Source organism: Dermacentor andersoni, chromosome 10 (genome assembly GCF_023375885.2).
Source record: "Dermacentor andersoni chromosome 10, qqDerAnde1_hic_scaffold, whole genome shotgun sequence".
NCBI classification, from domain to species: domain Eukaryota; kingdom Metazoa; phylum Arthropoda; class Arachnida; order Ixodida; family Ixodidae; genus Dermacentor; species Dermacentor andersoni.
The window spans coordinates 20725415-20786362 of NC_092823.1; the positions used below are offsets into that span (position 1 = coordinate 20725415).

At 45.9% G+C, this 60948-nt stretch overlaps 2 long non-coding RNA genes across 3 annotated transcripts; both read right to left on the reverse strand.

Annotated features, from left to right (window-relative positions):
- Positions 1-23841: 23841 nt before the first annotated feature.
- Positions 23842-46256, reverse strand: LOC140213784 (uncharacterized). Of its 2 annotated transcripts, XR_011890733.1 has the most exons (4): positions 45999-46256; positions 42676-42765; positions 34815-34868; positions 23842-24013 (listed from the first exon to the last, which is right to left on the reverse strand). It is a non-coding gene; the product is annotated as an uncharacterized lncRNA (long non-coding RNA). The 2 variants fall into 2 exon arrangements; XR_011890732.1 differs by lacking the exon at positions 45999-46256 and having other exon boundaries at positions 42676-42771.
- Positions 46257-51683: 5427 nt separating this feature from the next.
- Positions 51684-57439, reverse strand: LOC140213622 (uncharacterized). The gene is made up of 3 exons (XR_011890532.1): positions 57412-57439; positions 52665-52688; positions 51684-51708 (listed from the first exon to the last, which is right to left on the reverse strand). It is a non-coding gene; the product is annotated as an uncharacterized lncRNA (long non-coding RNA).
- Positions 57440-60948: the final 3509 nt, after the last annotated feature.

The window sequence follows — 60948 nt, forward strand, 5'->3', positions numbered from 1 at the left end:
GGTTACGAGACATGTTCAATGCCAACATATGCTGCATGTCGCTCATCCTACTTTATCATTGTGGCAAGTGTTTACTCATTTGAGCATATCACATTTTGTGTAATCATTGCTCTAAAGCTGTACAAACGGTCTATATGCTCTGCAATATTTATTTTTATCATGGTGGGTTAAAGACCCACTTTTCATTGGCATATGCACCACATTTCTCCCGATATGTAATTTTGCCTTGGTGCTTCATGACATCTTCACGTACAGAGAGTTCTGCAGAGCATTGGAAGTGCATTGTTCTACTGCTTAAGAATTAGAGCCCCATTATGAGACGAAAATATATGATTTATCAATCTAGAATAACGCCGCCGCCCCCCCCCCCCTCCAAAAAAAGAAGATGCATTGACCCTCTGGCACATGCATCGACAGTGAACAGAGCAAACACTCTGAAGCATTTTCTTCATGCAAGCCAACATACCAAGATTCTTAATGCATTTTCATTTCGCCACAAATGCATAGGCACAACCGGCTTGGCGCAACATCCACATCTCGCGCTGCAACAAATTGTGCAATGCCTCGCTGTTTCATAGTGCGGCCGATAGATTACGCATGACCAAAGTTCAGCATTGTGCATACTAAGTTACTTCACCAATGAAGAACCCCAAGTTCTTTATGAAATTAGCATTCATAGGTTACTTCACACAATTTGTGATATCCATTTATCTATTTATACTTAATTAACCTCTTTCCAAAGAAAGTGAGCCATTTGGAAGGCACCCTGACAGACAAGTAGAACAACCGGACAAAAGTCATCAACCAGCGAAAAAGTCAGTATCATAAGCAGCCGCATGTGAGATGTCGCTAACAAAAAATTTCAGTCGGCTACACAGAAGTGACAAATTTGGCGGTATGGCGCGTCTAAATATTGCTTCAATGTTAATCATATTAACGCTGACATTGAAGGCGAATTCATTCCAACGTACGTTCCGTCGACACACCCGACTACGTTCGTAATGTTCCCACGAAGTAGGAAGCATTCTTTTATATATGCCCGCTCAGCCGCAGTATTCGGGAAAGCTAGCCACCGCTTACGCACTGCCGCATCGATAAGCGCGTCAGACACATCTCTGACATAGTGGCTAACAGTAGTTTGATGGCGTCCGATGTAACGCTCGGCGCCGACGCTTCCCTGAAAGGTCCCAGTCCCGTAGAAACAGAGGGCACAGAGGACTTTCTCTACGACGGTGAGCGAATGAAGCCCGCCACGCTGTCTCCGCAGACGAGAGCCTTCGCCTAGCACGTCGCACAGCAAGCGCACTGATGTCTTCGACAGGCGAAAATGACGCTGAAACTTTCCGTCGGTCATGTAGGCGAACGGGTCCGGACGGTCATACTGACGCTTGCTGCCGCTGGATGCATTGACACAGGCTGCTGCTGCCGCCGCCATGTTCCCGAGTTGAACTCGGCGGGGGTTTCGCGATGTACGAGTTTAGCACGAGTTCGCCTGTCAATAAAAACCAGAGGTCACGCCCCACGCGAGGCATGTAGCTCTTGTGCGCGCACCCACTACAGTTGGGCCACGCCCAACTTATCTTCCGGCAACAGCGACGCGGTGTCGAGCTGAGAGGCATCAACAATCTTGACCGCCGACATAAAGCACGCACAACGCACTGTCATCGGTGATGTACTACTGAGCACCACTATCAAAAACAAAGCGTTGACTGTCGCTGGCTTATGCATACATCTTCTCGGGCTCAGATGGCCCCACAACACGGTTTCATTGCCTGCATTGTGGCGCGTAGCGCACAGTAAATTGTCGGCACGTCACTGTAGCTGCTTGCAAGGCGTCGATGCGCCGAGGCGGACGCCGATGCTGAGGAGTGCGTATCGCAGCAGTCGTATGAGATGGCTGCTCTGTCATCGGTGATGAAACGGAGCCACAGCGTCGTAAACACGATCAGCGTCCGAGAATCGCTCGTCTTCTAGACCCAGTGCAATGGCATTTCTTCATCGCAAGCACTGCGCACTCAACAGTTCCAACACCTCTCTCCGTTCGAAGTCTGATTTCATAACTGCACACAAGAGCCCTCACCTGCCAAATGCGATTGCTGCGGTGTCGTTACGATATCCATCTGCGATCGCTGCTGGCTCCAGCAGAGGTAATCCGCAAGCACCTTCGACTGCACAACACACTCATATACTGCGTACATGCGCTCAGAGGCACCTTCACTGGGCAAGCGATGACAAGCGATGAATTGTGTCGCTGGGAAGCACGCACTTTTCGCAATGTATCGCAGAGGCTTCGCGCACAAAGATAAACTGATACATTTTCACTGAACTGCGTCACTACGGACTCTAAAATAACATAGAGCCATTTTGCAACGACAGCCGTTGTGTCGTTTTTAGTTGCTAAAGCGGGGGCCTTAATAGCCTAGTGAAGCGCCTGCGATGAACAGCCGTACCGCGGCGCTGCGTTTCTATTCCCCTAATAGAGAAAGAGTGGCCATGACCATCCATGGATCATGACTGACTTTATTGAGAATGGTACTGCAGCGCCCCTGGGCAACTTATCACTTAATGAACGCCCTCGTGTGTGTGACCCTCTTCAATGTATCTGCTTCTAAGCTTTCGCCTCACTGTCGCCACTCGCGGCAAGAAGTGCAAAATTTAATAATTTGCTCGATCTCCGTTTGTCATCCCAAATTTCTAGCACTGAACACAAAAAAACAGATACTTAAAGCAATAAAAATGTTCGTTATTTTATTTGTTGTACTTTAACGTATTCGTTTGAGCGAAAGGGTGGGTGCAAGAATGCGCCGCATGAACCCTGTTCGCATTCGAAGGAGGAAAGAATGATAGTGCACGAAAGATGAGGCACGCCCTAGACGCGCCCGGGAAAGGCGTGGCAAGCGGTTCACGGCAAGTGTGCAGACAGACAGCGGGACAGTCACGGTATTGCTAAGTTGCGATAATCCGCTGATAACAATACGCGGCGCTGGCGCGTTTCGTTGTGCAGCCTTCTGCGCTTGAAACGTGGAAGCAGCGTGCCGCGCAGGGTGCGCTCACGTTGTCATACGCGGCTTTTTGTCTACATATTTTTTTGCCTGTAGCTTTTTCGCGTTCTGCGCTATCTCCGTTCACTGACTGCCGTCGGGCAAACTCGGGTAAAACTCGGGTGAACGAGAAACTCGGCGCATCCTGCATAGCACCCCAGTTTGAGACATTGAGTGGTTGCAGAGGGGTGGCCAGTTCTTGCGATAATTCACACGTACGCATTTACCTTCTCCTGCGTTTCATGCTCAATGTGCACCTATATAGGACTGCGCCGAAATTGGGCGGCTTTGGATCATATGATACATCTACGCCAGAAAATCACATTGCTTGCTCAAAACGCTTCCCACGATCACTACCGCGTCGCGGTAGTCCGCCACGCTTTTCAAAGGAAGTACGCTTGTGCCATAGCGCGGCACGGAGTTTTCCAAGCCCTGTAACGAAATAGACACACTGCGCAATTTCACACACACGAGACGAAACATTCACCAATCATTTGCACAAACACCGAAATGCTGATCAAGCGCGCATTCTGGTAGCAAACAGCATACCAGATTTACAGATATAGTTGTTGCTTTCAGTCGGAAGAGTTATTCTTGGATACATGCAAAACATGGGTACTACGCGGTTACAGTATTTTCCAGCGGCAGAATAAGTAATTCACTGCAAACACTGCCATTAAACGACACAGTTCAAAAAACATTGTCCGTCTGTGTCCTACAACATCAGCTCACTTAAGAGAGATTTATGCTTGCTGGTACATTGATCATCCCACGCCACCGAAAAATCATGAGTATGACGTTTTTAAGCCTTGATGCGAAACTTTCCATTGTACAACAAGTCCCCGTAGTGGTGCGATACCGCTCTGAAGAAGTTTGATATTGTGAGCCTGAATGACGTGTTTTCTTTGCAAGTATCAAGAGAGAAAATGTTTTTGCCAGCTTACGCGAAATGGTCAATTTCCTTTCCATATGAATAAATGTAGTTATTCCAAAGTTACTGATACCATTGTGATCGAATTTAGGATGCACATCTTCTGTTGTCACTCATACGCAATTTACCTAGCGATACATATTACAGCTTCGGCCATATTTATTTCAGACAAATTTTCCGTACTTGAATATACTTGCCGTCATTCGGCGTAGTTATACTTCTCTTCATCCGCACCCCTTCCTCACAACTACGGTTTCGTTTCTTCGGTGCCGTGATGTATGGTGCAGCGGACCTCAGAGGCAGAATAATGCGCGAAAATAATAGGGGTAATACACTAAAGTCCCACTATTAACTTTTTAACTAATGCTTTTAAGTGCCGGGTCGCAATACATTGAACTGACCTGTGTGTACATGTTATATCAGCGTTTAGATTACAATTCTTACTTTCTCTTCGCCCTTTTAGGGCGGCCAGTCTCTATATCAGTGCGAAACAAGTTCAGACGCTGATGTACCCACATAGCCTCACTCTACTAAGACATCACTGCTTCTGAATACAAATAGCGTTTTCATAACGCTATACATCGTTATAGAGCACGCCGATGAACTAGGATATTGGAAATGAACTAAAATACAAGCAATAATAAAGCATTTTTCTTTTTCCGAGAGAGACGTAGCCGCTTTTTCTTTGTGCCAACTGTACGGCTTAAATCATGGAGAAAACGACATCGGCCAGCCTATTTACGAAAAAATACGATGACGTCATGGGAACGCAAGAGGCAGGGATGGTTCAACACTCGACTGCTTTAGTTCGACTGGAAAGTGTTTCAGTATTGGCACGTCAACAATAATTATAGAGAAACGAGTTCCTAAATAAAAGAAGAGCGGTCAAACCTGAACTTGTGGAACGTGTTGGGAGCTCTAAATAAACGCACGGAAGCGCGAACGTATTATGAAAGTGCTAAGGGAAAAGGGCTCTACGAACGAGATTGAGTGCTACCATTAAAGTGTACTTTAGCGCACATAATGTTGGGTTCACTTGGCTTCGCCAGTGCAACAGTCACGATCTGCACACGGCTCGTGCCTATGTTCGCGCTTGGCCGCCGCTGTAGCGTTGAAGCGGTAGACTGCACCAGTGTCACCTCGTTCGCTGCTGCTGTCGCGTTGATCACACCGGCGTGTTGACAACGAGTGTCCGCGTGCGTCGGATGTGACGTGTTCGTGTTTGCACTTGCGCGCTGACACCATACGCTTGTTAGTGCACGTAGTAATCGAATGTCTACAAGCTGTCTCTTAATCTGCTATCGCAGTCAATGCGTTATTTCTGGGCGAAAATGCGTTTGCTTTTTTAACCTGCACAAATGTAACAGGCACACGCAATCGGCCAACCATGTAACGATTTCGATTACCAACCTTTTTCTCATAGCACATCGACTTTTTGCTCGCTCATAAAGAAAAAATAGGAAATCAGCTCGCACGTTCGATGCCATTAGTGTTTCAGACGCACACACACACGCACACACACACAAAAAAAAAAACATTGGGTAGGCTGCATCGGGGGCACAGGCGTGCGGGAAGTGTCTAGCGCGTGCTTTTAAGGGTGCATGAGCACTAGGCTACAAGAATGACGTAACCAAATACACAAGTGACATTTATTACAGCTTTACAAACCTTACATGCTACACGTATGAAATATACACTTAATTATAGGCCAAATCGAATTTCTGTCGCGCAAAGACTCTACTTTTTTCGTGTGTTGGTGCAAACTTTGTGTGAAGAAGTCGCTTAGCACTGAATTTATATTCCCTAAATGCCTGGTTCCGTCGCTCGAGCCTATATAAGGCTATATTTAGTTCTAACCCTTGAAAACCATTTTTAGGGCGCTAGTCTTATGTGAACGCAAAGAAACACTCCAGGCGAAATTCCGACGTCACTGTGCAGTTCAGTCGAAATTCCAAGCCCAATAAAATTGCTGCCAAAATTAGCATGTCTTGGTTGCGAGGGTGAGCCAAAAGTGATGATACCTGTATATTCTCGCCGCCTTGTCCCCCGATCAAGGGGTAGAGGGGCCAGCGTGGCTGGCCGCCACTGCGCATGGCGCGGATAGGTGTAGTCCTGTGCTCCCTGTCTTAGACTCAAACTGAGGTGGGTGCAAAATTTAGGCGAGCCGAGATGGCTGATAACGTTTCTCGTGCGCGTTGCAACGACAGAGAGCAAGATTGGGAATTCACTCGCCGATCCTGCCGCTCCCCATCACGCCAGCCTTGTGACAGCGCGCGTGCGGGCTCAGCCACTGAGCGTTAGGCCTCCTCGATACCAAGCCAGTCTTTCAGATTGAAAGCACTGTCGCAGCCGGCACCATATTTGTTCATATCTCCAACGCGCCGCCCTTACAGCATCTATGATATCCGTCGTCATTTTGGCGAAACCATCCACGTTTGCCCGGGAAAAAATATTCATAGGTCGGAATGAGGCAAAAGCGGTTTTCGATTTCCTAATATATTCTTGCGAATGCTGCAACAGAAGATTGCGCCTTTAAAAGGAAGGTTTTTTAAGGAGAAATTATCTAAACGCACGTGAACGGATAGATCGTCTTTCTTGGCAACAATTGTGTCAATTTTGAAGAGCATTCTTGCATGTAAATATCAGCTCAACTGAATGTATAACCTTCATACGCACACACGCACACAGATATACGCAGGCACATATACAGGTGCCTGCATACAAGCACGAACACATAAACATGTACACGCACAAACACCCACACACATCTGTACGCGCACACACACATGGACTTGCACAAACGCACTCTCACACAGGCACGCACATGGACACAAGCACGCACGTAACACTGCTTATTTGAGCTCGCACATCCGTGCACGCACACAAATATACACGTAGTTACTGACACGCACAAACACACGACCATACACACTCACAACCACACGCTCATGAAGGTACACACAAACACACACAGAGAGATGACCGAAAAACTTGGCAAAGAAAAATTATTGGTGGCCTCCAAGATATTCACGCACCAGCGCGTAAATGTTGGACGCTGTAGCCGGTCAATATATGGCAGTAACGCTGGAAAAGGGGTTTGTTTAAGTTTTCGCGTAACATAAATCTCTTTTCTCGTATATTCAAATTACGATCTTACGCTATCATGTCTGTAGGTTCGGTGTTAGCCGTACTTTATGATTTTTCTACCCATTTTTACTTGAAAAATTCCATTTGTTCAGTAACATTATAGCGCCACATAGAAAGCCTGGGTATGGGGTTCGAAAATCTGGGTGGTTCACGTAGGTCCGTCAGTGGGACGCCTCGCATTGGGCGCTGTGCAGGGTGATATGAGCTTGAGACGTTTTGAAGTAAGGGAAGCCCACAGAAAAATTGAGTAGGAAGAACGACTGTGGAACGTGGAAGAAAGTATGTGGGCTGGGAGAGTGCTGAGGTATTTGTACCGCAAAAAAACAAAAAACATCGATTTACAGAGGAGGAAAAAAAACTAGCAAGCTTACCATCAAGTATGCGGCCTGTAGGGTGTACCACACAGCAACAAAGAACGTCAAGCGGAAAGTGAGAGAGGCTGAAATTTCTCGTGGGTCTCTTTTCTCTATAACGTGCAGCGGATTTCCTATCGCATTTTGAATATTTAGTGTTTTCCTCACGTAATGCGGAAGCAAAAGCAGGGAAGTTTGGCCGATAAAAATGCACATAATGAGTCATATAGTAAAAAAAAAGCAATAAGCAGATTGATTCTACAAGGAGAGACCTTCGTGGTTGCGTGTGTCACGTGCTAGGAAATCTCTTCGTCCTTCCGGGCAGAAAAGCGTTCACTACTCTGCAAAATATCGTGCAGAACGGGAACAGTTACGTGCTGCTTAATAAGAAGCGAAATGACGGAAAACATCTGCGGCTGTAGAATGTGCACAAAATCGCTTGCGTGGTGTGGCTGTAGGGTTAACATTAACATTTCTTTAATTGTAAAGGAAATTAAGAATGCGATTAACATTCCAGCAAGTGTGTTGACACGGCCGTAACATTTGTTCTTACGTTTGCTGCAGGTGTTCATCGTCTACAGATTGGACCTATTCGTCAGGAACTTACCCGAGTAACCGCACAAAGGCTTTACCAGGGCGCGGCTCGCTCACAGCGCGGCACGATCTCCAACTCGCCCGCAAAAGCCTGGATTTTGCATCTCAATAACAAATTCAAGGGCGCACAACATCCTTATGATTCCTTTTGTGTGTGTGTCCTCGTGCTTGGAAGGGGGGGGGCGGTGAAGGGCGAGTTTTGGAATGCAATGACGGGAGTATCTTTTGCAGCATTTTTCTTTAATGAACGCAGCTACTGTACACAGGGCTCACGAAAGTGTGGTGCTTTATTTTGAGTAGAATTCGGACAGTCAATGTTAAACCAGCAAAGCCGAAGGAACACGCCCACCCAGCGGAAAAATTTCCCACTATTCTGGAAACTTCTGATCGACACTTCACAAGTGTCCCTTCACGATCAATGGTAATATTCCTAAAGAGCTCTGGAAAACCTGCAGCTAATGCGCCACTAGACGGGCACCTTTTAATTCCCTACGCAGAAATATAGAGGTTTGCACTGAATCGCGCTTACATTCCAACGATTTACGCCCCCGCGTCATAGACCTGTACCTAGCGGGCTCCGAAATTGCATGCCTATTCAGCTCATGTGTGCAGGCTTTTGCTGCTTTCTATTACAAATGCGCTTTGTAGTCAATAATTTGCTCTGTAGCAGGGGTGTGCAATTAAATGAAACTTTTCTATAAAGAATCAAATGAGCCCCTATATTCAATTCGCACTAAGTATCGCATAGTCATTATTCTTAAATATGAATATTGTAATTGCGACAGGAATTATACGGACACTCCAGGCGCATTTTCTCCGTCGTTGCCGTGATGCTCCCTATTATACCCAAGTGCGATAACACCGTGGCCACGTGCGGTATGCTGTCTGACTTCATGTCGCGAACGCAAGGGAGCAAGGCGGGAAGGAAACATGCAGTCTTCCATTCCGTATGATGCAGCCGCACGGGCATTATCCTGAAAGCGATCGGGAGCAAGTAGTGAGCCGAGTGGTTATGCGGGCCATATCTCAAAAGCAGTGAGTGCAGATTGAGTGCAGAGTCTAGGCCTGCGAAGGCTCATAGCTTCGTGTTCGCTGTGTGGTCGCCGCATAGTTCGCGTTGAATCGAGAGGCAGCACACAGGTCAATTCGCTCGCTGCTGCTGCCACTCTTCCCCACTTCGCGTTTTGACAGTGAGGGCTTGCACTCATCGAGTAAGATTTCTTTCTATCTGGCAGAATTGCGCAAAAAATTGCCCTTGTATTATGCCACAATCTGCTGTTATTTTTGACTGAAAACTTTTCCGTAAATAAAGAACAGTCAATTCTGTAAAACGGACAACCATAATATACAGATCGTAATCCAAAATAGGAGCGCTTTCGTCTTTAGAAAACGGATGGCTGTGTATTCTGAATCTGTACGATGCGGTTCAACCGTTACAATAAAGGTGCTTCCCTTATTCGGAAAACGGAAGGCTATTCTGAATCGGTGCTATGCGGTCGAACCGTTAAAACACCGGTGTCGCTTGTGATACGTTTTGCCTATCATATTCATTGTTTAGAGAACGTACTTTTGGGAAGGAAAGTGCCGAAGACGCGCGAGTGTCAGGCGAATTTTATCGCTGCGCTATCTGTCGAGATAAGATGCGCTGACATCTGCATTCGGAAAGTGCATACGTGTTCCACGATTTCCGGTGGTCTTTAACTCACATCATAGCGTGGCTCAACTCCGCTGATAGCGCAGTGATACAATTGCACATTTCTAAATATAGGTGCCAAAATTTAGTCAAGTTCTTTAGATCACAGAACCAATTTTATGTTTAACCACTCGCATTGCACTCTTTGCTGGGGAGAGTTGGTAGTGGCCCGACGTGCCTAACATGCGTGAACTTGCCGCTATTAAGAGAAACAAATATTATCGGTGAATTTTCATCCAAAGGAAAGTGGCAAGAATGTTAATCACAGAACATAACAAAGCGGTAAGTTATCTGTTAGAAAAACATGAACCTGGATCAACATTCTTGGAACAACGGATGTTGACGCAGCCGACATTTCAAAAAAAGGCACTTCTCTTCATGGCAGCAACTTCTTTCGTTGGGAGATTTTTTATGTGTGCACAGTTCACTCAGCCCTACCCTCATCGGGGTAGCAGAAGCTGGCGCATTTAGTAGATGAGAAGTGGTAGGGTTAAAATAAAGGCATGAAGGGTATGATTACCAGCTATTCTGATGGAGCGACTAGGGGCACTGCATTCATTTCTTGCAAAAGTTGGAGTGACCACATCAGACAAGGTTCTACACGAGTAACCTAGTCTTCTCAGAATTCAAAATAAGAATTAGGATAGTTTGGGCATGTGAAAAACAAGCAATGAATAATTACGAAAAATAAACTTTGTATCAAGATGTATTTCGTTAAAGGAGCTCTGAACGACTTTTGTCGAAGTGAACACATGCATTTGAAGGTACAATAGGCTTTTCCCGAAATGCTTTGCCGCAAAAAGTACTACAATGCGTTCAGCAGAAGCGTTGCTATTCGTAATCAACCACTCTCTTCACTGTGCTCCCGTTCCTTGTTCAATGCCTTGCACTGCGAAGGATATATACGGCTGAAGGGGGGCGTGCCCCCAATGCGCCTTGTATATCTCACCATGCTGCGCCGTTTAAATTTGCTTTTGGAAGTAAACACAGACGCCGCTACTTCCGATTTTGGCGCCTACTACGCGCCAAGCGTAAGCCAAACACGGTTGTCCTCAGCGTGCAGCAGTGTGCTTAGCTAGTGGACTCGTGGCGGCACACCGTGGCACCGCGGTGTCTGCGCTACGTAGAAGACCGCAGCAAAATGTAATTTATTGAGATTGCCTAAGAAATGTTCTGACCACCTTGATTGCCTGTTCCTCACCAGAGCACCCATTCTTGACAATAATAAACCGCTGACTCCTTGCCCTACGTATCACATGGTGTAATTAGCTCTTTTAAGTGTAAACTATAGGTTACCGCCTATTCATATTGGCTCTGTAATCCAAACCACTGTTCTTGTCACATTTATGCATTACATTACGGTCACCGAGTTTCTTTACATCGACCATTACACGGCCATTACCTCCTACGCATGATTTATTTTTTTATATTCGCTGCTGTTAAAATTCCATGCGCTGGCTCTTCACAATATTGTACAAATGGACAGCACAACCACGAACCTATCAGCGAAATTTCCTGTGGATCTATAGAACAAAGCAAGTACTTATATTTTTGTGAAGCAATCATCCTAGGTAATTATCAACTCTTTGTCCATCTTCGCTAAGCATTCTGGGGTTAGGCTGTCGAAGATGCATTGTCAAGGCACCCTTTCAACATACCTTCCAAAACGAGAAAAACAAAAACACAGCCACTACACAGCAACCCCTGTATCTCCACCGAGACAGAATGGAAGCGGAAGGAGTATTACGTTTTTACTTTTGGCTGAGGGCATTTGCAAGGCAACTGTCCGTGAAGCCATCTCCTTCACTTTTCTCTGTCACAAAGTGTGCCCAGCATGTGACCCTCCCCTCGGCAAACCCATTCGAATGAGCTTGTTCGTAGTGAAAGAAATAGCAATGCTGAGGGACATGCTTTAAATACAACGCATTAAAAAAAATTGGCCGACGATTGCGCTTCTTGGTCATGCGATCTTTGAGCGCAGGTGCAGCCCTATTTCAACAACAGGCAACCGCATACAGAACACGCAGTGCCGAGCGGAGGCGGTTCTGCGTTTCGAATTGGGCAGCGCAGACCGCAGTCCTCCGCTATCGAGACGGCGCTCCGGCGACGCCCCATCGTGCCATGTTAGAGTGGGTTGCCGCCGTGGAGAGAGGGGGCCTTAACATTTACTTAATGTTTCTTCTGAGGTGTCAAGAGCTCGCCGAAGCGCACAAGAACAGCCAGCTGGAACGACTCAAGCTCACGCCTACAGGGAGATCAGTACTCCGACAACTGAACCACAGCGACACATAGGTCTCAGACACGGACAAGAAAGAGCGAATCCCACTGGACGTTCGCGAGTGCATTTGCATCGCACGTGTCCTGCGCAACAGGCATCCCATATACCGAAAGGGTAGAAGACAAGCTAGAGCCAACGCCATCAAACGAAGTTTCAAGCACGACCTGAATGCCCGCTACACGGACGCGGGCAAGTATCCGCATCGAAACGCGTACGCTCTGAGCGTCGTAGACTCCCGAGGCTGCAAGCTAGCATTGGCAACCATCAAGGCACGCAACCCGTAAACGGCTGAAGAAGCGGCAATCGCTCTCGCCACCACCACATGCACAGATGCAGCGGTTACATTCACCGACTCTCAAGCCGCCTGTAGACACTTCTTGTGGGGCCGCATCTCGCCCGATGCACTCAACATACTAAGAAGACGAAGCACTCCGCTCCCGTACACCTGCGTAACGTAAGTACCCGGACAAGAATACCTACAGGGGAACGAAGCGGTCAACGCCGCTGCCCGCGAGCACGTCAGCCGGGCTCCCTTCTCCTCACACGCTCTCCGACCCGCGACAGAAGAAGCGGAGGCCGTACCCGCCAACTATACGGCCATACTGCAACATTACAGGCTCGAGCGTCGAGCGTGCCCTCTACCACACCCTAAACTTAAGCTCGGTAGACAAGAAAGCCTGATCCTTAGACACTTGCAAAGTAATACGTACACTCACGGAACAATAATGCATCGCCTGTACCCGACACTCCACGATTACCCCGGTCCACTCTGAAACGTACACGACTCCCTGGCACACTTGCTCTTGGAATGCCCGTGGAAGGAAGGCAGCGAAACGCAACCAGAAGCGGACGCAAAACGAGCACAAGAAGATAACCTATTCGAAGCGTGGATGCCAAGCTAACCCTCGGGGACTTGAAACCAACAACCCGTCGCCAGGGCCAAGAGGGCAGTCGAAGCCAGAGGGTTCCTGGACTAAGGAGCCTTCTCACCTTAGGGTGATACCGGGCCTCGCTCCGGACACTGTTTCATATAACAAACGTTTTTTTTTCTCTCTCTCTTCTGAGGTTAGATGAGAAACGGCTGGAGAAGAGGGGTATTGGGTAGAGGGCACACAGTCATTCACTCACAGACAGGCCTCAATGTGGCCGCACAAGGTTGGGGTGCGATTAAGGGGTAGAAACGCTATACCTGTCTTTCGAGTCACCGCAGCGGCACAGCACCAGGTAAGGGACGTATGGCGCAAGAGTGGAGGCTGAAGAACAGCCAGGCGCAAGCACTGTCATAGGCGAGAAATTCCAATGAAGAACGTGCCCCACAATCAGGGAAGCGATAGACACGGGTGAGAACCGTACAGCCAAGCGACGCGGAGACGTAGGAGAGGAGAGCCGTGGATCACGTGCAAGGCGGCAAGGAGCGCCCACCGCCAGCACCGCGGCAGTGCCACGACAGCGGGAGAAGGGACGGTTAGGGTGGCGTGGATGGTAGCGGCGAGAGTCACCGCAATGGCACGGCGCGGAGGAAGGCGGTGAGGGGATAGGCGAGAACACGGGATCCGGCTTTGGAGGACAAGGAGAGAGCAAGAATCGCGCCGCGCGCGAGAGATGCCAGTAGGAGCGTGCGAAGCTAGGGCAGCGTTGACCTTCGATACGGTGAGGTCGACGGCTACGGGAAACGCAGGAACGGGTGCCAGAGAGCTGTGCTCTAACATGTATGGACTGATTTGCAAGCATGCACCAGCGGTCTGAACTAAAAGTTGCAAATTATATATGCAATGGAGGGTTTGGAGCTGAAGATGTAGAAACTACAGCGTTTAAAACTAACCTAGAGGCTGCAGAAGAAGTCGCTCGTCAACTTAGAATCAGAGACTTAGGTGGTCTTGTTATAGTTGACTTTATTGATATGTCTTTCTACCCAAATCGAAAACAAGTCGAAGAAAAACTAATGGAAGCGCTACAACAAGATAGAGCACGTATCCAAATGTCACGCATTTCTAAACTTGGACTGGTTGAGATATCAAGACAACGCTTAAGTTCTTCAATTAACGAAAGCGTAATGCAAAAATGTCCACGTTGTGAAGGTCATGGTTTTATCAAAACTACTCAAGCTACAGCACTTACCATCCTGCGTAAAATCAGAGCAGAAGCTATCAAAGAAGATACTAATGAAATTCGTGTCCAAGTTCCTGTAGATATTGCTGCATATATTTTAAATGAGAAAAGAGACAGTATCTTTGAGATCGAGAGAATTTCTCAAGTTAAGGTTATGATTATCCCTAACTTTAATATGGAGTCACCAAAGTTTCAAATGCAGAGAATCTGGGGCACGAGCTATAAATCAAATCGTACTAGTTCAGAATTAATAGAAGATGTTTATAATATTGAAATTCCTAAAGCTGGTAAGAAAAAAGTTGCTGCTGTGGATTTAAATAAAGCCATAGAAAATAAAACTATTAGTAGTACTCAAGAGCAAAAGCCACAAACTGACACTCAAATAAATACAGCTATACAAAATGATAAAAAACAAGATGCTGTAACTCAACAATCTAAGAAAAAAGGCTTCTTTGCTAAGCTATTTAGTAGTATATTTGCAAGTGATTCTAAAGCTGCTGAACAAGCTAATGATCCAGCTCAAAAACAACAAAACAAAGAACAAAACTTCCAAAAGCAGCAACAAAATAAGTCGCAAAAAGATAATAACCAGCGTAATGATAAGAACGGTAACAATACCAATAATAGTAATGATAAAAACGAGCGTAATAAAAATAAATCAAACAATGATAAGTTTGAATAACCACAACAACAGAAGCAATAATCTAAATCTAAATAATGCTGAAGAAGTTATTGATATTATGCAACTTAAGTATCAAAATCAAACAGCTGTTACAAAGACTGAGAGTGTCTACTGCCTACTGTGTTAGATGACCCAACAGCGTCTTTTGTTTCGTTTGGCGTAAATAATTCCTAAATTTAATTAGCTAGCTCTTATTACTTCAGATAATCCGTAAAACCTAAATGCAAATTATTTAAGAGATATATAAATATGACCGAAGACAGCCTTCAAAGCCATCTTAGTGGAATGCGCTCCTGTTTCAGGACAAAGAAAGATACTCCGCAAAATTTAAGGACTACTATTTGACAGGGCATCCACTTACCGGGTATTACTAATCTGTAAAGCTTAATCGTCTTCAGGTACGAGTAGGTTGTTACTCCGGTGAGTAGTGCGCACTACAAGGTAACTAGACCTGGTAGCGAAGCTTCCATAGGCGCCCATACGTTCAAAACATGGCGGTCTATCGGCGGTTCATGGGGCTTAGCGCCATCTGTATGTGGTCGGAACACTTCCGGCGGAAGAAAAAATAATGTGACGCCATGTCCGTTAAAAGCAGAAGCGACGTCATTTTCCTTTCGAAGATGCGAAATTTGTTGGTTGGCCTGCTTTTGGAGCCATATATTCAAATGCCCCACCATTCGAGTTGATGGGTGTTTCTAGCTTTCAGCGCGCAAAGCGATGCAGGAAAAAAAAGCCGTACGGTTGTCGAAATCGCACCCCTGCACAGAACATACTTTCTTCGGAGGCCGACGAAAGCTTTAGGTGTAGAGTGCTGATCCTATCGTCGGACGCCAAGCTCATCGGCCAGCGCAGTCGCACGAAAACAACTACACAATTATCTGGCGGTCGTAACTAACTACTTGTGAGCGAACAGATTAGGAAGCGATGAAGTTACCCGCGTCACCAAATTTAGACAAACTTCGACAAGCAAGAAAGCACAAATTGTGAGGGGGGCGTATTTCAACAGGTGAACTTTACGAGGGCGCCTTTCTTCCCATTTCAAGACATTGCGAGTGATAGTGGCGTCAACACCGCCTGTAACGATGGGCGCCGAAATGCGTTTATTAATAATAATAAAATTGAATAAACATGTACTTTCTTAAGTCGTCACCAATATATAAAATTGACCAGGAATTTCATTTTCGTTGAATGAATCTAACTGTTTCTCGCTTGAATTAAACCACGCTTTTTTCTTTCCCAATGTTTGTTGCCTCCAAACGTAGTCGCGCTTCAATCGCTGCTCCCATAACCCCCCATGCTGACGTCGGTGACAATCTGTACTAAACCGCTTTTCGCCCGAAGCTTCGCGACCTATTTGGATCGACCTTGCGCACTACCAAGAGCATTCTCTTCTTATATAAACCATATACCTGTATAATCACAATACAACGTATTGACACGTGCAATTTTGCATACGAGAGTATATCGCAATCGTAGGTGATTATTTTTTAAATTCTACCTGCGTAAATGGTTCGCTTGGATCATTTGACTAACTAGCTGGTAGCACTTTTTCTAGAACAAAGTTGCTTTGTTATGCATATCATTACAGCACTCTGTGGTGTACTTCTGGTTTGCGAATTTCGATGATTTCCCAAAAACTCCTGATACATACATTTTCCGAATAAGATTAGTTTTGCGATAAAAGTACGGTAAACTGAACTGGGCAGCAAGAGGCAGGCCCCACCTGATCACAGGTCGGAAAATTCTAACGAAGATGACAGACCGAAACCCAACAAATAGGTTTGTAATGCCGGTAACATGTCATTGGAGGAAAAGCGAACAGTATATTGAATATTTTAAATACCAGTGAAACAAATTCGGACTAACCTAGTTTTGCATGCCTCAATTGGACATAAGATAGGACTTTAAGACCTGCGGTGTCAGGTTGTCCGTCCTCCGGTGACCGACAACCGCAGGTCTTATAATTGTATGTGCCTCCTGTTTGTTTTATTACTTCAGTTTCGCTGAACAGCTTGGCCATTGTTAGCTGCGACACATGTTACCAGCACCGCAGTCGTCAAGACACACCCCAACCCCCGCTGAAGTTGCGTGTCGCCTTTGACTTTTAGGAACCCCATGTCAAAGTGTTGTTTTTACTATACCAACTTAACTGCTATTTTTTTCATATCAGTAGACTAAGCAGTTCTGCGGAAAGATTTTGTTGCCTCTTCACTACAACCGTTTTTATTCTAACATGTTCTTTACATAAAATACAGCTATGAGGACCTCCATATGGTTTTCTCCCAAAACGCCCAGTGTACTACATAAAGTATAGCATTGTAGCGTAATGAAGAACCAAGAGCACATCATGAAACTTTCACAATGCTAACGTCAAAACATTAGGCAGAGGTCATCTCATCATGACTGTCTACCCTAATGCGCTTAGCACTGAAAAAAAAAAAGATATTGCCGCCACCAAAACGCTCGCAATATGAGGCGTGTACTTCAGTGAGACTCATCTGCGGCACCTCCTGTGCGACTGGCACCTCCTCGGCTTTCGCGCCACCGAGTGCTTACATGCCGAGAAGCGCATCTTGCGTAAACCGGGCTTTTCTCTCGCGCATCTTCCTGCACGCGCCGACCCATTTCGTGGCGCTGCATAAGCCTGCGCGTCACCTCCCATATTTTTGCCGGTATCTTTGTTTGTATGCTTGGTTCTAGCCGTGTAAAACTCTTTCACGTTAACCTTGGTAACTGCGTAGTCGCTAGGGTATTGGGGGGAGCATCCAACTGCTGTGCTTAGGGGACCGAGTTTAAAACTAACTGTCGGACCAAGTTGGATCGGTGGGTATCTGCCGCTCTTTACTGAACCATGTGGTCACCAGCTTGGGTCATGGGTACATGCCACAGAATACTAGCCGCTCCTCGTTAAAAGTTTACGAGGCCAACTTGGGACACGGGCGACGCGCAAACTTCGTTGCGTTGTCCCTACACGGTCCTCCGCGCGAGCTGGAAGAGCGTGAGATAAGCCCGGCTATAATAAACGCGTGATACGTGACGCCTTTCGGCGCTGGTGCGTCGCTGCCTTGCTTCTAATCCCATAATTATCGACAGTCATCCTTGCATGGTTTCTGCCTGGATTTTAGAAATTATCTAGGTGAATTTTAATTTTTAGCGAGGTGCTTTCTGATGTGTGCACTTGGTTATTTTCAAACTCTAGATAGCAATTGACTATATAGTGCATCGGTTGACTATGCACGCACAAACGAAGTGTGCACGACGACGAAAAAGACTCCTTCTGTACTGATGGGTATCATCTGCAACGTAAACATGGAAATGCTGCTGCCGGCTGTGTGTCACCACATCTGAGTCAGGACATATACTCCTATGCAACATTATTTTAAGATTTCCACAGCTGCGCTATCAGAGCCATGGTTTCCCACACACGGAAGGATTGAGGTTGTGAACATAACCGTTTTCTCAAATGAATGCCGCCCAAAGTGAGAAAACTACAGAAAGTAACGCAGAACTTCATGCAATTAGCGATCACAGTTAGCTGATGGGCGATAGCCCTTCTAGTCGGGCTTTCTTTCTTATTTCGCAGAAATAATAGAGTATATTTCTCCTTTGAATAACCAATCTGATTTATAAGGCACCGACTCAAAAAATTTCGAGAATTTCGCGAAATGAGCAATCCCAGTATTTGAAGCAGGCTAGGTAATTGTTTTGCGGTCCTGTTCTCTGTCAAAAAAAAAAAAAGAAATAACAGAAATCCAGCCAGGCCACGCGTTTTATGCACATTGAAAGCCGGAAGTGCGCAATACAAGCCTCTGGGGCCGAAGGAGCACTGCCGCTGGTAATCAGAGCGGTAACCTACCCGTATCTAAAGATGATTAAGCTTTAGAGATCAACAATACCTGGTAAGTGAATGCGTTGTCAAAGAGTAGTCCTTCAATTTTGCCGAATTTCTTTCTTTGTCCTGAAACAGGAGCGCACTCCACTAAGATGGCTTTAAAGGCTGTCATCGGTCATATTAATATATTTGTCAAAAAGTTTGCATCCAGGCTTTACGGATTATCTGACATAATAGGAGCTGGTTAATTAAGCTTACCTTAAGGAATATTTGCGCCAAACGAAACAAAAGAGGCTGTCGGCGCCTATAACACAGTAGGCGGTGTCTTGCCGAAACCCTCCATCGGATATATAATTTGAAACTTTAAAGTTCAGACCACAGGTCTATGTTTGGAAATCAACGCATACATTTTAGAGCACAGTTCTTTGGCGCCCGTTGCTGCGTTTCGCGTCGCCGTCGGCCTCGCCGTACCCAAGGTCACGCGCTGCTCTAGCTTCGCGCGCTCCTGTTGAAATCTCTCGCGCAAGGCGCGAGACTTGCTCTCTCATTGTCCTCCAAAGCCAGAGCACGTGTTCTCGCCTATCCTCTCGGCCGCTTCCTCGGTGCAGTGCCGTTGCGGTGACTCTCGCGGCTACCGTCCAGTCCACCCTAGCCGTTCCTTCTGCAGCTGTCGTGGCAGTGCCGCGTTGCCAGCGGTGGACGCTCGTTGCTGCCTCGCGCGTGATCCACGGCTCTCCTCGCCTACGTCTCCGCGTCGCATGGCTGTACGGTTCTCATCCGTGTCTCTCGCTTCACCGCTTGCGGGGCGCGTTCCTCATTGACATTTGTCGCCCCTGACAGTGCTTGCGCCTGGCTGTTCTCCAGCCTCCATTCTTGCCCTATACGTCCCCTTGCCTGGCACGGTGCCGTTGCCGTGACTCGAAAGACAGTTGTAGGGCTTCTACCCCTTACTTCGCACGCCAACCTTGTGCGGCCACATTGAGGCCTGTCTGGGAGTGAATGAGTGTGTGACCTCTGCTCAATACCCTTGTTCTCCAGCCATTTCCTCATTAAACCTCAGAAGGAACATTAAAAATTGATGTCCTCCCCTCTCTCCGCGGCGGTGGCTCACTACAAGATGGCGCGTGGTCGGAGCGCCGGCTCGATAGCGACGGATTGAAGTCTGTGCTGCCCAATACGACACGCAGAACCGCCTCCGTTCGGCACTGCGTGTTCTGTATGCGGTTGCCTGTTGTTGAAATAAGGCTGCACCTGTGCTCAAGGATTGCATTACCAAGAAGCGTAATCGTCGGCGATTTTTTTAAATGCATTGTATTTAAAGCATATCTCGATGTATTGCTCTTGCTTTCACTACGAACAAGCTCATTGGCACGAGTTTGCCGAGGGGAGAGTCACATGCTGGGCACACTTTGTGACAGAAAAAAGTCAAGGGGGATGGCTTCGCTAACAGTTGGAAGCAAAGGCCCTCAGCCAAACGTAATACTCCCTCCCGCTTCTGTTCTGCCTTTGTGCAGATATAGGAGTTGCTTTGTAGTCGCTGTCTTTTTTTTTTCTCGTTTTTGCAGGTATGTTGTAAATGCGTTGGCGATGCAACTTCAACAGCCTAAGCCCAGAATGCTTAGCGCAGACGGACACAGGGATGATATTGACCTCGGAGGATTGCTTCAGAAAAATATAAATACTTACTTTGTTCCATAGATCGGCAGGAAATTTCGCTGATCGGTTCGTGGTTGTGCTGACCATTTGTACAATATTGTGAAAAACCAGTGCATGGAATTTCAACAAATGTTTGGGGTTTTACGCGCCAAACCACTTCCTGATTTTGAGGCACGCCGCAGCGGCGGACACCGCAAATTTAGACCACCTGCGGATCTTTAACGTGCACCTAAATCTAAGTACACGCTACTTTTCGCATTTTGAACCCATCTAAAGGCGGCCACCGTGGCCGGGATTTGATCCCGCGACCTCGTGCTTAGCAGCCCAACACCATAGCCAGTAAGCAACCACGGCGGGTGGAATTTCCACAGCAGCATAATACAAAACAAGAAATCATGCGTACAAGGCAATGGCCGGGTGATGATTGATGTAAAGAAAGTTGGTTGCCGTAATGTAATGCATAAATGTGACAAGAACACCGGTTTGCATGACAGAACCAATATGAGGCGGCGATAACCTAGTTGACATTGAAAAGAGCTAAGAATTAACTATGTGATACGTAGGGCAAGGGGTCGGTGGTTTATTATAGTCAAGAATGGGTGCTCAGGTGAAGAACGTACAGTCAAGGTCGTCAAAAGATTTCATAGGCAATATCAATAAATTACATGTAGCTGCGGTCTTTCACGTAGCCTATATACCGTGGTGCCACGGTGTGCCGCCACGAGTCCACTGGCTAAGCACACTGCTGCTCGCTGAGGACAACCGTGTTTGGCTTAGGCTTGGCGCGTAGTAGGCGCCAAAATCGGCAGCAGCGGCGTCTACGTTTACTTCGAAAAGCAAATTTGAATGGCGCAGCAAGGTGAGATATACAAGACGCATTGGGGGCACGCCCCCCTTCAGCCGTATATATCCTTCGCAGTGCAAGGCAATGAACAAGGCATTGAGCAAAGTGAAGAGAGTGGTTGATTGCCAATAGCTCCGCTTCTGCTGAACGAATTGTAGTACTTTTTGCGGCAAAGCATTTCGGAAAAAGCCTATTGTAACTTCAAATGCATGTGTTCACTTCGACAAAAGTCGATCAGATCCCCTTTAACGAAATACATCTTGATACAAAGTTTATTTTTCGTAAATATTCATTGCTTGTTTTTTCCATGTCCAAACTTTCCTAATTCTTATTTTGAATACTGAGATGACTATGTTACTTGTGTAGAACCTTGTCTGATTTGGTCACTCCAAATTTTTTAAGAAATGAATGCAGTGCCCCTGGTCGCTCCATCAGCATCGCTGGTAATCATACCCTTCCTGCCTTTATTTTAACCCTGCCACTTCTCTTCACCTACTAAATGCACCAGCTTCTGCTACCCCGATGAGGGTAGGGTTGAGTGAGCTGTGCACACATAAAAATGCTGCCAACGAAAGAAGTTGCTGCCATGAAGAGAAGTGCCTTTTTTTGAAATGTCGGCTGCGACAACATTCGTTGTTCCCAGAGTGTTGATCCAGGTTCATGTTTTTCTAACAGATAACTTACCACTTTGTTATGTTCTGTGATTAACATTCTTGCCGCTTTCCTTTGGATGAAAATTCACCGATAATATCTGTTTCTCTTAATAGCGGCAAGTTCATGCATGTTAGGCACGTCGGCCCAGTAGCAACTCTCACCAGCAAACAGTGCAATGCGAGTGGTTAAACATAAAATTGCTTCTTTGATCTAAAGAACTTGACTAAATTTTGGCACCTATTTTTAGATATGTGCAATTCATGCATACCACAAAGGGAAATGTATCTTTTCAGCTATCTCTAGGTGTGGGCCAGACAGTTTTCTCACTAGCCACCTGTTGCTACTGCTGTGAACTGTCTTCACGACATTTGCATTATAGGGTATGTACCACAGCGGACAAAAGTGCGCAGGTCGTGAGAGAATTGTATCGCTGCGCTATCAGCCGGGTCGAGCCTTACTATCATGTGTGTTCAAGACCACCGGAAAGCGTGGATCACGTGTGCACTTTCCGAATGCAGATGTCAGCGCAGCTGCAGATAGCGCAGCGATAAAATTCGCCTGACACGGTGCGTCTTCGGCACTTTCCTTCTCAAAAGTACGTTCTCTAAACAATGAATACGATCGGCAAAACGTATCACAAGCAACACCGGTGTTTTAACGGTTCGACCGCATAGTACCGATTCAGAATACAGTCTTCCGTTTTCCGAATACGGGAAGCACCTGTATTGTAACGGTTGAACCGCATCGTACAGATTCAGAATAAACAGCCATCCGTTCTATAAAGACGAAAGTGCTCCTATATTGTATTACAATCTGTATATTATGGCTGTCCGTTTTACAGAATTGACTGTTCTTTATTTACGGAAAAGTGTTCAGTCAAAAATAACAGCAGATTTTGCCATAATACAAGGGAATTTTTTTTTGCGCGATTCTGACAGACAGAAACAAATCTTACTCGATGAGTGCAAGCCCTCACTGTCAAAACGCGGACGTGGGGAAAAGCGGCAGCAGCAGCGAACGAATTGACCTGCGTGCTGCCTCTCCCTTCAACGCGAACTATGCGGCGACAACACATCGTACACGAAGCTATCAGCCTTCGCAGGCTTAGACTCTGCACTCATGCTACACTCACTGCTTTCGAGATAGGGCCCGCATAACCTTTCGACTCACTACTTGCTCCCGATCGATTTCAATATAATGCTCGTGCGGCTGCATCATACGGAATGGAAGACGGCGTGTTTCCTTCCCGCCTTGCTCCCTTGCGTGCGCGAGATGATGTCAGACAGCATACCGCACGTGGCCACGGTGTTATCGCACTTGGGCATAATAGGGAACATCACGGCCACGACGATGGAGAAAATGCTCCTGGAGTGTCCTTATAATTCCTATCGCGATTCCAATATTCATATATAAGAATAATGACTATGCTATACTGAGAGCAAATTGAATATAGGGACTCATTTGATTCTTTATAGAAAAGTTTCGTTTAATGGCACCTCCCTGCTACAGAGCAAATTATTGACTACAAAGCGCATTCGTAATAGAAAGCAGCAAAAGCCTGCACACACGAGCTGAATAGGCATGCAATTTTGGAGCCCGCTAGCTACAGGTCTATGCTGCGGGGACGTAAATAGTTGGAATGTAAGCGCGATTCAGTGCAAACCTCTATATTTCTGTGTAGGGAATTAAGGGTGCACGTCTAGTGGCGCATTAGCTGCATGCTTTGCAGCGCTGTGTCGGATCATTACCGTTGACCGTGAAGGGACACTTGTGAAGTGTCGATCAGACGTTTCCAAAATAGAGGAGAATTTGTCCGCTAGGTGGGCGTCTTCCTTCGGCTTTGCTGGGTTAACATTAACTATGCGAATTCTACTAAAAATGAAGCACCGCAGTTTCGTGAGCCCTGTGTACAGTCGCTGCGTTCATTAAAGAAAACTGCTGCAAAAGATACTCCCGTCATTGGATTCCAAATCTCGCCCCCCTCCATCTCCCCCCTTCCAAGCACGAGGACACACACACAAAAGGAATCATAAGGATGATGTGCGCCCTTCAATTTGTTATTGAGATGCAAAATCCTGGCTTTCGCGGGCGAGTAGGAGATCGTGCCGCGCTGTGTGCGAGGCGCGCCCTGGGAAAGCCTTTGTGCGGTTACTTGGGTAAGCTCCTGACGAATAGGTCCAATCTGTAGACGATGAACACCTGCAGCAAACGTAAGAACAAATGTTACGGCCGTGTCAACACACTTGTGGGACTGTTAATCGAAGTCTTAATTTCGTTTACAATTAAAGAAACGTTAACCCTATAGCCACACCACACAAGTGATTTTGTGCACATTCTACAACCTCAGATGTTTTCCGTCATTTGGCTTCTCGTTAATGAGCGCGTAAGTTTTCCCTTTCTGCACGGCATTTTACAGAGTATTGAACGCTTTCCTACCCGGAAAGACGAAAGGAGTTCCTAGCACGTGACACACGCCACCCCGAAGGTCACTCATTGCAGAATCAATCTGCTTATTGCTATTTGTTTTACACTATGACTCATTAGAGTGCATTTCTATCGGCCAAACTTCCCTGCTTTTGCTGCCCCATTACGTGGGGAAAACACTAAATATCCAAAATGCGATAGGAAATCGGCTGCACGTTATAGAGAAAAGAGACCAACGAGTAATTTCAGCCTCTCTGACTTTCCGCTTGACGTTCTTTGTTGCTGTGTGGCACACGCAACAGGCCGCATACTTGATGGTAAGCTTGCTAGTTCTTTTCCTCCTCTGTAAATCAATGTTTTTTTTTAGGTAGAAACACCTCACCACTCTTCCAGCCCATGGACTTTCTTCCATGTTCCACAGTAGTTCTTCATACTCAATTTTTCTGTGAGCTTCCCTCACTTTAAAACTTCTCAAGCCCAGATCACACTGCACAGCTTCATTCGTAGGCTTCCCGTGAGCGCGCAAGGCGAGGCGTCCCACTGACCGACCTACGTGAACCACCCAGATTTCCGAACCCCATACCCAGGCCTTCTATGTGGCGCTGTAAAGTTACTGAACAAATGGAATTTCTCAAGTGAAAATGCGTAGAAATATCATAAAGTACGACTAAAACCCAACCTACAGACATGATAGCGTAGGATTGTAATTTGAATATGCGAGAAAAAAGAGTTATGTTACGCGAAAACTGAAACAAACCCTTTTTCGAGCGTTGCTGCTATATATTGACCGGCTACAGCGTCCAACATTTGCGCAGTGGTGGGTGAATATTTTGGAGGCCACCAATCATTTTTCTTTGCCAAGTTACCAGAGTTGTAGACTTGATGGTCTCATTTTTGGAAAATTAGCGCTTTTCGCCAATTTTTAGTAAAAAATTGGCCAACTAAAGAAAAGTCGGAAACAGTCAATGGAATTTGTTTTTCCTTTGAATTCAACAAACCTCGTCAAGTTTGGTGCAGTGATTGCCCACAACAATGAATTATCTTTTTACGAGTATTTATACAGGAGCACCCAAGCTAAAGCTTCCTTTTAACCGAGAAGCTTAGGCGTCCTCCAAATCTTTCTGTCAGCTTTGAGGCGTGTGCGTGTTTTGAGGGTGTGCGCACAGGCCTCGACGCCCTTTCGTGCGTGTTCTGTTTTAACTGTGTGTATCTGTGTGTATGAGTATGCATGTGCTGTGTATGTGCGGGGTCAAGCAAGCATGTGCAGTGAGTGTGAGTGAGTGAGTGAGTGAGTGAGTGAGTGAGTGAGTGAGTGAGTGAGTGAGTGAGTGAGTGAGTGAGTGAGTGAGTGAGTGAGTGAGTGAGTGAGTGAGTGAGTGAGTATGTGCGCCTGTGTATACGTGTTCTTGCGTGCGCGTACGTCCTTGTGTGGGTGTGTCTGTGCGATAGTGTGTTGCGCGAGCATGCGTGCGTGCAGGCCTATGGGCGTTCGTGTTTTTATGTGTACTTGCCTGTGAGTGTTTTCGTGCATCTCAATGTGTGTGTTTGTGTGTACTTTGATGAGCGTGTGGTTGTGAGTGTGTATGGTCGTGTGTTTGTGCGTGTCAGTAACTACGTGTATGCTTGTGTGCGTGCACGGATGTGCGAGCACAAATGCGCAGTGTTACGTGCGTGTTTGTGTCCATGTACTTGGCTGTTTGAGAGCGCGTTTGTGCAAGTCCATGTGTGTGTGCGCGTACAGATGTGTGTGGGCGTTTGTGCATGTACGTGTTGATGTGTTCGTGGTTGTATACAGGCACCTGTATATGTGCGTGCGTATGTCTGTGTGCGTGTGCGCGTACGTAGGTTCTACATTCAGTTGAGCTGATATTTACACGCAAGAATGCTCTTCAATATTGACACAATTGTTGCCAAGAAAAACGATGTATTCGTTCACGTGCGTTTAGATAATTTCTCCTTAATAAACCTTCCTTTTAAAGGCGCAATCTTCTGTTGCAGCATTCGTAAGAATATATTAGGAAATCGAAAACCGCTTTTGCCTCATTCCGACCGATGAATATTTTTTCCCGGGCAAACGTGGATGGTTTCGCCAAAATGACGACGGATGTCATAGATGCTGTAAGGGCGGCGCGGTGGAGATATGAACAAATATGGCGCCGGCAGCGACCGTGCTTTCAATCTGAAAAACTGGCTTGGTATCGAGGAGGCCTAACGCTCAGTGACTGAGCCCGCACGCGCGCTGTCACAAGGCTGGCGTGATGGGGAGGATCGGCGAGTGAATTCCCAATCTTGCTCTCTCTCGTTGCAACGCGCAAGAGAAACGCTCCCAGCCATCTAGGCGCGCCCAAATTTTGCACCCACCTCAGTTTGAGTCTAAGACAGGGAGCACAGGACTACACCTATCCGCGCCATGCGCAGTGGCGGCCAGCCACGCTGGCCCCTCTGCCCCTTGATCGGGGGACAAGGCGGCGAGAATATACAGGTACCATCACTTTTGGCTCACCCTCGCACCCAAGACATGCTAATTTTGGCAGCAATTTTATTGGGCTTGGAATTTCGACGGAACCGCAGAGTGACGTCGAAAACTCGCCTGGAATGTTTCTTTGCGATCACATAAGACTACAGCGCCCTAAAAATGGTTTTCAAGGGTTAGAACTAAAAATAGCCTTATATAGGCTCGAGCGACGGAACCAGGCATTTAGGGATTATAAAGTCAGTGCTAAGCGACTTCTTCACACAAAGTTTGCACCAACACAAGAAAAATGTGGGGCCTTGGCGCGACTGAAATTCGATTTCGCATATAATTCAGTCTATATTTTATACGTGTCGCATGTAAGGTTTGTAAAGCTGTAATAAATGTCTCTTGTGTACTTGGTTACTTCATTCTTGTAGCCTAGTGCTCATGCACCCTCAAAAGCACGCGCAAGACACTTCCCGCACCGCACTACGCCTGTGTCCCCGATGCAGCCTACCCAATAATGTTTTTTTTTTTTTTTGTGTGTGTGTGTGTGTCTGAAACACTTATGGTATCTAACGTGCGAGCTGATTTCCTATTTTTTCTTTGTGAGCGAACAAGAAATCGATGTGCTATGAGAAAAAGCTTGGTAATTGAAATCGTTATATGGTTGGCCGTTTGCGTGTGCCTGTTCAGGTAGAAAAGCAAACTCATTTTCCCCAGAAATAACGCATTGACACCGATAGTAGATTAATAGTCGTAGACAAACGATTACTGCGTGCACTAACAAGCGTATGGTGTCAGCGGGCAGGTGCAAACACGAACACATCACACCCGACGCACGCGGACACTCGTTGTCAACACGCCGGTGTGAGCAACGCGACAGCAGCAGCGAACGAGGTGACACCGGTGCAGTCTACCGCTTCAACGCAACAGCGGCGGCCAAGCGCGAACATAGGCATGAGCCGTGTGCAGATCGTGACTGTTGCACTGGCGAAGCCAAGTGAACCCAACATTATGTGCGCTAAAGTACACTTTAATGGTCGCACTCAATCTCGTTCGTAGAGCCTTTTTCCGTGAGCACTTTCATAATACGTTTGCGCTTCCATGCGTTAATTTAGACCTCCTAGCATATTCGAAAAATTCAGGTTTGACCGCTCTTTTTTTTTAGGCAATCGTTTCTTTACGGTTATTGTTGACGTACCAATACTGAAGCACTTTTCGCGTTCCCATGACGTCATCGTATTTTTCCGTAAATAGGCCTGCCGATTATGTTTTCTCCATGATTTAAGCGGTACAGCTGGCACAAAGAAGAAACGGCTACGCCTCTCTCAGAAAAAGAAAGATGCTTTATTATTGCTTGTACTTTAGTTCATTTCCAATATCCTAGTTCATCGGCGTGCTCTATAACGATGTATAGCGTTATGAAAACGCTATTTGTATTCAGAACCAGTGACGTCTTAGTAGAGTGAGGCTATGTGCGCACATCAGCGTCTGAACTTGTTTCGCACTGATATAGAGACTGGCCGCCCTAAAAGGGCGAGGAGAAAGTAAGAATTGTAATCTAAACGCTGATATAACATGTACACACAGGTCAGTTCAATGTATTGCGACCCGGCACTTAAAAGCATTCCCTAAAAAGTTAATAGTGGGGCTTTAGTGTATTACCCCCATTATTTTCACGCATTATTCTGCCTCTGAGGTTCGCTGCACCATACATCACGGCACCGAAGAAACGAAACCGTAGTTGTGAGGAAGGGGTGTGGGTGGAAGAGAAGGATAACTACGCCGAATGACGGCAAGTATATTCAAGTACAAAAAATTTGTCCGAAATAAATATGGCCGAAGCTGTATTGTGTATCGTTAGGTAAATTACCTATGAGTGACAACAGAAGATGTGCATCCTAAATTCGATCACATGGTATCAGTAACTTTGGAATAACTACATTTATTCATACGGAAAACAAATTGACCGTTACGCGTAAGCTGGCAAGAACAGCAATACGCAATAAGAACGGAAGCTATGCAGCGGACAGAGAGTACTGCGACCGCCGAAACGCATCACGCGGACGCTTGTATTTAGCCCGGCTCCTCAGTCGCTCTTGCCCCGCGGACATGCTGTCCCATATAGCGGCACCACCATGAAGCTCGCCGGTGGCGCTTGTGTGAATGTATAACTAGAGAAGGTTTTCTGGATGTATATGACGGAGGTTCGATTCCGCTCGATGGCAGGTAATATTAAAGAATCTTTTTTGTTAATTCAGAACGAAACTTACCCCGCGACATACGCACAGTGACACAGGATAGTATAAAGACGCTCATTAAAGATCAGCACGCACCGAATGTCATGCACCGAGTGAGCAAAGTTGGTCCGTCGATTGGTCCCGAACCGGCTTCCCTGAGGACAGCAGCTCGGTACTTTACCCATCATGCCGTGGGACCCACATTACCCAGAGGCCCAAGTTGGCTGGAAAAGTTGGATACTGAGCCCACCGGTTCTTTATGTGCGCACAAAACACCCAGAAATGTTAATCGTGTTAACTATATTTCACAAAGACGTTATTTGTGCAGCCGACTGTACTGGGAACGCAAATTTTGTTCCCTCCAACGCAAGGTCTCTCCCTAAAGGAGACGCCATTGTATGGAATTCCGAACACTTCCGTGTTACTGCTCTACGCAATAACAGCCATGTCCTGCAGTAACACGGTATGGTCCGCTGATGCGACCGGTGTTCGCGCGTACCGTCGAGACAATAAGTCTTTTATGGTTGCAGCCGTTCTGCCATATCGTTAAGCAAGCAGGCTGTCCCACAAGGAGCTAGCAGCTATCACAGAATGCCATCTCTAGCGCACTTGAGCTGCGAAATCTGTAGAGTAACTAAACTAACATTTAATTTCTTTTTCTAGATGTCGACTTCACGTCGCTTATTATGAGAAATTTCACCTGCCGTGGCGGCTGAGTAGTTACGCATTTGTGCTGCCGAGCACAAGATGACGGGTTAGGACGTCCTTTCCAACTGGAGAGACGCATAGCTCTATTTTTGACCTTAAACGTCGCTAGTCAATGAATGTATCCAAGACTAACTCTTCCGACTGAAAGCAACAACTATATCTGTAAATCTTGTATGCCGTTTGCTACTACAATGCGCGCTTGATGAGCATTCCGGAGTTTGTGCAAATGATTGGTGAATGTTACGTCTCGTGTGTGTAAAATAGCGCAGTGTACCTATTTCGTTACAGGGCTTGGAAAACTCCGTGCCGCGCTATGGCACAAGGGTACTTCCTTTGAAAAGCGTGGTGGACTACCGCGGCGTTGCAGGGATCGTGGGAAGCCTTTTGAGCAAGCAATGTGATTTTCTGGCGTAGATGTATCATATGATCCCAAGCCGCCTAATTTCGGTGCAGTCCTTAATAGGTGCACATTGAGCATGAAACGCAGGAGAAGGTAAATGCGTACGTGTGAATTATCGCAAGAACTGGCCACCCCACTGCAACTATTCAATGTCTCAAACTGGGGAATGAATTTCATGCTAAAATTTACAAAGCCAACACGAAAGCAGTACGCCTTCAGAGAGTTTAAAAACGAGCTTCATCATTGGTCTTCTCCTGTGATTCCCTTCAGTCTGTATTTGCACTCGAATTCCTCAGTGTCCTTCCTCTTCGCCGGCTTTTATGGCGCATGCGCGGCTGCGTATCTGGGTTACCACATATTGTTTGTCTATGCTAGTCTGCAGACAATGCGATCGAAATGTGAAAAACGCTCTTTATGATGGAAGATTCTCGTAATTGCGCGGCCGGCTGATATACGTTTTTACGAAGCCTTCGTAACTAAGGACGACCAAATGGCGTCCGCATGTGTATGAAGGCTTCCTATCCTTCTTATGGTTGTGACACCTCTGGTGGCATTTTCTAGTTTTCGACTAGGAATACAAAATATCGAAGGACTGTGACAGTACCTAATACTTATATTTATATTATACATTAGGCCGAAAATCTGGATATGTCCAAGTCATTGATGCGTGCAGCTGATAGAGATGTGATGGTGAAGTAAACAACGCGTCACCTACGCATACATTCTAGAATAAAAAAAGTCAACTTCGGGTTCTCTCAGCTGAACACTCGGAGCGACGAATTACATTTGAAACACTTTTTGCTGATGTAACTACACGAAAGCTACTCAATCGCCCACACAATGCGTCATACGAAAAAGGTTTTCGATGCAAAAACATAAGTTTTCGCCAAGATTGTGACATCCTTAAACGCCCCAACGACGATGCCGACGTACATCGAAACCACCAAGATGACGCAGCGCAAAGCCCCAATGTGTAAAAGGCCGCGGCAAGGATAGTGTCTACGGACTTGATGTGTTGCTTCAGGAATAAATAAGGTATGCAACCCAACCCACATATTAGAATCATTTTGAAGTGAAGCTTTAGTGAAGCATTTCAATCGATGCCCGAAAACTATATTAGAGGTATACAGTTGTTTTTATCGCCATGCTATGCAACCCACGTATAGCCATGCATGGATTATGCTCGGGTAACGCAGATGTCAGAAGGTTGTTCCATAATGGCCTGCAATCAATTTAGTTTTGCGCACTACAATGCTCACAAGCTATGCCAAAAGGCAGTTTGCGAATGCACACTTGAGAGATTTGTGTCCTTAAGGGGCGAGCGCGCAGGCATAGATTGACGTTTAATGAGGTAAGACAGCCGAGATGACGTGTAGGAAGCGATATATTGATTGAATGAGCGTATAGTCGTTTTTGGCTGTTTCAGCCCTTAGGGTGTCTATAGTTGGCGGTTGAACCTTCATTGCCGAAACAACAAGAACGCGTGGTATCGACAATTCGTGTTGAAGGTGCGCTTGTCGCCGAAATCCCGCAGTAAATATATTAAATAAAGAAACTTAAATTTTTTATTCCTTGTGAGGGCTGTATTTAATATTTGCGCCGGCAAAAAACCATTTTGTTAATCTTTATTCAGCATCATGGGTACTAGGAAGGTTGTGAAAAGTGGCAATGGATGAGAATGTCAGGCTAAAGCTTGGCTCCGTTGGAGAGACGCCTTGGTAAAGAAGTCTAGAGTTAGCCCTGAAGTCGTGTAGAGATGCTGTGGAGGAGTGCTCGGGGGGAAGGGGGGGGGAGCTCTTTATTCGAGACAGGTAGAATACTTTAATTCGGCGGCCGCCTTGTTACTTTGCGGGGTTTTACGGGCGAAAAACCATGATATTGCGATATCCCTGTGAACAAGTGCCATCAACTTAGTTTGTGTAAATAGTTGCTCGGCGCAAGAAAAATAGCATTTGTTGTTAGCTGGTAAAGACGACAACGAAGGCGTTCAAACAACGACACATAAATATCTACACCGTCAGCAGTGGGCATTCTTTATGGGGCGCTATGCTGGTCGCATTCAATGCGCGTTGGTCATTTTATACCCAAGTTTCAAGCAGATTTATGAGAAATTACTCGAGCTCTTCAAACACTTCCCGCGAATTCTTCGACATCTGTAAGGACCCTCACAAGGGGGTTGACAGCATTGTTAAATAAATCTCTAATGGTGACTGATTCGTGCTCGCTGAGCAGCATACTCACCTCATCCAGAGACAGGACTGTTGTGAATGAACTAGAATATTTAATCCCTTCAACTTTACGTCTGAAGTGCTTGAAATGGGTGCCAGGTCACCGTGGTTTGTTTTTAAATAAAGAAACAAAGCCAAAAAACTTGCACCGATTTCGATAGATGGACCAATCATGTATGTTCTGCCGACTTATGCTTATATTACCCCGGGTAGATTTAGAAAATTATCCTTTTTTAAATACTCTGCAAAACAGACATTCCAAGTAAAAGACATAAACCGTTTGGTATACATTTGAGACATTCATTTGTGTCCCACGCCCACATTCAATATCTCTCACAGAATCACGATGCCGTACTGCACCAAATAATTTTTGTCTACACATCTCTAGTCTGGCTCTGCTCCCACTATGTCATTGTTGCAAAGAACCTGAAAACATTGAACATTTTTTACTAATCTGGCCACGGATTCGCAATACAGGAAAAGAAATACATTGAACTTCCGAAAATTAAATTATGGGGTTTTACGTGCCAAAACCACTTTCTGATTATGAGGCACGCCGTAGTGGAGGAGTCCGGAAATTTCGACCACCTGGGGTTCTTTAACGTACACCTAAATCTAAGATTTAGTTGCAAGTTAAAGAACCCCGAAAATTAGGCGCTGCTATGAACACTGAATACATTCTCTCCTTTGGGATATTTACATTGGCCTTGAGCCACAGGAACGCATGCACGGCCGCGTACGAGCTCCTTGGTGGCACAAGCAGAATACCTAGTTTACTTCCTTGTTTATTAATTATTTTACAAAATGGCTATTCACGAATATTTGTAGATTTTTTTTCAGATTTCCAAATAAGTTGATTAAAATTTATTACCGCCTAGCGTTCTCTGCTCTCAAGAGCACGTGTTTTCCTATAAGCATTTTGCATTTAACCCCCGGCTTCTTGGTCAGGTTCCCGTAGCGGGATCGCGCCATGGTAAAGAAAGCAAGCGGGCACACGTTAGGCCCTTTTTTCATAGGGGTGTTGTCGGTGACCATGTGATCACCAGCCACGCCTCAAAGCCCTAAAGGTACTCCGCATTACTTTGACCCCCCCCCCCCCCCCCCCCAAAGCTCGACTTTACATTACTTTGACCAAAGCTCGAACTGCAAGAACGACACTTCTTGCAGTTCGTTCCCACCAGAAGGACGCTGCCACGGCCAGGAATCGGACTCGTGACTTTGTTTCGAGCGGCGTAAGACCATAGCCGCGAATGGACCACGCAGGGTTGGAAGCAGCTTGAATATAGTTGCTTTCTTGCGTCTCACAAGCTGAAGGAAATCTGTGCGATCACAAGGGAAGCGCGGAACACGTTTTGCGGATTGCCTTGCGTTATTGCATTCCTGTGACATGGGAATGACATGTTATGTTATGGGGTTTTACGTGCCAAAACCACTTTCTGATTGTGAGGCATGCCGTAGTGGAGGACTCTGGAAATTTTGACCACCTGGGGTTCTTTAACGTGCACCTAAATCTAACTAAACGGGTGTTTTTGCATTTCGCCTCCATCGCAGGCCATGTAATGCACGGCGCCGATAACCGGGGGCCACTAGAGTTACAAAATGAGTGTAAAAAAGAAAGGAAAGCGTAGTGTAATAAATACAACAGAAACTTATGTGCAGTGGTGAAATTAAGAAATTTGCAGGCGCATATTGCAATCAGCAGTAGGAAGACAGGGGTAATTGGAGACCGCATGAAGAGGCCTTGGTCCCACACTGGACATCAAAATAGGCTGGCGATGATAATAGTTATCAATCTTCTGATGCACGCGCCGTGGTGGCTCACTTGATAGTCCGCTACGCTGCCCAGCACGACGCAGCGGATTCCATTCTCCCCCAAAAAAAGAATCTCATCAGAAACAAGTTTCTCATCGTACAATTTTCGTAAGGTCCCGCCAATGACGACCACGTTTTGGCGTGGGCGCAGTGCGCAAGAGCGGCTTGCGTGTCGTGCTTTGGGCGAACATATTGCAGCTCTCCGGATGCTCGAAGTTACTCAGGACTGCTGCACTACGGCGTTCCACATAAAGCATGACGTACGTGTTTACGACACCCAATTTATTGAACTCCGATTATGGCTCACGAAAACACGCGCATGCACAAACCAACACACAAGCAAGTACGCACGAGTGCACAAAGGCACCACGCACGCGCAAAGGCACGCCCACAAGTGGATTGCGCCTCGAAAAAATACCTCATTTGGAAGTAACGACTTTGTGTTTACTGCATTTTGTTCCTACTCCCTTTTTCCGGCGCTAGAATCGCTGATAGTTATGGCTAGTGAATTCGGAGAGAAAGAAACCGATAAATGCAGATTAAATCGCTAGAGTGCATGGGGCAGTAAGGATTCAGCCAAATTATTTACGAAAGCTCTTCGGTTACCGTATTTGTTTTTATTTTAGAATTAGGCATTTCAACATTGATGTTCCAGATCTTAGCGCGAAATGTCTGGTATGTCATAAAGCAGCTGACATATGCTTTTGTAAGACTTCCTATTGTTACTCACCTCAAGTAAAAACCGTATGATCTCACTCCCTGCATTCCTTATCAGGATTTGGATCTGGAAATCAAAACAAAATAATAGATGCCGTTCATGATTGTAATAAGCTGTATTTCGTGTAACCCAAGCTCAGTACGTAGCCTATCCTATCATTCCCACGATTGGTTACATGAACCTAGGATGCAAATAATGACGCACCTAATTGCTTTCTATTACCGTCTCCAACCGTTTGAGCACCATTGCAAAGCTGTCGTTTGGCGCTGACTGCGCCTGGATATATTCGAAGCTCCTGGAATGTTGCCGTGGATTCTGCAGTGCGATTCACTTCTCCAGTGAGAATGCGCTGCCGAGACGAATAGTGGCGGCGCATAGGCAGCAAGCCGAACGTCGCCATGTCCCTCAGCAGTTACCTTGCAGCTATGTAGTAAACACAATTAAGCATAACAGTGGCAATTACGCTGCAATTAGCTGTTGTTTTAAATAACCTAATAGTGAGAAGTTGTGGATTTGATGAGGTCCACCCCGCTAAGATAAAACTTATTTCCACCTAATTTCAGGCATACTTTCTTTTATTGTTAATTTATTACTCCGGATTGGCTTATTTCCCTCTGAACTGAAGCGTGGCGAACTTATCCCAGTTTTTTAAAAAACGCGACAACTCATTATTGCACCAACTACAGACCTATTTCTATTTTTCCGTTCTTTGGAAAAGTTATTGAGAAACTAATTGAAAAACGGCTAACAAATTATCTTTCTAAACCTAAAATCCTCTCTGCATGCCAGTTCGGTTGTCGCCATCGGTATTCCACAGAGCTGGCACTTATTCATCTTACGGACCAAATGAAAAAATTATTGACCAGGGATTTCTCGCCGCCTCAGTTTTCATCAATCTAACGCAAGCATTTGATAGCATTAATCATAATGTCTTATTTTCTAAGCTCGAAGCAATTGGCATTTGCGGTCCTGCCCTTTCGCTACTAAAAAGCTGCTTATATAACCGGGTTCAAGTTGTTTCTGTTTCCAGTGCTTATTCTCGACAGCGAACTACTCACATCGGTGTGCCTCAGGGCTCTTTCCTAGGGCCACTTCTGTTTTTAGTTTATATTAATGATTTACCTAATTGTATTTCTTTGACAAAATGCATTCTGATGCACTCAGTTAATAAACTAAGTGCTGACTTAGAAAACATTCTAAGGTGGTGTAGTTATCTAGTAATGCAACTAAGACTAAATTTGTTATATTCTCTTCACATCAGCGAAACATAGCTTCCATTCGTCCTATTAGTCTTGGTCCCACTGCATTTATCCATATTCATGTTCATCTTTCCTTGGTGTTCTATTCAATTGTAATCTGAAATAACACAATCATATTGCTCACATGAAAAAGAAAATAACTTACGGTATACGCATTTTAATTAAAGCACGTCCCTACTTCACACATACCACATTGCTCTCACTTTACCACTCTCTCGTTCACTCTCACATTACGTATGGTATAATATGTTGGGGAAACACCTATAATACTCATACTGCGTCTTTACAGACAGTTCAGAACTGAGCCATCAGAACAACTACCTATAGTTCACGCTTTTCTAAAGCCACTCCTGACTACACGAGAATAACATCCTTACTATTTGTGGGCTCACTAAATACAACCTATGTACTTTTTTCTACAGATTTCTACATAATGAGCTACCATCGATAACATTTTCACTATCTAACCCGACAACTAATTCTACAACCATATTCGGGTTGAATAAAAATGTTCTTTTTCCACGAATCCGCACTTACTACGGTAAACAAACCGTGGAATTCACTTCCATATCAGTATCCTCTCGTTATGAAAAAAATACTAGATATTTACACCAATTCAGAAGGGAACTCAAAATTCATTTATTATTGACAATACTAATGAGAAAATTTACTGTAACCGCCTTCCTGTCCGTTCTTTCTTGCTTTTTCTTGTTTTTCTTGTTTGTTTTTGTTATTGTAAATAAACTACTGGCATTTTCTTCACCTATAATTCTTTATGTTACCGTGAGATAAGCTAAACCTTGCTATTATTTGTAATCAATTCAGTATGTTGCTGTGTTAAAGTTCATACCATGTTGCTTGTTTAATACCTTATTATATGCTACTGTTGCTTTGAGATGTCAATTATCATAACTACTTTTGTGCAGGCGGTCCCGATGCAGTCTTTCAGTATGGGAGCTCTTCCTGCATACTAAATACTTGTTATTTGACCCAACTTCTAAAGATAAATTCTGATTCTGATTCTGAATGTGCGGGGAGCCATCTGCGGATAGTATACATTTGGCTTTCCGCCACAATGCGAAGCATAGTTATCCAGGCGAGCGCAGGATGCCATTTAATGCCTTGTAGGCCGCACGCGCGTTGCCACATGCCCCTGAGCTGAACACTGCGGTTCTCGGACATACAGATAGCACGTGGGCCATTACGCATTGCCCTGAGAGCACAAGCGTGGCTTTCCGAAAGGGGATACGTGGAATATTCTGGCGAGCTCCCACACAAGCACATCGCAGGCGGTTATCGTACAGAGCGAAGGCAATGACAAGGAGACGAACTGCAGGAGCTCGTTAGCTTGTTTCCGGTCCCATGCCACTCTTGCTTCTGTCCAATCAATCAGCACAAAAAAGAAGTCAGCTGACATCTTATCTCACTCGGTCATCTAGCAGGGCCGAATTGGCCTCAGTAATGTGCTAGTGTATTCGGCCAAAGGAGCGTGTCAACTTAGATGTCGCAGCTACTGTTACGCGAAGTATGTTCATTCACTGAAGTAATGGGACTGCCGTTGACTACATAGGTTTAGGTGACTGACATAACTCATAACGACGGTACTGCTGCACATGGGTGTGTAAGAAAGATAACTAGCCATGGTGTGGACTCCACACACTACATAAATACCCTACTTGACTCAGGAATTAAATTTCCTGCATTCAACTTTTACTATTAGTGCGAAATACCGACCAATGGTTGGAACGTCCACGAAGCGTCCTAGTTCACCGGTGATATACCGTGGATTGAGCTATATAATGAATTTCCCGTTCTGATGTAATCCTTATTTCTGGAACTATTGTGGAGAAACAGTACTGGCAGAGCGACTGCAGCTGTACGTCCTCATGTCGAATTTTAGTGAATAAATGCTAGAAAGACATCACAAGAAGCCAGAAGCACCGACTGGTGCATGTAAACAACTATAATTGCCTTCCCCTCTCTGTGCCTCCGAATGGCTGCCAAAAAACCATCGATGGCTCATTACAGCACAGCTTTGTAGGTTTATGCTAGCCCCTATAAATATTTGGAGCAGTTGTTCCATAATTCAAATTTAAACAAACGACGACTTTCTCAGCACTATCCTTGTGCTTGAGTGCTGTTTGCTTTTCTAGCAAGGAATTCTCCCGGTAGGGAGTTCAACATGTACCTACCATTTTTATCAGCTCCATTTTTTACCGTCACAGCAATATAATAGCTGGTATAAGTGTTTCTTAATTGCTTACTGGGCACCCCCTTCAAGACAAAACTCTTAAACAACACCATCATCGCCACAAATAAGGAGCTAGCCGCATGCTAAAAAGACAGCCGGCGTAGTGCGGACCCTTAGCCAAAAATGTAGGTAAGGAAAGGGCAAAGTCAAGAATGATGACTGCAGTTTCGCTCTCAGCATCTATGGTCGGGTTTATAGGTCCCAGGGAACCACTTGCATTCCATGAAATTTCGTTGGATAGCCCGAAACCTGAGTCGAGATGTTCCACATCATCTGAGCCTTGAACAACTGAACAATGATAAGGAGCTGTGCTCCGAAAATATTTCATACGTGGATAACGGCAGCAATTGGACCGAAGCTCCAAATGCTGGCGGCATCTATACCCAACGTTGTTGCGCTACCGCAGCCTCACCGTGCATTACGTGAAGTCCGCTCTGATGTCCGGGAACCGGTTCCTGAGTACGTTCCTCAAGGCCTTCAGGAAAGTCATAGAAAGGAACAGGGCCGGAGCTCTTCGTGATGCCCGAGTACAACAAAAGGAAGGAACAAATGTCCATAGCCCTAAAGAATGTAATGCATCTCTCTCGCCACGCCGACATTACAGAGGCAATAAGGCCGTTTTCTGATTCGTGCAGTCAACCAAGAACTTTTCGCTTGTATAATTCGGACCATGTCGCAAACATTCATTCTGCCATTGCCAGCGCTGCCGTCATCTGCCTGGCCATCACTCACTATGGTATTGTAGGAAGTCTTGATGGCGGTCCTAGAGCCGCGCCGTCGTTCCTGCGTTTATTTCGGCAGAAGGGCAAAGGCGGCAAGAAGAGCGGCGGTTGCGCCGACCAACATAGCAGGCTTTGTGAACCACACTGTCTGTGCCGAGCTTGCGCCTCGAGCTCGTGCCGTGCATTTTTACTTTTCTTTGATTTTACAGCCGGCACCACGGCGGCGGCTGCGAGCGCCGTCGGAATGCGGTGTCCGTGGGCGCTGTAGCCCCCCCCCCCCCCCACCCCACCACCTAGACGGAACGTCAAAATGGCGAACCTGCGAAACCGCGTTTCAAACGTGTGTGGGGCCAGTCCAAGTGGCCAAAGTGAAGGGCATTGAGTTACTGCCGCAGAGCTCAGACGGACGGCACCGGGTATTGCGTGACGGGCGAGGGACACGATGGACGAACGTTGGAGGGACGACCGCACCAACTTGATGCAGTGACGGCTGGGACATGCGTCCCCAGGATAGATAAAACGTTATTTGATCTATTTATATGTGGCGGGGCCCCTAGACATCAGGGAGCCCCTTCACCGACATCTCTAGGCAGGCCCGGTCCGCCAGCCAGAGCTGATCATCCGAGCAAACGGCCCAAAGAGCGACCTTCCCCAAGGAAAAGGAAGGGCTGAGTATAGAGTGCACCGCCATGTTCTCGGGGCCCTCCACAAACAGTGGGAAAGACGTGCCCGAGGCGCTCGGTGGGTGGTAAAGTGTGAAATATGGAGACCAGGGTAAAATAAATGTCCGAGATAGGGACAAATAAATGCTTTGGTTTGAATCTAGCGCCAAATTTAACTTTGGTAGGTAAGGGAATGGTGAGGGGGAGGTAAATTTCATCTCCATTTCCTGTAATACCTGGTAATCTGGTGGTAGGTGTAGATCCCGTCTCCTGGTTTTTCCATGGGGTTGGCTAAGTGGTTTTCCAGGGTTCGGAGGTAAAGACCTACGACATGCGCATTAACGCGCTCCTTCCCAGGGACACAGTCATGCCCAGGCACCCACAAGATGGTCATTGGATGGGGAAGCGAAGGCATGTTTTATAAGATGTCGGCGACCGTCTTAGGTGCTACGCCTAGAAGGAAGGAATTAATGGTATGCACTTTAGGAATCGGTGCAGATTTTTTAATGGTAAAATCCGCGACCACATGCGCCACTGCTAGGGCTAATGCGACATCATCAGCCACGCCGGTGCGCGCTGTGTTTATCGAGGTACGGATGTTATGCGTCCGTCCTCCGTCATGGCAGCAGCCGTGACCGTTCCTTCGAGAAGACAGACCGCGGCGTCGGCATAGAGGACGTCTTCGCGATTCCAATAACACCGGACACAGTAATTTGCTAAAGCCTTGCGGCGGCCCGAATAACGGTGCGAAATAATGTTTCGTGGCAACGGTTCGAGTTGCATGTTAGTCGTGAGCCTTACAGAAATTAGGAACCATGGCCCTTCCTTCGGGATCGTGCCGCTTCGCTCACACTCCAGTGGTCAGAGTAGGTCTCGCCCTGTGGGTGTTCGGGAGAGCTACAGGAGTTGATTACTCCTCTGTGCCTCAAGGATTTCCTCAAGGGTATTATAGAGACCAGACGGTAGAAGATGGGAAGCGCTAGCGCGGACCGGTAGCCTCAGTGCGGTCTTAACCGCCCACCTTATTGTACTATTAGCCTGAACCAGTTCTTTTTCAGTGAGGCGATGATACAGGAAGTGGTAGGCGAGCCGACAGATCACCAAAGCTTCAATCACTGCATGGAATGCTTTTCAGACAGACCGTGATTTCGTGGCTCAACCCAGCGAACCAGTTCGGACATTTGCTTTATTTACTTATCGAGGAGGTTCAGGCTAAAATCCGCGTCTTGGTTAGATTGGATGCGCAGACCCGCGATATTTATTTCATGTCCCTTAGGCACTGGTTGACCGTGTACCAACAAGTAAATGCCTGTGTCGCCGGTGTGGGCATTAATCCTGAGCAATTCGGATTTTTTGCAAGCAAAAGATCCCCATTATGCCAATATGCTGTTCGATGACAATAGCAATTTGTAGGACAACTTTGCTCTCCCCAATAGAGCTTTGTGACAACCATGGGGTCAAATTATCAGCATAGAGAGCGTGGGGCAATTTAGGTATGTCTGCAAGCTCTCTGGCAAGTGGTGCCATGGCTACGTTAAATAATAGTGGTGATTGGACTGCTCCCTGGGGTGGGCCCCTCTTCAGGTGGGAAGAAGCGGCCGATGTGAGTCGACCTATTCTAATCTCGGAGGTACGATTTTTTACATGTTAAAAAACTATGCTTCGAGATCCTATATTCAAGTGCAAAAACTTAAGACGTTTTTCCTAAGCAGGAGTATTCGAAAATTGCTCTAAAAGAGGCATGGTAGCTCTATTGGCTTGATTGTTTGATTGATGCCTTACAGCTGATTTTCGCAACCAGTACTTTTTTGATGTGATGAGGCTGCCTGTTTTGACAGCATTTCGAGATTAAGCAGTGTCAGCATCAGATCAGTCTCCAATTTGAAGTGCCCAGGCGTAGGATATGCTTCTTTCTTATGATCGGCCATCGAGCAAGTTCCTCTGGTGTTGCTACGGTCAGGAGAAGCCCCAAAACCGGCTGAATCTTTCAGCAGCAAGCTCTGGTTGTTCTGTCTCCAAACAATTTTGCTTAGGGCCTTATTGCGGAGATAACCACCTGGATAGCGATACTGTGGTTCGACAACAACCACAATGACCTTCGAGATCTTCTACAGGTGGGAGCTGTCATACAAGCTTTTGCCTTGATCACCCTGACATAAGAGAGTAAACGCAAGAGTTCTAAATATTATATGGAACATGCGCAGCTCAAAATAAATGTCGCCGTCACAGCGCAGCGAAAAACGTCTGCCGAAAGGAAGAAGCTTGCAAATGCTACGAGGCCAACTCGTAGGCAACAGTAACTTTCGAACGTTTACTTGTATCCTGGGAAAGAATTTGATTTCTAGCAAAGCGTCACACAAAAATTATGTGCAATTATTTGAACTAGTTAACAGCATTTTCAGAAACTTCCTACTTTAATTAGATTTTTGTAGTCTTGCGCAATTTTTACTTCTTGTGCAGAATTTTCCTGCACCTAATGCATCTCAATGAGAATTTCGTACGCAGACTGCATCTCCAGTTAACTTGATAGTGCGAATTTGAGGGAACCAATAATTATTATTCTTTCCTAAAGTCAAGAATAAGTGCCTTAATCAGCTGAAATATTCCAGCACCAATGCTCGCCTCCAGAAATATCAGTGGGGGCTCAATAACGGAGAAGATTACTGTGGATGTTACTGCGACGAGGATTTTCCGTCATCACATTCATCTTCTCTGTATTCAGCTATTAGATTCTGCTCAGCTATACGAAGGTTACATTGACAAACTCGTCCCTGCCAACAGTAGCTGCGGGAGCTCGAAATGCGTAAATGCGTAAAATGCGTCTGGGTGGTTGATCAGACGTATCGTAGACGACGCGTCTCGGCAGTGGCAATGTGTTGGGTTGCATTGCTTCTATGCTATAGCACATTACCTTCGACATTCATCCTGTGCAGGCATGTGGTAAAATGTTTTAGCAGAGGGCATGCTAAGTTAACGTACCTTCTGGCGGCGTTTATTCTCTTCATCTTCCTTGTCCTTCTTGTCGGATTTTTTATTTGTAGTCTTGTTGTCCGGATTTTTCCGAGCCAGCTAGAAAAAATGCCAAAACTGTTTTAACATACTACCTGCATAGGCCAGCATCAACTACTACACTAGTCAGTAAAGCTTCTATCTTCACTGGTTTTTGTCTCACATGCGTGAAAACTGCATGCGTTAGCATACTACTACAGGCGTGCTGCTTCACGTTTATCCTGGAGGGTATGGCCATTCGTGTTAATGGTACAAGTTTCGGCAAGAACAGCAGACCATGAAGTTATGGGTTTGATTATTTATTAGAAGGTGCATGGTTGTCCACTGTTAAATGAGTGCAGAACCAACCCTCGGGCTTGGAAAAAGTACATAGTTCGCGGATAGCATACGCCGCTGTGAAATCTCAGCTAAGCTTTGCGCTCGTTCGCTGGGCGCGGAGCTTGCAAGCGCAACGTAAAATCATCTTTCTCTCAAAGTCTCTCTTTTCAACAGAACCTGCTGGTCGCTCTCTTGTGGACGCTTTATTTCGTAATATAGATTACCATACGAGCAACTATTAGCCAATAGGTGACGTCAATCAAGAAGGGCGTTTGGAACAGTGCGCTTCTTCCTACTGTTATTGTAACATTTATTGGCGCAGTTTTATAAACAGGCTGAATAAAGGCAAAGTCTGCTTTCTAATTTTAATAATAATGAGGCACTTCCGGAAGAAACGGTTTGTCGCTGCTGACTCTCGGTGCGGCCACCCGCATAGTAATTAGGCTTTGGTCACTCTGATTATCCCTGTCGTAGCCGCCGGGCGTCGCTATTTTCGACCAATTTTTATTCTTCAACTAGCCTCGAACCATGCGAACATTAAAGTCAGACCACACGCACGCTAGCCAGGGCGCGCTCACTCATGGCCGCTCCAAGTTAGACCCTTGACAGACTAAATGATAGCGCTTCAAAATTTCGCAAATCTTGCTATAGTCCGTCGGTCTAGCCGGTGAAGGACAAAGTCGGTCTGCACCACACACCAATATCAGACTGGTGGATATGAGCGCCAGCACGCACTCAACCCGTGTCGTGTACAAACGAAACGCTGCGCATACGCATTACAGTTGCACGTAGCTGTGGTTCGCTACGTATCATAGATACCGCCGCTGCCGTGAGGTGAGGACAAACGCATTTGGCTTGCATTTAGGGCGTTCTGGGCCTCAAAATACCTACCACTAGCGTCGACGTTAACAGCTACTATCAAGTGGCAACTGCGTGCAGAAGTGACGTTCGGTAGGAGTGTTTTGCGGACGCCTCGCTCCGCCGTAGCCTTCGCAGTGCAAATTGCCAAAGAAGAAGCGAAAGCAAAGCGAAGGGCTTGTTTGATTGCCAATTACTCCGCTTCTGCTTAAGGCATTGAACTCCTTTTCGCGGCGATGTATTTCGAAAATAGGCCATATTGACCTTAAACGTCATTCTCCAGCTAAATAAAAAGTGGTTCAGGGCCTCTTGAAAAGTGTCTCGTAATGTGATCTCGCAACAGTACAATCACCTAAATTTGCAGCAGAGGTGTGGTTGCAGCAGGGTTAAGGTATCGTACAGTGAGTGCGTCGTGAGTGCCGGTTTACGTTAGTCACCGTGTTTGGTTCTGTGTTGTCTCGACCGCGCTTTTAGGATTGTTGTTGTGGCTAGGTGGAACTAGAAGTAAAAAAAAAAGGGGGGGGGGGGGGGTGAGACGAGCGCACATGCAACTCCGTACTTCACGTATCACGCTACGGACAAAGGACGATCTGGGAATAGATTGGCAGGCTTCAGTGGATTGATGCTAACGTGTCATCCCCGACTAAAACCGAGGCACTTAAGAAAAATTAGAGGGCGCTTAAGCTTCGCCTTTAAGAGTGGAACGCGATAGCGTTATCGCACCCTACTCAAACGCGCTACGCCAGCCAAACGTCGTGATCGGCACAGATAGCCGGTCCCCGACGCGCCATGAAGGCGGACGCGATCATGGGGCGAGTAGCGCGCCACGTGTCGGGGCAGCGCCGTACATTGCGAGGAGGGGGCCTTCTGTGTTTGCCGCAAGATGGCTCTGCGTGTGCGCAGTGCAAAGAACTGTAGCGGAAACGTACTTCGCTACTCGTGAAACTGCGACTTCTGTAAGTTACATGGTCATAATTACCGATATACCGCAGTATAACTTTCTACGGCTCGTTTTTAAGCAGACACCGCATTCACTAGAGGCGATTTTGTGCCGTTTCGAAGGAACCAACTCATGGCTGTGTGGTAGCGTCTCCGCCTCACACTCCGGAGACCCTGGTTCGGTTCCCACCTGCCATCTTGCAGTATGTTTTTTTATTGATGAAGTGCCTTCTGGGATTTATCACTCACGGCCAACGCTGGTGACGCCGACACCGGCTTTTCTGCGACACGAACTCCTTAACGCTGTCGCGTTAATATGTACGATAAACGCCTCTCAGGACAGTGGCCGCTGTGCAGTGCTCCTGCTTTGATAGCAGGCGATGCATTTGCGGTACGTAGAACAGCCACGTGGAAGGACACGAAAGAGGACGCTGTTGTGAGTAATTGAGAGACGAACCCTCCTTCCCGCAAATACATTACATGTGGGCTCGAGGGACGCAGTGAATTGAAGAGCGGTGGATGCGATGCAAGAGTGAACCGGCCTCAACAGAAGAACGTATGACTGGCGCACATCAAATGGCTGATGGCCGCACGTAGGCTCGGTCATCGCGCTACCCGCACGCGTGGGCGCTCCCTGTTGGGCCCCATGCGGGCGATACAACAGAACTTCGTTGCGTAAAACATCACTTATCCTGAGAATACACCTCATGCCGCAGTCAGTGTGCTTAAACGCGTGACAACGTTCTCTTACGTTGGCCTCCCTGCCGGCATGCTGTGCCCTGTCACACGCTCCCTGGTCCGCGGCGTCCAGAAGTTTGTTCAATAAAGCTAAATGAACAATTCCTATAGAGACACGACCAACCTACTTCTTCGTTCTCATGAACTGCAGATGGGCTAGCCATAGGTGGTGATGTGCGTAAAGTGAGCTGCCAATCATCGCCTGGGTATTCTTACAATGGAGTCAGTATGTGGATTTATTTTCAGAAAGGCCGGCTGATGTAGCGTGGGTCATACCTCACAGTCTAAGTTGTGGAATTCATTACGAACTCTTTTCAGCCCTAGAGCTCCACACACAAGCGAAATGATTTAGGCAACGGTATCTCGAGCGCATAGGCGATGCGCAGTCGTGTGCGTTATGCAGTATTCAATTTCTAATTTGAGTAATAATTTTAGCTTACCGACAATACATGAGGACCCTGTTGTTCGTCAAGCCGCAGCGTGCGAGAAGAAGGAAGATATGCTCAATGCAAATGCGAAAAATAGAGGCATTAATTTATATATGTGTGCTTTGGGTAGAATAATTTCAATCAGTGTGCTCTAAACAGCGTAACGTTATGCCCTTAGGATTGAGAACAGGTTCTTGCACATATCCAGCACGCCATGAACATTGTGATAGGTTCGCTTCAATGTACACTGATAGAAAGTATTATGTTACGGGGGGTCAAAAACAAACAGCTTTGCTTTTTTTTTTTTCGGAAGCCAGGACTTTTTTGTTCCTGAATAAGCATGTCTTATTTAAGTTACGGAACTATAACGTGCAAGAATCATATTATTTTCCCTCAGGTCATTTCTGGCATAAAAGCTGTCAATAGGGGTAATCGCGCCAGCAATGAATAAGTTACTAATGAATTGCTGAATCGTCTACAGCACTGCCATTTATGTAGATAAGTGAAGGACCTATTGGATGAACTAAGTTAAAAGTAACATGACAAAAATTTTGGCACATTGTTAGGCTTCTGCAATACGCGAAGGCGAACACCTGCTCCACACGTGGCAATGTATTCAACTATCCGATCGGAGCGGTCAGATTTCTTGCAAGACATAACGAGCCGCATTGAGAAGTTAACGTATGGCGCGAAAGGGTGACCTCCACAGCGACACATGGCAATACCTAATACACTAGGTAAAGGTAATTTTCTTCTTTATTTCGCTCAACCGTTATCAGCGTGAGGTCTAACGATGATGACTGATGTAAGTAGGTAATGTTCAACGGAAATGTGCCGCTCTACAACGGTGAGTAGTTTCGGGGAGCCCGGAGCATGTTGCGAAGTGCGCTCAACCATTGGGCTACTGTGCTTGAGGAACTTGAGCGACATGTGCTCGGTTCCGCCAACATCAGCGAAAACGGGTTAGACACACATTTTGGGTAGCATTGCCTTCGGAATCAACGCACAAGATGGTCTGACACATGTCTGAAAAACCGGGTTCCATTCAACAAAGTGCTTGGTATGAAAAGCCTTTAAATTTCCCTAGTGCGCGATAGTGGAGAAATTCGCATTAGGAAATCGGTTACATGGATTCCTCAAGCCACGCAGACGGACTCATTAGCGTGCTCCACCACGAGTTCTTTGCCCTAAGACGCCTCTGACCCCAGCCGAAGTTCGAGGAAGGTAAACATAAGCACTCCGAGGTCACTCGTAGTCGTTAAGCGCCTCACAAGAATGAGATCTGCGTGGCCCTACCGGAACAAGAACAATTGGTAAACACTAGGTAAAGGACATACAGAATCAACTTGCGTTTTATATCTCACCTACAAAAACGAGTGTGTATGTCATTGCCGCAACAAATAGGCTTCAGGCATAACTTACAACTCTATCTGCCGTTTAACTCCAAAAGATAAACATGATTTGAAGGCATTTTCCTTCTAACCAAAAAATTCAGTAGAACCGATCGCACGATGAATATCTACGGTAGCGCATGCAATTAGCAATGAAGTAATTATCAGAAATGTACTTCAACTGCCGAAGAGCGTCGTGTGCGAGTTGTGTATGACGCCGGGCTGCTTTCTGGCTCTTCCTTCTAGGCACGCTTTGTCATCTAGCGTCACCGCAGTAAAGTCTATACGCGGTCCATGTGTTAAGCGGTTTGGTCTTCCCCGAGCACCAAAAAATTTAATTCTTTCGTCAAGAAAGCAGGCACATATCCCATGATGCTAACCCCATTACCCAAGTTGGCGTCAGCGAGGGTCAATGAAGAGCGGCACATACCCACTTATTTATAGCTAATGAGCTAAGCAGGCATAAAAGAGGCTTACTGAAGAGCAGCACATACTGAGTAACGCATACCCAACCAATGGCATAACTTGGTGTGAAACACGTAAAACACGGTGGTACATAGTTTTCGGCACAGCCCTAGTACCAAATGTCCAGTGACTCAATTTGACACCAAAGAGCTCAATTCAGGTATGGTACATATCGACATTTCATGCCCAGTGGACCAATCTGGGTTCATCGAAATAATTTCAACAGCACCAAATCGACGTGTGCGCGCCTGTATCGAGCACAGCAGTGACGAGGACATCATCTACGCCTCATCAAGTGAATTACAATCCGTCAGTAAGGTCAGTAGGGCAATTGCAGTCCCGGTCTTTCTAGGAGTGTCGCCCCTTAGAGCGGCACCCGTCAGTTTCCCGTAGAATGCAGGTACATGGGGTACAGATAACGGCAAATATAGGGTGAGCAAGACAGGGGTCGTCGTGGTGAGGGCGAACAAATCTGCCGCCTATATGATGGCGCCCGAGTGAGGTGTATGGCTCTGTGGAATCTTCTGGTGGTGGACGAGTTCCCGGTGAGCGGCGGTAAGGTTGGACCGCCGACTGATATTGGTACGACGTTCACGTAATGTGGCTGTGATGGAAATTGCGGCCGACGCGTCGGCAGTCGAAACAAATCGGCGGATCAGCAGATGTTCGCCATTACTCAGGGTTGCGAGAAGGCCGGGAGCGAGGGGTACTAGTGTTGCGAAGAAGGGACCGTAAGAAAATGTAAGCGTCCGATTACTTGACGGAATAGACAGACTGAATTCCAAGGTTCTTCAACTTGTCGCACACGACAGGCTGCTCGAGGACAATCGTCGGCCGAGAATTGCTCGAAAAGGCTTGGAAACCAACCGGGGCTGCTGCTCCGATCTTCCGGTGAACGATACAAACGATCTTTTTGGACGTTGACGCGTGATGCGCAGAGTGAAGGTCCTCGCACGACCACGTAGCAGCCGTATTTCGAAGACGCATCAACTGGTGTGCGAGGCGACGACTTGTTGCTTCTTCGAAGCGTCGACATTCATTACTGAAATCGGCTATTGTGGGAGAAATATTATACACGAGAAGATTAAAAGCCTCGTCTGCTATGTCCTTCAGTACGTGGTTCACTTTGTCTTGTGGCATGCTCTCGTCAACCTTGCGGCAAAGGGCCAGAACGTCCAGGATGTACGTCACATTTGATTCGGTCAACGCTAGGACGCGGGACCGAAGTTCCTTTCGCACAGCTCGCTGACGGCCAACAGGTATTGTGAACAGCTCGTGTAGCTTTTGCCTGCATTGCTCCCAGTTCGCCAGTTCTTTATCGTGGTTTCGAAACCAACCCCTGCCTGTTGACTCCTGGTTGTCTATTTACACTTTCAGTTCCCCAGTACTTGGTTGTCAACTTTCGTGACCTCTATCTCTATTCTGTGTCCATTCTTTTCCGGTACAAATACTTGTGAACTTTGCCAGCCATTTATTTTCATCAACGTTCATGTGTCTTTCACCAAACCCAATTTTGTTCTGCTCTTCTTTGTCCGGCCCATGTCACCGTGCACTGCCTAATTTGTGGTTTCACCGCGTGTCCCCAAAGCCAACCTGCGGACGGATCTTTCGTTTGCTTCCAACCGCGAAAAGATGTCTCATTTTAAGGGAAGAATGACATTTTCGAACGTTAACGTTGCCACCATTACTCGTCTCCAGATTCCACGCACCACCTTATAGTTGTTATGAGCCCAAATCGCTGTATGTTTCACTATCGCTGTATTCCGCTTCCCCTTCATTTTCAGGTTATATTCGCGGGCCCTTGAGAATTTCCTTTGTTTACACATGCGCACAAGTATCTACATTGTTTGAATATTTGTATGACTTGCTGTTGAATTAAAATTACTCGTGTTTTCTGTAAAGGTCCTAATTGCCGACTTGTCTGTGCTAACCTAATCCTTAGATTTGTCGCTGCGCTGCCACAAATCTCTGGCATTGTCCGCTACTACCAGAATGTCATCCGCATAAATCATTGCGGGGACATTCTCTTGCGTCGTTTGTATACTACCCATGTTGCATAAACCAAACCCTAATTCACCGTTTCCCAGTCGCCAGGTGCCCCCGACGAGTGTGCCACTTAGACGCGATCGCGCATCTCCACAAGCTTTCGGGGCTTGTTTCAACACCTCGCAGTTCTAGCCACTCTTACGCAGTGACTTTGGTGTTGCGCGGCTAAGCCCGAGGGCGTGTGATCGAAAGGCGGCCGCGGCGACCACACATTGATTATTGGGGGATTTGTTGATTCCTTATTGGTTTCTCACATATAGATGTGGTGGGAGGCGAAGGAAAAAGCTATTCAAGCATGACCTGAGGGAGTCCTTCGCCCCCATACTGGGAAAGCCAACACCAGAGGCACAGATATGTTGTTCACACGGTCGTACACTTTCATAGAACCATCATATTAAACATAACATTGTCATACACTTTGACAAAACCATAAAATTAAACATTTCATAACGACTTAAGCGTAGTAAGAGTGTCATTAAAACAATATAATTAAATACAAATCAGAAACTGCTCTAGAGGTCGATTTTAGGATAGAAAGAATGTGTACAAGTCATCTAATTTTGCTTCGTGAATATCAATGTGTTTTTGATTAAACTCATTTAGTAGAAGCATTTGCCAACCTTAGCCAGAGCGACAATACGGAACGGTCCATATTTCTGTTGGTGTTGTGTTATATGATACTTCCTTCGGATGGACATTTACTAAACCCATGAGGAGAGAATGATGGGGCGAAAGGCAGGAGCGCTCGTGTAACATTCATTGTGTGAAACTTTACAGAACACTCAAGTGATCGAAATTAATCGGAATCCCCCACTACGATTTGCCTCATAACCATATTGTGGCATTTGGTCGTAACACCGAAGAAATTATTGTAATTAAACTTAAACAATCAATCCACTTGGCGCAAACGCTCGCTTTAAAATTTTGGTATTTTCCGTCAATACGCAAATCTAATCAGATCAGCACTGCCCCGATTGTTACGAATTACTGAAAAAGAAATATGCAATGTTTTCTCCCAGGCAGCTGTTAAGGCGAATAGAATGAGTTGCCTACACATGAGCCATTTCGAGCCTGCCTGCCTGTCTGCCTTCCTGCCTGCTTATCTATCTATCTATCTATCTATCTATCTATCTATCTATCTATCTATCTATCTATCTATCTATCTATCTATCTATCTATCTATCTATCTATCTATCTATCTATCTATCTATCTATCTATCTATCTATCTATCTATCTATCTATCTATCTATCTATCTATCTATCTATCTATCTGTGCGTGTGTGTGTGTGTGTGTGTGTGTGTGTGTGTGTGTGTGTGTGTGTGCGTATAATCTTCCGCAGACCCAGTAGCTGAAGTAGTCTACCTCTTTGGGCCACTAGGTATGTACTCCTTTTATTCATTTCAGAAATGACTCTTACGATCACAATTTCAATTTTTCAATAAACATAGAGGCGATGGAGGTAGAAGATGGCATAAAAGTACGAAATAAGTTTACTTTTAGGGTTTAACGTACCGCCACCATGAACTGGTTATCATGCGCAGAATAGAGGGCAGGCTCCGGATGAATCCTGACCCCCTACAGTCTTTTACATTCCACCCAATGCACGCTACAAGAACGTTACCGAATTCCGCCACCATCGCAATGTGACCGCGTTATCCAGGTTCGATCCGGGACTTCGCGCTCAGGAGCGAAATGCCGTATTCATTGCGCTACCGTGGCGCTCTTGCGAATACTCTTAAGCTCGAGATACCGGCTTAACGCGCAGCGTCTAACTCTTAAAATAACAGCACTTACCGGTAGGTATATGATGCTCTGCAGCTGCCCGTTTCGTATCATGCGAGAGTGAAGATGTGAAGACTCAGTGAAGATGTCTCTTTCAATGAGGTATGGCACAACCCAACTTTCACAACTCCTGATAGTAACATTCCAAAGCAAATTCGTGGCTCACACTGCTACTGCGTTGCTGGATGTTCATTATTTAACATTTCATACCGACCACTCCACCACACACCACATATGGGCCTTCAGCCCTGTAGCACAAAGAACTGCGCTGGAACTCGCTTAAAAGAAGGACTGCAATATCTCGGTTGTGGTGTAACTCTTCATCTGTCTGCATTGCTTTCGCGCTAGACTTTGTTCGAGCCATTAGCCAATACACAGTGAATTCGGGAAAGTTTTCCCGTATATTGCTGTTACCTTTATTTCTCGCTATTTTTGGCTTCCAGAAACGTTCCTGAACCTTTCGAGTCGTTGTTTCCACAGCGAATATTATCAATAAGAAAATGCCGATTACATCAAGGGTCAAATTCTGTTTGGTGCTGTACCCACAAGTGCTCGAGTGATTGAATTTACTTGCAAAAGTTACACCACTTAACCGCTTTGTTCTTCGAAAAAGCGCTGTGCAGTTTGAGGAGTGCTGGAGTTAGCAAGGCATTGCTTCCGCACAGGACATTCGCACCTTGAAGCCTGAAGGATATCATGTGAGTTCCCTATACGACATTCTGTGGCAGCGGTGTATGTTGAAACAATATGCTGAGCAAATTAAATTACTAAAGAGTACACACAGGACTACACAGCTTGCCTCTCGGCGTAGCGCTGACATTCCTAATATATGAAGGGAAAAGGAAAGGAGTGCTAAATATTCAGGGGTGAGTAACTTTTCCTTTTATCGATGACTAGATTACGAAGACTCACTGACTTGCAATCATGGTACGGTGTTTTCTTTTTTTTTTTCCAGAGAGAACGGCGTAAAAGCAACCGGAAGAGTCACTTACCACCATAGTTCTTGGGTCCAGCTTCTGACAAGAGTAAGCCGTGCATAAAGAATAAAGAGGTGACGGTTACATCTCTTGTAATTGAAGTAATGCTAAGAAAATGCGAGCGATATCAAAGAGCTCGTATAAAGCAGCACAGAAACGAAACTACCAGCGTAAGTTGTCTGGATGCGACAGTCAAGAGTTCACATTTAGTTACTTCTGCTAAGTTTAGCTGACTAACTGCTTTTTTTTCAACATTTCAATCGCATGCAGCACGTAGCGCACCTCTGTTCACGTCAATACACCTGAAGTTGAGGACCTTCCTTGCACCATTATTTGTTCTGTGCAGGTCACTTATTGAGTAAATCCAAGAATGAACGTTTGTTGTACTTGAGCTTAGGACATTTCGCAAACGCAAACTTCAAGTGAAGTAGTAATAAAATCATGCCTGTTCAGAAATAGAAAGGGAGGACTTGTGGCGGTTTGGTTGTAGTCATCCTTCAGGTCTCCCTAAAAATTGAGTTGGTGTTACATTTAAGATTATATGACGCATACGTTTGGAAATAGTTAATTGGGGCGCTAATGTATTTTGTAACATAATTAAAAACCGTCTGCGTAAACATTCCGTTGGCATTAGTTTAGAAATGTTGGACGCAGGCGTTTCAGAAACGGTTAATTATGCCTGCAATATATTTGGTAAATTAATTTAATGCTTGATGCCTTGACAGTGGTGCTTGCGTTAAATTCTGTGTTTACATGTGTGCACTACGGCTAGTTTTCAGTTTAGCAAATGCAATGCATGCACTAAAGCAAAAATTTACGATGTGATTTATTCAATATTTTAAAATCGACACCTGACTTCAGGATTCATTGAGGAGGAAACATCCACCTCATCGGGAGAAACTCCTGAATAAGCGCAAAAGCACTACCTTCAAGTGGATACAAGAAAACAACCTACGACAACTAACCAAACAAGTGTGCCTAGCCCCGATCATATGTGTTACAGATTGAGAACATAAAATAGCCAGGTTGCAACAGCCCCTCCTTTAAAATGCATTTCCCGTTCTTGCGCTCGCATCGTGAAAGGTATCAGCAGCACTCCCCCCCCCCCCCCCCCCAACTTATCAGCGGGATGGGTCAGTTATGCACTTAGAAAAATAGGAAAAGTATAGACTCGAGCGATATAAATCCTTACCGCATACTTGCCCATGTCCTGTTTGTTAAAAATTGCATAACGCGTTCATTAAAGCCAATGCGATCACATGTATTCTTAAATGATCTTAGCAATTGACAATAGCAGGATCTTTGTGAGTCGGGCTTAATATACAGGGTGATCATTTTTAACTGTGATATAATTTTTCTTAAATTGCGTGTGGCTCATAGCATAATCCTTGTCATGAGCTGGATTATTCGAAAAGGCTGACATTACTAGCGCGATAAATCAAAACGCATGTACACTTTGTTTAATTCACGCAGCATAAGCTTGCACATGCGCGGCAATAAAAGAAAAACTAAAAATAAATGCGGGAAGGTGGACTATCTCTTGGTGATAGGCAACTCGAAATATGGCATCTCTTTCACGTACAAAGTAACAGGAGGGTAATTCCGGTCCCTTATCGTGTCACCTGTCCATTTCCTTGTTACTGTGTTGTGTCCCTATTGGAAAAGCCAGTATGCAGAGTCAAATTCCATGCTGGAATATGGGCCCGTGTCGCGCACTGGATGATAGGCTCGGCATACCGGCAGGTGCTGGGTACTGCTGCGTAAAGTAATTCCAGAGCGAGAATAAGCGCTACCTGGCCACCGCATATAAAGTTTTTATTAAGGAAAGCAAGAAAGGGAGAGAGAGTTTACTGGAATAAAAATAAGAAAAAGTAAAAAACGAGTGTTAGCCACAGAAGTTCATCGCCAGAGCTACAGATCCCAAAGCCGGTACTTTATCCCTTCGCCACTCTAGGAGATGCGAAGGTATGAATAATTTGCCATATCGCCGCTTTAGTTTCGCACAGATACTTGCCGCACGGACATGGTAGAAGCGCTATCGCCCCGCAACTAAAATTTACGCCTCTATCGGTAAGAAAAGCTTGTTGTCCATATTCAATAGTACGCTTGGAAGTGCCACAACACAGATTTTCTTTGGCGATTCGTATTTTAGCTTCAAAACGAGTTCCAAATGAACCGCCGACCCGGGATTTTGTATGGGATGTTCGCACCAATCTGGATAGCCGTTCCCTATTCTTCTGGCAAGGGATAAGGAACATTTTCTTACTTCAGTGATCCGTTTCAATTAACGCGTCTGTCTAGTCACATATCTTCGTAGGAAAAACGTACGCTAGGGCTGGCAGTCTTCTGCGACATGCGTATGTTTATAGCGCGTCCCGCGGGCGCTCATCGCTTCATGTGCAGACGCTGTAGACAAGGAAAAACAGTTTACTTAGGAACTCCCGATACGAAAGTTGTGATACAGAGTGATTCATCCTTGTTACACTTGTTGATTCCTGAGGCCAGACGGGCTGATAGCATGTAGACGGACTCGGTTGGTACGCTGGGCCTACGCTTAAGCGAAATTAACGATCTTGGCAAAGGTACCGGGTGAATCCTAAAATATGTGTATAGGAGCCGCAGGACCATTTAATTATTGTACTTAGTACACTAGAGAAAGCGCAAGCGCAGGCGATGCCTCAGCTTTGTTATCCGTGCGATAATTTCAATCAGCGGCCGGCTTCCTGGGGATGCATTCTAACGCGTCTGAACGACTCCTGGCTATCCTGTCGACCCCGCAACACCGCGACAAAGGCGGCGACTAACATTCATCCGCTGCGCACAAAGTAAAAAAAAACTAGGCGCCATCTTGGGTTGCGTGATTTCGTTCAAGATTATAGCAATCCGTCCAGTCAAAAGGGAAATGGAAACAAAACGAAAGTAATCTTCAGTGTCCGATATGCATGCCTAAACCGGACAGCTCACACACCTTTATTCCAAAGCTGCGACAGGACGTAAACTTTTATGACCGCGAATATATACCGATATTTAGGACAAGAGACTAGTATCTATTGAAGAAATTGTATAATGCATTTGATATTCAATGATGGCTTTACCCCTTGCGTACTGGAACGCGTGCAGCACAAAGGCAAACAGCGCAGTTTCGAGATCTAGTCAGCAAACTCCAGTGAGAACCAGTGCGCCCCAGCATCTTAGCAGTGAATCCAGCCCCGCGTCCAGTGAGGCCTCCTATGGAGCGTTCTCACTGGTGTTTCAGTGACTCCCAGTGAGCACCTGCGTCCACAGCGCGATCGAGGTAAAACAAACGCGCTAGTTTCACAATAATATACGCTGGAAGACGCTGTCTTTTTTTTTAAATCGGGGTGTGTATCACTAATTTATTATATCAAGCAGAGCCTCTCTGGAAAGTAACTGTTCAATGGAAATGGTAGCCTTAAAATTTCAAGCTTCAACTACGCCAGTGTAGCGATCACTTCAAGAAAAGCTCCACCAGCGATATGAAGACAAGTTTCAAAACGATGATGTATATTGTTAAACACTGAGTGGAAGGCTGCGGGCGTTATTTTTGCAGTGAACTGGGTAATTTCAGCCTATAGCTCCTGCAATGTGTGAGCGGTGTTCTGGTACATGCGTCCTTCGATGGCACCCTACAAATAAATACCCATAAGAGTGAGGTCTGGAGAACCCGCAGGAAATGTCAAACTGGAGGTTATACGATTGGCAAAAGAAGAAAAAAATAAAACAATTGAGTTGTGCCCTGGCAAGGTGCGCACTTATCCCTCTTGTCGGAACCAACCATCTTGTCTGGTGTTGATTAGTAAGCTGAGTCAACACGAGCACAACATATGACCCACAGGTCGAACTACACATCTTGCGCTTTCATGTCGCCCGTGATATATCCATATTCTTGCCTCTTTTCTCACTAGAAAATTACGTTCCAGACACGCTGTTGGTACGTGGAAGGTCGTGAGCAATTTTTGGTACGTTATATGTTCCGTTAACTCCTCTCTTATAGCTGTGTATCAGCTGACCAGAGGAATTCCTCGCGATAGCTCCTTGAACTTTACCGCTTTGGAGGAACTTCCAGGATAAAAATATCGCCATCTGCTCGATCATAACAATTGTACTTTTTCATTCAAGAAAGGCCATATATTGCTGCTGGGAAATGTCAGGCAACTTGTAAAATGTCGCCACGCCGGAAAAACGATTACAGGTTGTAAACAAGAAGGGGTTTACCCGAGGGGCCCGATTTTTATTAATCATAAGAAGCCAACAAACACTGACACCAAGGACAACATAGCTGAAATTACTAGTGCTGAATAAATGAATTAAGGAAACGTTAAATTAATGGAAATGAAAGTGGATGAAAAAACAACTTGCCGCATAGGGGGAACGGTGTCACAACCTTCGCATTTCGCGTGCGATGCTCTACCAATTGAGCTACCGCGACGCCGTTTCTGCGTCCACTTTCTTGGGTATCTATGTTTGCTAGTAGAGCCCTGGGAGTGTTAGCCAGTGCCACCACTCACGTACCTTCCCGGCGGATGTGGAACATCCTTTCTGCCACAGGCATCACAAGAACGTGATCCTTTTCGGTGAAGGCAACCGGTCAGTAAACCCACACATGCTACCTGAAGACATCAATGTTGCCGGATTAGAGACCCTCGTTATGTAATAAATGAGGGTCACGAGGGTCGCGTTTCTTGATTTCTTCTGATATTATAGGTTGTGTAATTCTTGAGAACAAATGGCCGGTACTTACCCACGAGTCGTTTCTCATCGAGCGGTGCTATAATGAAAGGCGCAATAAATTGAAGTGTTACAAAGCATTTGAGCACGGAATAATTTCGGAAGCACATCTTCAAAAAGTACTCCATTTCTAGTACCGGCAAACACTCAGCAATGGAAACGAAGGGATCGAGCTTATCGACTGAATTCGACCTACCTGATACAAACTGGGTGAATGTTTTCTCATTTCCTGATGTGCAGAACATTTGACTCAATTTATTAGACAGATAGACATTCAATAAACGTCGTAAGGACCGCATTTAAAAAGCGGTAGCGACTGATTTCTCCAAAGTGATTCCTTTGTTGCTCTCGTTCTCGGTTTATGACCAGTCCTCATAATCTGCATTGATATTTTGTTATGTGCCGGGCGTGAATGAAAATTTATTGACCGAAACCCTAATGTAATGTTATTCTTTTATTCTCCACTTGACATGGCCAATGAAAGTATGGGGTTTTACGTGCCGAAACCACTTTCTGATAATGAGGCACGCCGTAGTGGATGATTCCAGAAATTTTGACCACCTGCAGTTCTTTACGTGCACCTGAATCCAAGTAAACGGCAATTTTCGCATTTCGCCTCTATCGAAATGCGGCCGCCGTGGCCGGGATTTGATCCCGCGACTTCGTGCTCAGCAGCGCAACACCATAGCCACTGAGCAACCACAGCGGGCTGACATGGCCAATACTCCATCCATATTTAGTATTATCCCAACCGTGCAATCAATGAGGTTTATTATGAGGAGTAGATTCCCCCTTGAAACTGGGCAGTTAGCTGGGCTTCCAACTTTCATCATGCTGGTAAAATTAATATGCATCTTTACCAAAATATAACTACAGATGCATGCAGCCATCTGCCAATTTTTATATGATGTCACTTTGCTTCTTCTCTACCTATGAATCACCAATGTTGCTAACGCTGATTGAGCTAGCACGTTAATTCTAAGTGCCAATTTGAAAATTTTTGAGACAAAATGTTGCACTTGCCCCCGCTATATTCTTGCCGGTACTTTGCAAAAAGATAGCTGCTGGTGTTCCGAGTCGTTCAATGCCCTTTTGGGTCCATTGCTTGCCTGACAGCCATTCTCGAAGTCTGTGCTTTGACGTGTTACAGTAAACGAAAGTAACATAGCTACCATGCTTTAAACATTTCTTAGTGCGAATGACGCAGACGAAGGCTAATGCAGTTTTATTGCGAAAGCAAATACGACGCCAGGTCTAACCGCTCGTCGCGTATGCCGTGGCCCCCCAGAGCCGGCGCTGCACTTAGCAGCTGGTGTGACGCCACCTCTTTCCGTCGCTATGACGACGCGTGACGTCAGCCTGCTCCCCGCCGCAGCTAAAAGAGAGCCGCTCGTCGCGTGCGTGACTCCCGAGCCGGCGCCGGGTCTAACAGGTGGTCTCTCCGTTGATAAGACGACCTCCTCGCCTTGCACTCGCCCCGTGGCGGCTTCACTGAGATATATAGCGGTGCGCTTCGCGACGGTTGATCAGTCTCGCCATGGAAGTTACCGACGAAGGGTCTATATCTGAATCTAGCTGCTCTACTGCTTCGGAACAGTTAAATTCTAAGGCGGAATCTAAGCAAGCTATGAAGAATGAGAGAAAGAAGTTGCAACCGAAATAAGGGGGCGCTGAGGATACCCGACACTAAGCAATGTTACTGCTTCATTATTGAATGCATCTGGAATACAGTGCGGGCAAGATTTGCGAAGAGCGTTGTATAGACGCATCTTGGCAATAGCTCGTTTAACAAGCTTAGTGCGAGCGGACTTGAAAGGCAGAACTGGATTGCTGGCGCACGGTTCATAGCTCTAGCAGATACCAACACATTCAAACCAGAACCGTATATCTCAACATCTGATTTGGGAATTTATTTAGAGTGTGTGCGTGAGGTCAAGAGCACTCATTGCATCTTTGATCATAGCCAACACCTCTCTGCTTGCACATTCCGCTGTTTGCGCTTAACAATTTAAAACGACCAAAAATCATCAACAAAGCGGAGCACCTTAAGAACATTCTTGTCTGTGAGCAAGGAATGTATGAGACGATAGAAATCAGCAATTACTAAGTCAGTAATGACTGGGGCGAGGCAGGATTCAATGCATACACCGTGCTTTTGCAAGTGCGGTGCCCCCCCAAAAAAACGTTAGCAGTTCTACAGAACCGTTAACTGAGACCCCGGTAGCACTTCGGAAAGCAATGGAGCCATATTGTCGATGGAATGCTCAACACAATCAAGAATGACTTTTTGTGCGTATAGAATAAAAGAGACCTGGTTTCAGTCGCTCACAATGAAAGGGTCGTCTAAAGATAAAACTTTAAGAGGCCTCTATGCAGGAAAAGAGCAACAGAGTTCTGTCATGTTCGAGATTCAGAGACAATCGTACTTAGTGGTACATCAACCTTAAGCGTTTTCGCGCTAAAAAGAGCTTTAAAAATATGCCTGCTCTTGCCTACCGCCTTCACAAGTTCTGAAACGTTTAACCTGTGCCAGTTTCATTGCTGGTATGTGTTGATGCACCACCAAGGACGATTGCCTCTGAATGTGGAACATGGCAGAGCTCTGTTGTTCCTTTCGTGCAGCGTCATCTTAATGTTTTACCTCTAGACGGTCCTTTTGTGAGCAACACTAAGCAGGTCTTAGAAATTTTACCGATAATAATGACAAAAGCTGTCAGGCCGGCTCATTTGACAGTAACGATCTCTTAGTTACACCAAAACCTCATTCTTGAACGCGCTGAGCATTCTGTCGACAAAAGTGGTTGCATTGCATTCCAAAATGCAACTGGGTTCTCAGGTCACTCTATTTGAGAGCTCTTAACGTTTCATTTACGGCCAACGTACATCCAGTTTGAAGGGACACCACACTTGCTAAGGCAGAGTGTATGCATGGGGTCCTGCATTGTTTCAGTCCTTACTGACTTAGTACTTGCTCATTTCGATCCTCATGTCTTGCTCGCTGATGTGTATATTTTTAAGGTATTCTGCTTCGACGGTAATTTTTGGGTTTCAAACTGTGAAGCACAGGCCACGGAATGTGAACGCAGAAAGGTGTTGGCTGTGTTGAAAGGTGCAATGAGCCCCCTTAACCTCCAGTCCCAGTCAATGGCCAATTAAGATTTTAGTTATCCGGTTCCGATTTAAATCTGTTGGTGTCTGCTGGAGCTATGAACCACGCGCCAACAAACCGCTTCTGCCTTTCAAGTCCGTCCAAACTAAGCTCGTTAAACGAGCTATTGCCACGTTGTGCCTATACAACACTCTTTGCAAATCTTGCCCACACTCCATCTCACATGCTTTCAATAATGAAGCCGAAAGATTGCTGAGCGCCGGTCGTCCTCAGTACCACCTGATTTCGATCGCAGAGGGCCTTCTCATAACGATAAGCAGAACGCCACAAACGTGCTAAGCTCACGTGCAGCGTAGGCAGAAGATAGCTGTGATAGGTTACATTCACGCGCTATCGCACAATCTGAAAAAGTTGACCCAGCGTTGCTACGTGAAAGTCGCG